The 69,898-nt window shown below is 33.7% G+C and overlaps 9 protein-coding genes, 1 long non-coding RNA gene and 1 pseudogene across 12 annotated transcripts in view; 5 read left to right on the forward strand and 6 right to left on the reverse strand.

Moving 5' to 3' along the window:
- Positions 1-2,056, reverse strand: part of LOC105957067 (uncharacterized) — a 5,852-nt gene extending 3,796 nt beyond the window's left edge. Inside the window, exons 1-2 of one of the 2 annotated variants that reach the window (XM_012980986.2) lie at positions 1,788-2,056; positions 1-1,448 (exon numbers count right to left, since the gene is read on the reverse strand). The exon at positions 1-1,448 is cut by the window's left edge and continues 216 nt beyond it. In XM_012980986.2, coding sequence (XP_012836440.1) covers positions 1-1,335 — 1,335 coding nt within the window. In that variant the 5' untranslated portion in view covers positions 1,336-1,448; positions 1,788-2,056. The remainder of the gene's footprint in view (positions 1,449-1,787) is intronic. The other variant, XM_012980987.2, reaches the window with a different exon arrangement.
- Positions 2,057-4,722: 2,666 nt separating this feature from the next.
- LOC105957026 (CO(2)-response secreted protease-like) lies at positions 4,723-9,612 on the reverse strand. The gene is made up of 10 exons (XM_088811641.1): positions 9,465-9,612; positions 9,266-9,357; positions 9,077-9,174; positions 8,795-8,953; positions 7,832-8,472; positions 7,632-7,732; positions 6,582-6,824; positions 6,294-6,408; positions 5,978-6,194; positions 4,723-5,356 (listed from the first exon to the last, which is right to left on the reverse strand). The coding sequence occupies exons 1-10, from the start codon at positions 9,549-9,551 to the stop codon at positions 4,791-4,793; spliced, it is 2,319 nt and encodes a 772-aa protein (XP_088667767.1). The 5' UTR covers positions 9,552-9,612; the 3' UTR covers positions 4,723-4,790.
- Positions 9,613-12,159: 2,547 nt separating this feature from the next.
- Positions 12,160-14,466, forward strand: LOC105957010 (uncharacterized; annotated as a pseudogene). The gene is made up of 2 exons (XR_016029035.1): positions 12,160-12,356; positions 12,550-14,466. The product of XR_016029035.1 is annotated as an uncharacterized LOC105957010 (transcript).
- Positions 14,467-23,117: 8,651 nt separating this feature from the next.
- Positions 23,118-26,103, forward strand: TAF11 (TBP-associated factor 11). The gene is made up of 5 exons (XM_088811661.1): positions 23,118-23,215; positions 23,547-23,869; positions 25,314-25,401; positions 25,537-25,636; positions 25,770-26,103. Exons 2-5 carry the CDS (start codon positions 23,556-23,558, stop codon positions 25,895-25,897), a joined length of 630 nt encoding a protein of 209 aa, XP_088667787.1. The 5' UTR covers positions 23,118-23,215; positions 23,547-23,555; the 3' UTR covers positions 25,898-26,103.
- Positions 26,104-26,650: 547 nt separating this feature from the next.
- On the forward strand, positions 26,651-35,633 carry LOC105957064 (plant/protein (DUF810)). The gene is made up of 26 exons (XM_012980983.2): positions 26,651-27,114; positions 27,235-27,410; positions 27,506-27,570; positions 27,687-28,026; positions 28,332-28,398; positions 28,484-28,637; positions 29,283-29,450; positions 29,597-29,707; positions 29,823-30,032; positions 30,151-30,252; positions 30,375-30,605; positions 30,844-30,918; positions 31,114-31,194; positions 31,347-31,532; positions 31,618-31,773; positions 31,851-31,943; positions 32,418-32,489; positions 32,633-32,750; positions 33,351-33,529; positions 33,709-33,787; positions 33,953-34,057; positions 34,158-34,264; positions 34,369-34,446; positions 34,536-34,631; positions 34,914-35,009; positions 35,306-35,633. The coding sequence occupies exons 1-26, from the start codon at positions 27,107-27,109 to the stop codon at positions 35,477-35,479; spliced, it is 3,327 nt and encodes a 1,108-aa protein (XP_012836437.2). The 5' UTR covers positions 26,651-27,106; the 3' UTR covers positions 35,480-35,633.
- A 79-nt stretch (positions 35,634-35,712) lies between these two features.
- LOC105957065 (Cyclophilin-like peptidyl-prolyl cis-trans isomerase family protein) lies at positions 35,713-39,778 on the reverse strand. The gene is made up of 7 exons (XM_012980984.2): positions 39,504-39,778; positions 38,603-38,626; positions 37,269-37,356; positions 37,048-37,140; positions 36,453-36,485; positions 36,173-36,229; positions 35,713-35,986 (listed from the first exon to the last, which is right to left on the reverse strand). Exons 1-7 carry the CDS (start codon positions 39,668-39,670, stop codon positions 35,876-35,878), a joined length of 573 nt encoding a protein of 190 aa, XP_012836438.1. The 5' UTR covers positions 39,671-39,778; the 3' UTR covers positions 35,713-35,875.
- A 10,335-nt stretch (positions 39,779-50,113) lies between these two features.
- On the reverse strand, positions 50,114-52,457 carry LOC105957063 (Thioredoxin z). The gene is made up of 4 exons (XM_012980982.1): positions 52,137-52,457; positions 51,413-51,535; positions 50,661-50,741; positions 50,114-50,535 (listed from the first exon to the last, which is right to left on the reverse strand). Exons 1-4 carry the CDS (start codon positions 52,344-52,346, stop codon positions 50,419-50,421), a joined length of 531 nt encoding a protein of 176 aa, XP_012836436.1. The 5' UTR covers positions 52,347-52,457; the 3' UTR covers positions 50,114-50,418.
- A 1,242-nt stretch (positions 52,458-53,699) lies between these two features.
- Positions 53,700-56,132, forward strand: LOC105957062 (uncharacterized). The gene is made up of 6 exons (XM_012980981.2): positions 53,700-53,929; positions 54,033-54,093; positions 54,179-54,294; positions 54,407-54,555; positions 54,674-54,755; positions 55,859-56,132. The coding sequence occupies exons 2-6, from the start codon at positions 54,057-54,059 to the stop codon at positions 55,970-55,972; spliced, it is 498 nt and encodes a 165-aa protein (XP_012836435.1). The 5' UTR covers positions 53,700-53,929; positions 54,033-54,056; the 3' UTR covers positions 55,973-56,132.
- A 276-nt stretch (positions 56,133-56,408) lies between these two features.
- LOC105957061 (ARM repeat superfamily protein) lies at positions 56,409-57,753 on the reverse strand. The gene has a single exon (XM_012980980.2). The coding sequence runs from the start codon at positions 57,555-57,557 to the stop codon at positions 56,640-56,642; it is 918 nt and encodes a 305-aa protein (XP_012836434.1). The 5' UTR covers positions 57,558-57,753; the 3' UTR covers positions 56,409-56,639.
- Positions 57,754-63,253: 5,500 nt separating this feature from the next.
- Positions 63,254-65,771, forward strand: LOC148772386 (uncharacterized). The gene is made up of 2 exons (XR_016029049.1): positions 63,254-64,584; positions 64,908-65,771. It is a non-coding gene; the product is annotated as an uncharacterized LOC148772386 (long non-coding RNA).
- On the reverse strand, positions 63,401-66,093 carry LOC105957060 (sequence-specific DNA binding transcription factor). Its single transcript, XM_012980978.2, has 2 exons — positions 65,076-66,093; positions 63,401-64,009 (listed from the first exon to the last, which is right to left on the reverse strand). Exons 1-2 carry the CDS (start codon positions 65,772-65,774, stop codon positions 63,584-63,586), a joined length of 1,125 nt encoding a protein of 374 aa, XP_012836432.2. The 5' UTR covers positions 65,775-66,093; the 3' UTR covers positions 63,401-63,583.
- Between the last annotated feature and the right edge of the window lie 3,805 nt (positions 66,094-69,898).

A 69,898-nucleotide genomic window follows, 5' to 3' on the forward strand; every position in this document is an offset into this window, starting at 1 on the left:
TCTTCCAGCTGTTGGGTCAGTGGTGAAAGCCACTTGATTGTTCACAACAATGTGAATGGTCCCACCAGTAGTGTAATTCGGCAGAGCACTAAGATGCAAGGTCTCGTACACGACACCTTGTCCGGCAAAACTACCATCACCGTGGATTAAAATACCCATATTCTTTGTTCTGTCGACGTCGTTAGAGTAATACTGTTTGGCTCTGGTTTTTCCAACCACGAGTGGGTCCACTGCTTCTAAATGACTAGGATTTGCAACCAAAGACAAGTGAATTCTCTTACCCCCTCTCGTCGGACGATCGTAAGAAGTTCCCAGGTGATACTTGACATCACCAGTTCCGGTGTAAAGGCCGACCTCATCCACGGGTTTCGTGCCACCACTAAACTCGCTAAATATCTGCCTTAGAGGTTTCCTTACAACATTGCCCAAAACATTCAATCTTCCCCTGTGCGACATTCCAATGACTATGCTCTCTACCCCGAGATCTGCTGACCTGTCAAACATCTCCTTCATACCAGGAATCAATGTCTCGCAACCTTCAAGCCCAAACCTTTTGGCTGCAGTCCATTTGGCTGCCAAGAAGTTCTCGAATTGGGTACTCCAAATAAGCCGGTCGAGAATCACCTCACGCCGATCTCGACTATATTGAGTTGATGTTGGAGTCTCGATTTTGTCTCTCAACCAGTTACACTTTTCGTGATCGGCAATGTGCATGTACTCAAAGCCAATGTTCCCACAATAAGCCTGCTCTAGCCTCGTCAATATTGCCCTTAAAGTTTGCACAGGACGGTTCTCGGACAAGAAACCAGACAATCTCCAGACACCAACAAAGAATTCTCTATCGAGATCAGCTTCTGAAAATCCATAAAGCCCTGGATCTAGATCATCGGGGATGGTCCTTTCTTCCAAGCCGAGTGGATCTATCTTGGCCTTCATGTGACCATAAACCTGGTAAGCTCTCACAAGCAACAACAGACGCATACTTTCTTGAATCGTTTGACCCGAAATTCCGGGAGATGTGGTGGCCTGGCCCACAAAGTTTCTGAAGAAATTGTCCCATGATTCGTCCACGCTATTGGGATCTTGCTCCCAAGCTCTCTGCAGCTCCTCGAGATAAACGCTGCTCGTGCCATCCAAGAAACTATCGGTCAATCTAGAGAGTGGAACAGGACGAGGAACCGGTGCAGATTGAGCCTTTGACCTAAAAACTGTTGTCTGAAAGCATCGGCTCTGTGCAGGTGAACCCGTTGCTCGTGCTACATAAGAACCAGATTGCGTTAAAGTTCGCTTAACAGCAAGCTTCGCCACACGAGACCCGGCTCTAAACCACACCATTGCTATTCAACCGAATCCGAGAAACTACGACCACAGCAGAAAAAAGAAATTCAACACTTCCCAAACGAAATTACGCGCTACGAACTGTCATTATATCTCCCAAACACCATACCCTAATCAAACAAAAGAAAATGCAATGAAAACCAAATAATTAATAAAAAACAAAAATCAACGTAATACGATACAGAGTAAACATCAATTAATGCAATACACCCATGGGCATTCAACCAAAACCAAATCAATTTAACATAAAGCTAGAACAAATCAAGAACAGTTGATATTCTGCGAATAAATTAAGGAAATTGACAAAACAAATCGAGCCCATTTAACATGAAAATGCAGAAGAAAGCAGCTCAGCAACAAAATATTACCGATAAAAAAATAAATTGTTGCAGCAATTCGTTACGACAATATCTAAAATCAAATTTGGAGGAGAATAAATGGTACAATACCTAAGAAAAAGATGGCGTATGGTCGGAATTAAACCCTAATCGCGGTGACCTATTTCTTGGGTTTTCGTTTACTTTTCTCCAACTGATGTTTCATTTCCCACTCTTTAAAAAGACAGCCTTTCTGTATTTGATAAGCCAAAATTCCCAATTTTTATTAAAGGAAAAGGCAATTATTCCAATTATTTACTTATTAAACAAGAAACCAAAATCCAATATTTATTAAATAAAATGGCAAATATCTAATTTATTTATTAAAGAAAAAGGCAAAATCCAATATATTAAAGAAAAAGGAAAAATTAATTTATTAGAAATCAATAAATATTTTATTTATAGATGAATCATAATTAATAACTATTTTATAATTAATTAAACCAATTATCATTTCCTAAAAATAATAAATACTAAATTCAAGCAACTAGTTAAAATAAATGACATTATTATTTTTTACCTTTCCTCAAATTGTGCTATTTACTAAACTTTGTGTCACTTGAAAAAATAGTAATATTGAGAAAACAACAAAAACTCATACTTAACAAGGAAAAAGGGTAACTATTTATTTTTATGTCTTGTATTATACTACACTTGATCAAAATGTAATGGCCAATTTTCAAAATTTAACCTTCACATAATTACACACATACGTGAATATTCGCACGTAAAATGTGTATGAATCTATACAAATGTAAAATTGACCAAAACAGATAATAAGGGTAAATTATAACCGCCCCCTTAAAGTAAGGTCTATTTACGAAAAAAAAAATAATAACTCTCATTTTTTTCATAATTGCATCCACCCCAGCAATTTGTAGATTTCTTACATTAACACGGTTTTGTAGGAGGGAGGATATAAGAAATTATAAACTACGAGGGACTGGATGTATTCTAAAAAATAAGGGTTGTTTTTTATAATTACACTAACCTGAGGGAGGTGGTTGTAATTTTTCATTATTATTTAACCTCACCGAATATAAAATCAGAGAACAAAACCTGAATCTAACAAGGAACAATTTGCTCCTCACCCATTTGACAGTCTTTCTTATATCACAAAATGGGAAAATTGTACTTTTCGCTGCTCAAATTTACTTTAATTACATATTTGGTCCCTTTGTTCATAAAAAAACAAATTTAGTCCTTCATATTTCAATAATTTAATATTTTTTGTCATTTTCGTCAATTTTTCGTTGTACCAACGAAATCAAGCATGTTCCCATCACTCTTTTAACTGACGGGCTCACGGTAAATTAACAGAAATGACCAAAAGTATTAAATTGTTAAAACATGAAGGACCAAATGATTATAATTATGAGAACCAAATGTGAAATCGGTGCAAACTTCAGGGAACTGTAAGTTTTCCATCACAAAATCTCCTTAGTAGGATTCTTGATAATAGGCGCCACGTGGACAAGAATAAATGTGTCAAACATTACATCTAGCTAGCTAATTTAGTTGACTATGAATTAGTAGTTGCAATTGAAACACGATGAGTGGCCACGAGCTACATCTCCAAACCAATTCTCCTTAATTAATTAATTAATTTACAACATTATTGGGTATAACTAATATAATATATGAGAAGATTCACGAGTGTATATTTCTATTAATAATTCATATTTATATGTATATATATATAGTACAAAAAAGAAAATCATATAATTCATAAAAGGGAGTGAATTGAGAGCGGACGCTCCTTTAAATGAAGAAAATTGGACGCCACTAACTGAGGGACACATGTACATGTGAAATAAAAATTGTGAAGTCTTGTGCTCTCGGTGGATTTTTTTATTTTATAACTAAATATATATTTTTTTTTGTTATAATGTTTTCTTGTTTGTCTTTTAAAGTGAATTTTAATTTTGAGGCCCCTTGTACTTTCATTCTTATTTAATGGAATAAAAATATTTTGAGGCAAAAAAAAAGTCACTTTTAATTTCCAAATAAAATTTTAAAAATTCTTATTCTTTCATAAAATTACAATAATAATATCATTTTAATGGTTTTAATTCCTACCCCTAATTATAACGCTTCCAAGCTTGTTATTTTTATTTACTGTATAATATTTTATTTTATATTAACTTAGGGTAAATTAGCAATAGCTTAAATATAAAACTTAAAATAGAAAATAATAACAAAATATATTACTATTAGTTTATCATAGAGTAGTATTTTAGTAGCTAATATAATTGAGATGATTATCTAAGTAGCAGCTAATTGAAAAAAAAAAACAAAAAAAAAATTCAATGTGTATAGGTGTATGTCAATTACGGGATTGCAATTAATAGTCCAATTCACAATTAATGAAAACAAATGAAATGCTATCTTCGGTCACAAAATTGTTATTCGCGGTTTATAACAAAACTCCCCAAACCTTTTAAAAATATCCAAAAACCCCCCAAAACTGCAAATAGAAAAAAAAAAAAAAAAATCGAAAATTCGAAATCAAGCTTGAAGAAGGGTTGGGCTTCGATCTTTTGATGTAATTTCGACCATTTTATGTGTAATATGCATTTGGTAGGTCGATTACGGAACCAATTTCATGTTAAAAAGCCCTACAAATCGATTTGTAGGGCTTTTTTTTTTCGCAAAAATATGTTCGAACGCCCAAGATGGGCGCCCAAGGCGTGTACGAACGCCCGCGCCCATCTTGGGCGTTCGAACATTTAAAAAAAAGAAAAAAAAAATTTGCACTGGACGCTAACTCGGGCGCCCAAATGCAGCTTGCACGCCCAACTTGGGCGTGCACTGCATGAATGGGCGCCCAAGTTGGGCTTTTACGCGTTTTGGGGGGGTTTGTGGATTTTTTTGGGAAGTTTTGGGGTTTTAGTGAAATAAAGTATTTTTTGGGGGGTTTTGTTATAAACCGCGAATAGCAATTTTCAAACCGAAAAAAACAATTCCCTGAAAACAAACACTCTCCTTAAATATGTACACGTGTCACTTAAATAATGGAGTCCGATTTTTGTTTATTAACGGCACGTCCGTTTTTAGTTTAATCTCTTCATAAAATTATTCAACATTGACAGCAAATACAAGTCGTACAACGTGTGAGCCACCATCAAACCAAACTACATCACCAAAATTATACCCTTTACTCGCTTCTTTGCCATCAAAGAAAACCTTAAAAGAAGCCGTCGTCCCTACACTTTCCGTAAAGACAATCGTTCGAGGAGCAACCTTCACTAGCAAGCCCGGAGGGGCATTTACGGAAGAAACAACGTACGTGACGTTCGGCGAAAGTCCCACGTTCGTTGCAACTCTTTTCACCTTTCTTGGTCCTTCGCGTCGGCTTAATCGTGCGATGGAAATGGTGGGATAGTTGACACTCGAGATGAGTTCTTCGGACGAGACTTTAGGGCACGTGAAGTTTTTATCTTTGGATATCGATCTTATGGCCTTTTGTTTGTACCCGTTGTGACATAGAAAGTGTAGATGGCCTTCGGTTGTGGTCTCGAATGCTAGGCCCGGGTCGAGTGCTTTGACGGGTCGGATCTCTCCGGATCCAACTTCGTGTGGGCTTGCGGAAGTATCGGAGGTGTTTGTTAGGTTTTTTCGCATGTTATTTGTTATGGATGCTGCAATGTGTTGGGAGAAATATATAAGTGAGAGAAGTGAGAAAACATAAAAGAATGTAATATGGGGTAGGGCTGAAAGCCGGATGGATCGGATCCGAGATAGGTTTTTCGAAAAAAAATTTTTTTTTTTCGGAAATCAAATAATATTTCCGATTCCAATTCTGGCATTTTTGGAATCCGAAAATCTAGTCCAATTCCAGAAAGTTGGAAATTTCGGAAAATTGGAAATGTCGGAATTTCAAAAAAATCAAAATTATAATATTGGAACCATTTTTGGAACTTGAAAAAAATTAAATAAAAACTAATCTAGTCCCACTCATTAAAATATACAATATGTAACATATCTATATGTATATAATATAAAGTAATTATTTAACAAAATATTTTGGAAAAATCCAGAATTATCGGAATTATTTATTCTGATATCAAAATTGGATCGGAAATTGGAATATCTGAAAAAACAGTATTGGATATCCGAATAAAGAAATAAAAAAGGAAAAAAAAATTGGAAATTGGAATATCGGATATGGGAATGAAGATATTTGTTCCAAAGCCGGAAATTTTGAATCTTCCGACTTGTACCCCTAAATATGGATCGGATGATATACAAAAAAATGGTACCTGTTGTCATCAAAGCGGACTTGATCACAGAAGAACTCCAATTCGGATGCACCGATTTGACGAACGCCACAGCGCCGCTAACATGAGGGCAAGCCATTGAAGTTCCGGACCTAATACTGAATGCCGATGATTTATTACCGGGCGCATCGTAATTATTTAATTTTATCCCTTGTCCGAATGCCGCCAATATCGCCACGCCGGGAGCCATTATATCAGGCTGCAATTAAAATCAAAAAAACAACATCTTAATTAATACAAAAAAAAATAAGACATTAATTATTTCAATTGAAGTTACTCTCTTTATGTTTTTACAAACCTTAAGGATGTTTTCAGTGAGTCCACCAGGGCCTCTTGAAGAGAAAGATGCAACAACTGGAGCTGGCTCCACGTGTCTGATTTCTATTGGTCCAACTATAGTCGCACTAGGATTCCTGTGTGTACCGTAAACAAACATACATAAAATTAAACTCCCACGTGTTAAGGAAAATCTGCATCAAATCCCTTTATGTTTAACGACGTCTGATTGTACATGCGGTAAATTTCCAATTTTACCCCTCGATAGAAACACGTAAATTGAATAGTAAAAAAAATAAAAATGGCTTACTTAGTAGAATTGATGTAATGGAGAATCTTGGAGCCTATAGTTAATCCAACTTGTGAATATGGATATGTGCCCGAATCGAATGGTGCATTTTGTAATTCTTGATCTATTATTATCACCCCTTTTGCCTTAGCATCTTCCACAACTAATTTCTTTATCGTTCTTGATACATTCGGATCCTCGTTCACACACACTATTATCTTTCCGGCCACTTTCTTCGAATCCAAAGATCCCGGTATGCAGTTCCTGCAAAACATTATACATTAGTTGCATAACGTTACGTTTTTTTTTTACTCATTGTCCCGTTATGTTCTTTATCGGAGGGCATGTTTGTCATTTCAATCATAGAAATTGTCGCAGATTCCGCTAGTGAAGATCACGTGGGTGTATATGCTTTTAAAAATAAAATGAGGATTTTTTTTATATTAATGGGTAGATCGGATCAGAATTAACACTTTTGACAAAAAAACTATTTTTTCAGGAAGTAAAAAATTAGTTCAATTCCTTTCCAAAAGAAGTGGAAAAATCGGATATTCAAAAATTGGAATGAAAACACTTATTAAAAAATAGAAAAATTTCGGATCAAAATCGACGGAGTTCGGAAAGTAACCTAAATAAAATACATCATAATCTTGGTATTTTGTGGAAAAAAATCAGAATTTTTGGAAATTAAAATCGGATTGAAAATAATCTCATATGTATTACCGATAGTTTTTTTTTTTTTTGAAAAAAACGGAATGAGAAATATTGTTCTAAAATCGGAAAATTTTGGATCGAAAACGGCAGAAATCGGAATTTCCGTTCCAATTTCCACCCCTTAGTGTTTAATGTTATAAGATAGTGACTCTTGTCTTGGTGAACTCTATATATGTTTTCTTTATGGAGAAGACAAGTAGTAAAAATGTAAAAGGAAGAAAATAAAATAAAATATTATATATATATATATATATATATATATATATATATATATATATATATATATATATATATATATATATATATATATATATATATATATATATATATATATATATATATATAACAGCACCTAACCTAGCATCAGATGCTGGAGTGAAACTTGAGGCAACTTTTTCTCCAGAAGCCAGAGGGTATCTTTCACCAGCTTTTAGAGGAGAGAAGCTAATTGCACTGCCCTGTTAATTAATTTTCACATCACAAAAACAAAAAAATCACTTATACAACTTTTTCATGCATATTTTTTTATTGAGGATACCCTTAAAAATTATTACTACCTCGTACGAATCGTTATTTCCGAGTATGATCCTCGTCCGAAAATCGCGATCGACGGTCGATGCAGCCACGGTGAATATCCAAGGAGCAGAATTCACAACGGTGTAAGAATCGGGTCCGTCGTTTCCAGCCGAACAAACCACCGTAACTCCGTTTTGCTCCGCATGGAAAGCGCCAATTGCAATAGGGTCACTCAAAAAATCCGACTCGAAAATCGAGCTCATGCCAATAGATACGGAGATAATATCCACTCCGTCTCTAATAGCATCGTCTATTGCTTTTAGTATAATCGAGCCAGCACATCCTTCTTCCGTGCACGCCTTGTAGGAAGCTATTCGGGCAGCGGGCAGCCCCCCTCGGGCAGCGCCACGTGCCAGCCCGTAGTAGCTGGCACGTGGGACCCACGACCCGCCTGCGATCGACGCCGTGTGTGTCCCGTGTCCGACCGAATCCCTCGGCGAGCCGTGAGCTTGGGTTGGATTTGTTTGGGTTTCGAGGTTCGGATAGAATCTAGCCCCTATTAATTTTCTGTTGCAATTAATCGACTTGTTGAAATCCGAGCCGTCCATGCAAACTCCTTTCCACTTTGACGGGATTTTGCCGATTCGACGATCGTCGAAACTAGGTGACTCGGGCCATATACCTGTTATACAGTTAAACCTCTCTATAAATTAATACAATTATTAAATTATCGAGTTAATAATTTAACATGTTTTCACTTATTTTGGACCGGGAGAAACTATTATTTAATCGAGGTTATTAATTTATCGAGGTTATATATATATATATATATATATATATATATATATATATATATATATATATATATATATATATATATATATATATATATATATATATATATATATATATATATAACAACTCATTCAAATTAATTATCTGCATTTTGTGCTAGTAATTAATAAATATAATAGACTAGGAAAAAGTTAATTAAGTATATGGACCTGTGTCTATGATTCCAATTATGACATCAGCAGTTTTCTGATCATGAGGGAATATATTTGATCTGAATTCGGAATCGGCAGCTTCGAGAAAATCCCACGAACGCGTTGTGTGGAGTTTAAGGATTGGATCGCGAAAGACGGAAACGACCTCATCGTAGCCTGTTTTTTTCATTAGGCAATTGATCTTATTACAGGACTACTCACATAATTGTGTCTTGAAAGCACTTTTTAATTATAAATTAAACTCGATTATATTACAAGAATTAATCGATTCTTAGTTACCGGATAACGCGAATGCTTCGTTCTCCGTGAGCATAGCCGAGAAGCCCTTGAGAGCATGATTGTAAGAGTTTAACAAGAATCTTCTCTCACTCTCTTCACTGCCAAAATAAAAAATAAAAAATAATAATTTAAAGACGAAAAACGATTAACTACGGATGAGAAGAACTTAATCTGATTATCGATCACCACCTTGGAATTATGGACGACAAGAGTTGCATATGTGACGACAAGTCGTCGCCTCCACTGATATTCAAAGAGCTCCCCATGTAAACAATGTAAGGCTGCAAAAAGATCAAAATATATACTTGATGATCATGCGGTTATGATCTCGTGTTACGATTTTCAAGTCCAATTATTGTGATCGATTACGAAGTCGTCGAATACTTACCCGAGGGGTTGGTTTTAGTGACATGCAGCATATGATGATGAAGTGAAATTGTAGAATAATAGAAAAGAGTTGCACCAGAGAAGCCATATTATATTGTGTGTATCAAGATGATCATGAAAGTAATATATATGCTCAAAATTCAATGATCACATATATATAGGGTAGAGTATATATATATATATATATATATATATATATATATATATATATATTATATTATCTCATGGAATAGAATCACACATATATATATAAAAATATATATTTCATTTCACACACACACACACACAACTATTTCTGTAAAGCAAAATATGTTTGATGAGAGTAAAGGAAAGAAACTTGACAATGTGTAACTACAATATAATTCTTTACTTATAATCATTGTCAGTGTATAGAAGTGGAACATTAGTGTTACACTGTCTTTTTTTTTTTTTTTTTTTTTTTTTTTGGTTTTTTTTTTATACATAAGTTAGAATTTAATTTTTAAATTAATTAGGACATCTACATTATTCAAAAGTATAATGCATGATTGGTCAATAGTTACATACCATCATATCATTCTCTCAAGGCAATGTGAAATATTCTGTTTGTTTTAACTTTAATTTGCATACTGTGCTTAGATTCTTGTTTGTTAATTTTCTCTAAAATTATGTTAGATGCATTGCGTGTTTCATTCATTATGACAGCCTTGAAACCACGTTTCTCAAAGTGGCTTTTTAAGTTTTATTGTTTAATAAAGTTATTAATTAATGTACAAAATTATTATCATCATATAGTTCTACTACATAGTTTGTTTCTCAGATGGAATCTCTTAAAACAATAATGATATTGAATATTTTTTCGTAGAGCTATGGGCAAAACTATACTGGAAATTCTTATTATGTTAAAAAAAAATGAGGGGTGAGATTGAAGACGATGTCAACTTTCAATAAGAAATAAAAGAAATTACTGGATCATACACATAATTAAATGTCTTTCTCTCTCTAAAAAGTTAAAAACCGAAAGTCCAAAAACTTTTCTCATCTCTCGCCCCAACGGAGTTCTTCTTTTCCACTCATGCTTGCACAAAAAACATCATGGAAACAACATTATAATTCGAAACCTGAACTTGAAAAAAAATCTTCTCAAATTTATTCTACAGTCAAGGTAATCGTTATATCTTTACTTTTTAATTTTATTTTCTGTTCGAACTAAGATCGATTTTAATATTATGGTAGTGTGTTTGGGAAAATAAATTTTGGAATTGCGTGGTGCTGGTGGAGCTGGGTCCCTGGGGGAGTATTCGTTGGAGATATTGGGTCATCGTAATGGAAGGAGACTCTCCTGCCGCGGAATTGGTGTCCATGGCAGACGCATGATGTGTGTGGTCTTTTTTTTTTTTTGGGGGGGGGGGGGGGGGGCAAGGAGCAACCGATTGATGGTAGATTAAAGGACCGTATTGTTATAATATCCGATCGTGGTAAAGCAAAAGCAGCCCATGATACTCAGCATCATAGGGTCTAGTAATTTTGTGGATGACGACACATACAATGATCGTACGGATTGTTGAAGATGAACCATCTTCGCATACAATAGATGATGGGTTTGAGTATCCAGTCATCGATGAACACCATTTGGTTGAGGATGAGGCAGTTGATGATCTGATTGATGATGCACCTGAGGATGATGGTGTTTCAGTTCAAGGTGCTGGTGTTACGGGACCTAGTCACCCATGTAAGTTGCTAGAGCCAGCACCGGGAGGGCATAAGATTATCAATATGATCCCGAGTTCTGGTTCTCATGTTGTTTTTGATATATGGATGGGCAAATCGCGTGGTATTTTGATATGTTAGTCTCGCATCACATCTCTTCATACGTGGAGAGGCCCCACTGATTGAGATAGTTTAGAGTTGTTGAAGTAATCGAGGTTGTACCAATTGAAATATTGTACATTCGCTCATCATAACTCAACATTGATTTATGAATTTGTCAAGAGATGGCAACCGGACACGAACATATTTTGTATTCCGTTCGGAGAGATGTCCATCACCCTCCGTTATATCATGGGATTAGAGAGTTTTAGGAAGCTATCAATCGCCATTGAAGACCGAGATAATGAGATTAGAGCTATTTTTCGTTGTCTGTCTGCTTCACTTTTAAAGGTGTGCGAACTGTTTGCGATAAAGGTCCAATGGGGAGGCTGTTGCACTTTGTAGTGATGACGACTCAGTCGAGACTCGTGCTTGAAGATATATCTTGTATCTTATCGGATCCATGTTGATCGTTGAGAAGAGCGGGTGCATGTTTAAGCCAACATACAAATCATTGATTCAATATATTTCGAAGGTCAATCAGTAATCCTGGGGTTCGGGCGCATTGGCGTATTGGGAAAATTGGGTTTTTCGTCCTCTAAGTTGGCTGCTATAGGAATTTAGTCCTATAAGTTGGACAATTTCAATTGTAAGTGCAATATCTTTATCAAATTTGTACATTCAATTCGATTTTTCAATTTCACTCTCAATTGCTGACATGGCATGAAAGAATTTGCTTACTTGTCCACTAATTTGGGGATATTAGCTTTTTGGGAGAAAAATTAAACATGTGGCAAATAATAATTAAAAAAATATAACATAAAAGCCACGCAATCTAAAATAGTGGGGGGAAATTTTCATCTTTTCCCTCCAATCTAAATTAAATATTTATCCAAATTGAAATAATTCTTGAAACCCTAAAATCCTAATCTCCACAACCATTTCACGAGTTCTTCGATTCCCTCAAATCATCCACCTTAATGACACACATATTTTTAAACTCTTTAGATACCAAGTTGAGTACTTGAGCTTTTTACAATTTTTGAGAAAGAAATGAAGATTCAAGGTTTGCTACAGGACTTCGACTTTCCCCAAACAAAGTCTGGTATGTTATGTCAATTTTTTTTTATTCAAATCATCAGGGTGTAGGCTCGTAGGGTTCTTTATGTTTTAATTTAAATAGATATTTTTAATTGAATGGTTTTGTCTTCTCTTGGAAAACTTTGTTAGCAGTATATTCTGTTTGTATCCAAAAAAAAAAATCATTTTCTTATCACATTTTGTATTTTATTGTGAAGATGACGAAGAAGAAGAGACTAGTGAGGACTTCTCTGAAAGTGATGACTATGAGAGTAGTGACTATGAGATGGAGTCAAATTCAGATGATGATAAAAGTTATTATAAAAATATAGATGATAATGTGGAATGGTCAGGAAAAAAATTTGACGGGCCACTTGCAGTTGAAGATGTTTGTGAATTTGGGGAGGAGGATATTATGAAGAGTGATGATGATTTTGATAGTATTAAGGGTTCTGACAATGAGAAAGAAAGGCCTCACTTTCCTGTTTTTAATCCAATTGAGATATATAGACCAACCTTTGAGTTGGGCATGATTTTCAGTACCAGAACAGAGTTAAGGCAATCTATACACTCTCATGCTATTATCACGAGAAGGAGCATAAATATTACAAAAAATGACAAGAGTAGATTACATGCCAAGTGTGTTGAGAAGGGGTGTGGATGGAAGCTTCATGCACTTAAGGTTACAAATGAGTGCACCTATCAGGTGAGAACTTATGATCCTAATCACAGTTGTGGGATGAGTTTTCATGTAAAAAATTTGAAATCTAAATGGTTATCTAGTAAATACTTGGATAAGTTTTAAATGTGATCCTAAGAGAAATTTGAAAGGCTTTAGAATTGAAGCGATGAAGGATGTTAAATGCCATATATCAAGTTATCAAGCTTATAATGCTAAAAGGAAAGCTATCGAAATAATTGAGGGAGTTCCAGATGAACAATATTCTTTGCTATGGGATTTTGTTGATGAAGTTAAAAGAACCAATCCGGGTAGCACTGTGATAGTTGGGACTGATCAATTAGCAGGTGAAAATAGGTTTGATAGAATATATATGTGTTTGCATGCTTTGAGAATGGGGTTCTTAGCTGGTTGTAGACCTTTAATTGGGGTAGATGGTTGCCATTTAAAAGACAAACACGGGGGAGTGTTGTTAACTGCTGTAGGTGTTGATCCCAATAATAACATCTATCCCATTGCCTACGCTTTAGTTGAAAAAGAGACGAGGGAAACTTGGGATTGGTTTTTAACCATGTTAAAAATTGATTTACATATTGAAAAGGACTACGAAAGGGACCTTTATATCCGATAAACAAAAGGGATTAATTCAGGCATTTGAAGTGGTATTTCCTAATTCTGATCATAGGTTTTGCGTTAGGCATATGCATTCAAATTTTAAAAATATTGGTTTCAGAGGACAAGCCTTCAAGAGTATTTTGTGGAAGGCAGCACGAGCCACAACAGTGAATGAGTTTAGCAGAAATATGGAAGAAATGAACGAGTTAGATGAAAATGCATTTCAGTGGCTGAATGATAAACCGCCTCAAAATTGGAGTAGGTCACACTTCAATACCCATCCTAGGTGTGACATGTTATTGAACAATGGATGCGAGTCTTTCAACAGTAGTATTTTAGAGGCAAGGGAAAAGCCTATCGTGTCTATGCTTGAATGGATTATGGAATATTTAATGACAAAGCTGCAAAAAAATAGGGATAGAGCAGAAAAAAAGTGGAGCGGCGATCTATGTCCTAAAATAAAAAAGAGGATTCACAATAACATTGAAAAACTAGGAGATTGTATTCCCATCAAAGCAGATGATTATCATTATCAAATATCTTGTTTTGACGGGAATCAATACAATGTTGACTTGAATGAATGAACATGTGGTTGTAGAAAGTGGGATTTGAGTGGCATCCCATGTAAACATGCAATCAGTGCGATCGTTTGTCAAGGCTGGAAAATCGAGAACTTCACACATAGTTGTTACAGAGTGGAGACTTATAAAGCTGTTTATGCTCCTGCCATTATGCCAATGAATGGCAGAAATGAATGGAGAAAATCAGACTTTATTCCTCCACTATCTCCAAAATTTGGTAATCCTGGTGGCAGGCCTTGTGGAAGGCTAATAAGAGCAAGGAGGCGGGAATTGGATGAGCCTGAAGAGAAGAAGAGAAAAAGATCAAGGGGCAAGCCAAAGGTGATTAAAAATGCATATCAGCTGAAACGGCAACAAAAAACTTTAAAATGCAGTCAATGTGGTGTTGAGGGACACAATAAAAGAGCTTGCAAAATGAGGGATGATAATTCGAAAGCAACACAAACTGAGGTGGCGAGGAGTGAGGTTGGTAATCAAACTCCAAAGTTTCAGGTATGTTTTTTTATTCCTTCCAATTTTGTTATGATTAAGTTCATATATATTATGTTAATGTTATAATTTAATTTAAACATTAATTAGGCTGGAGAAAGAATATTTCAAGATAAACAATATCAAGATGGAAGTTCTACCGAAAGACTCATAAGTGCAAGTTTTCTCGACAAGTTCATCTCATTTACTTACATTGATTAATTTTATTTATATTTGAATTAAGCTTAATATTTTTATTTATGTAGCAGGTGAGATTGAAACAGGGAAATGTTCCATACGTGCCACCAACTCAAAGAAACCATGCAGCCTTTACAACTTCAGATTCTAGAGTATATCCTCCAAAAATGTTTGAGCAGCTACAACAAAGTCAAATGCAAACACCGAGAGTAAATATCAAGGCCTCTGCTCAATTTGTTGGTGGACAATTCATTCCCAGCATGGAAAATTGTATCACCAAAGTATGTTCAAAGTCAATAGTCACTAAAGGTGGGAAGAAATTTGTACATTTGTCGAATCTTAACGATGGCCTCTCTCAAGAAAAATCTACAGCTGCAAATAAAAAGAAGGAAGGAAAGAAGCCTATGCAATGAAGTGAATTTAATTGTTTTTGTTGGAACTTTGATATCTAAATAGATGGATTTAATATTTTGTTATTATTTAAATTAGACATCGTTTATGATGAGATGTTTTTGATGCGTATGAAAAGTTATAATTATTCAGCTTCGTCTATTTCTAAATTTGTGTGTATAATTTAATTTCATAATCTCTTTAGTTTTGATTAATTTATAATTAATTTATTGGTCTTCTTAACATTAACATTATTTTTTTGGGTGTTCTTAACATTAACAATAATTTATTTCGTTCATTCTTAGTTTCATTAACAATGTAAAAGAAAAATTGATTCACTAATTTTCTAATTTTTCTGGTGAATTTACGTTTTTTAATTATTATTTGTTTTGAATTGTAAAAGGAAAAAAATATATGGCAAATATGTCTGAGGAATCGAGGGAACAGATGAAAGTTCCCCCCACCATTTTAGATTATCTTGCTTTTATGTTATATTTTAATTAATATTTTACACATCATATTTGCCACATGTTTAATTTTTCTCCCAAAAAGCTAATATCCCCAAATTAGTGTACAAGTAAGCAAATTTTTTTATGCCATGTCAGCAATTGAGAGTCAAATTGAAAAATCGGACTGAATATACAAATTTGATAAAGATATTGCACTGACAATTGAAATTGTGCAACTTATAGGACTAAATTCCTATAGCAGCCAACTTAGAGGACGAAAAACCCAATTTTCCCTTGGCGTATTTATACCGCCAGTTAGGCGCGGCTTCGCTAGCCAAAGTGAAGCAGATACAGGGTCCATTGGTATTGTTGGACGTATTGATTTTAACTCATAGTTCTTTTATTTTTGTCAATATATTTTATTGTGTGTCTAATGAATTTATCATGAAACAATCTTGGATATACGAGTATTTTTCATGTTTTCGACCTCATTTACTAGATATATACGATGAAATCCAGCCACGATGTATGAAATGGAAGATTCCGAAGAAATCGTAGGTAGGAATATTGGATATTATCGACGATATATCCACAATTTAGAGGCTAATGAGGTAAGTTTTAAGTTTAAATTGAGTAATGTTACTAAATGGGATGTCCTTTTGATTATAATTCATATTTTTTTTATTGGTGGATCGGGTGCGGTTTGGAGTTAACGTGTTATTAGATGTATCGAAAACAATCTTCAACGTTAAAATTCGGTGGTTGGACATCGTCGAGCCGCATTTACCAGATATATTTTTGCGAGAATTTGGGTGAAACCAGATCATACATGCTTCTCTGTTGCCCCCGACTGCGAAGACTAAAAGCGGAGGGAAACATATTACTTACCGTGTGTTTTATGATCTCGAAGATAGAAATTGGGATCCCGATTACAACCATTATGGTGTCAATGCAGTTCCAGTTTTTCAGGTTGTTGAATGATAAATGGACTGGTACCTTGAGCGTACTCATCCGCTTGTAGATTCAGATGATGATCGCATGTAGAGACGACCGCCAAATTCGGTTCCAACAATATTCAACATCGCACAGTTACCCATCTATACTTTCTTGATCGTCTGCTTCCATCATATATTCCTAACCACCACGTGGTACTAGATAGCTTTCGCATTTGCATGAGTTATGTAGACCGTTTGGTGAGCAACTCTGATTGGATGTGCTACACGGAGCCAGCTAGAGGGACATAATGATTCAAGTGTTGACCCGTCTAATAGCATGACGAGCTCTATGAGGGTAAGACATCATCAGTAGTTAGATTAACAGTATGACGAGCTCTAGGAGGGTAAGACGTCATTAATAGTTAGATTAATTTGTAGGTACACATACTTGCATCTCTCAGGCGTTATTTTGTATTTTCTACATCTCTATTCTTTGGTTTCACCTGTTTTTTTCTAAAACAATCGCAAGTGACGTTTACTCTATCACAAAAAAAGTATGACCTATGCGTAACTTAATACCATGAGTTTCAGCTATGTCTCTCGTCCACTGTATTAAATCGGCTCTACACTTAAAAAAATGTACTCCTCGAAAATATTCAGAAAAATCAACTTTCCCATCGTCCTAAAAATTAAATAAATTAGAAAGAAAAAGAGAGACTGCATTTAAAGTAGGAGCGGACACATCAAATAAAATGCTCACATTGAACACGGATACAATGATCCGCGCATCCAACATGTGTACGCTGTCTGTTGCATTCCAGGTCGTCCGTCATCTATTCCAACTCCGCTCCCACTACATCTACCGTAAACTTAGACGAATTTTCGGCAAAAAAATCAAAATCTTCCTTCCAGTTGAAATGGATTGTTGTTAGAAGGTATTGAACTGTTTATGATTATTACGTAAATAGAAAATGACTTTTGACGACTTTTGAAAACCCTAGAAAGAAGTCATAGAAAACATAGCTTAGAGAGAATATTTTTTTATTAATGTGGCGGGATTTATTAACTTTTAGTATGCGATTTAGCACCCCCATTATGTTATGCCTTTATAGATTTATTATAAATGCATTGTGCTGTTATATATGCATTACTGTGGATGTCAAGTCGTAAAGAGTTTAAAAGAGTTTCATTAACTCTTTATGTATTCAATATGCTCTTTGGGTACTATAAATAGATGCCATTATAATGAATTTAAAACACACACATAGAGAATAATAAAGAGCAAGAAAATGTTCTATTATCCTTATATTTGATTTTCCATATTCTTGTATTGTTTCAGTTTCTTCAGTATATTCACAACACGTTATCGACACGAGTTTTCTCCCATTTTTATTTGAGGTTGGTGATAACTGTTCGTTTTGCACGATTTTTACTTAATAAATCTTCGAGTTTTGATCTTTGTTCGTCCGATTTTTCGCCTTTATTTGTACATATTATGTCTTTCTTGTTTTATTTTAGTTTTAGGTAAAGACAAACTATTTTTGCCGATTTGAAACAATGTTGGAAGCGAAGCCGACAATCAAGCTAAACAAGTGCAAAGTTGCATGCTAGCGGTGACAGTGTTCTGTATTTCAAGCATAACTATCTCATATGACCTTCGATTGAGTTGATTCAAGCATGGTAGGAAAACCAACTGCCATGGCTACAACTTTTGTGAAATGCACTTTTATCCAATTTGGATTGTAAAAGAGTCAAAAGTGTTTAAAGTTGACGCAGAGGCTTCTACTCCATCTGGATCGCGATCTAGGGGTCATGAATTACAAAGAGCACCCCAAATATTCGTGGATCCACACCCGGATCGCTATCTAGGGCCAAATTGCAGAAGGTTTAATTTATCATGGAGCCAAATCGCGATCTATAAAGCCATGTTCGCGATATGGGGCCAAATTACAGAGAGCGTCCCTAATATCCACAGACCCATATGGCGATCCACAATGCTCTGATCGTGATATGGCAAGACGGTGCCCTGCTTTAGTTTATTCTTGAATTTTTCTTTGGTTTTCGCCAGTTTTTCACAGGAAGCTTCGACGAGGGTTTTGACTCGGATTTTTCATAAGCTATTTCGTTATATTTAGTTTATTATTTATCGTGTTCTTCATTTTGATGCTATGTTTGTAATGAACTGACATTTTATTTTAGGGAAATGAAACCTTGTATATATTGAATTTGATTTCTAGATCTGTTATCTATTTGTCGATCTTTAATTATGTTTATATTTTTTTTTCTTAATGCTTATTATTGTTTGGCTGATAGTTGAATTGATTGTAAATGACAATGAACCCGATAGATGATTTCTTGTTTTATTTAGAAAAACATAGCTTGAGGTTTGTGATTTTGTGACGATTTTTCAGCCTTTAACCCGTAAGGACTTGACTTAAATGCTCTCTTAATGACAGGTTCTGAATGGAGACGTCGGACATGTGGGTAGGCACTAGCTACACCGCAGACGGGTGTTAGGGTATTATAGTGTCCGGGCTAGCGAATATAGATTTGATATTAGATTCGGATTTGGACATCATTATTGTAGTACATAGGTGGATTTAACCCCAAAAGCCATCACACGTCGGACTTTCCCGTTAGTCCTGGCATTGTTGTTTTTATTAATTTTTCTTTTTAACTTCATTTCTACCATCATTTCCCGATCGTGTAGATAAATTGTAGGATAATATAATTACGATACTTGGTCAATTTAACAACTTAATTCAATATTGTTCGATACTGGAAGTCACTATTTAGCAAAACACGATACTGCACACTTGCGTTTATTCATGTAGGTTTTACGCGTATCAGTTGGTAATGAATTTTGTGATTGTTTTAATATACTGGAAAAATGAAATTACTTGTCTTATTTTTCGACCAGTGGCCTGCAAAACATGTTTTTCAATATATATATATATATATATATATATATATATATATATATATATATATATATATATATATATATATATATATATATATATTGAGAATTAGACCAAGACTATTGTATGTTAACAAACATGACATAAGGAGCACCACTTTGAGCACAAAAAATCAACTAAACTCTTATATCTCTTAGTATCCTACACTTTTTTTTTACTGATACTAAATCATCGAGCTTAAACCCCAACTTAGTTGAGAATGACAAACTGCATAAAGAGTTAAATGAATCAAAATCCAGATTATGTTGTGAATCGACAAAAGTTACTGACAAAGGAAAAAGATAATAAAACATTAACAAACATGTTCCCATAACTTCTCTTCGTGTTGATGTTCGTACGAATTGCAGATTATGCTCGATCAAGTTGTAACGTCTCGAAAAAAAGCAGCTATAATTTTTTTTTATCTCGTCTGAAAACTCCCTCTGCAATCGCATAGCTTGATATGAGGGATTTGTTTTCCGATTTTCTAGACATAATTACTTCCAAATAAATCAATATATTGTTTGGGGTATTTATGTCTATATACTTGTAATTTGATAATGTATTTTAATTATGGTGTTCAAGGAACTTATAGGTTAAATATACTCCATTTATCCCATATTATATGTCTTTTTTTGGTGTTTCTTTTTCCCCAAATTATTTGTCATTTTAGAGTTTCAATATAGTATTAATTGCGTTTTTATCATTTTTGCTCTTATCACTTTTAATAAGTTAATTAAAAAAAATAACTAATAACAAGAGTATTTACTATGTTATTTTTGGTATAATTTATGTATATTTGTTAAGTATCTTAATATAAGCGCAACTATCCAAAACGAAATATAATATGGGACAGATGGAGTAATAGTCTATCTATTGAACTCTGACCTGTAAAAGATTGAATTAAGGAAGGTGTAGCTAATTATCCTCATTATCTATGATTTTGTTTTTGAGAAGATTGTTATATATGATTAGATAGTTAAGAAAATGTTGATGAGAGATATTTATGACATATTCTATACAATTGAATTAATAAAAGAAAATGAATAAGATTGACAAGTGTTGGTGGATGGCACTTGTCAAAAATATAGGAAACTTCCCTTGATATATTATATATTCCATCTCCTCTGAGTTTACTCCTCTCTCTTTCTCTCTAAAATTCCGATCTAACCTATTCAGATAATGTCAAAATTGATCATAATCCACATCCAGTTCCAGATTGAATCATTCGACCGCTCCGGTTTTTTGACAATGTTGCAACCATATGCAACCCTTCATAAATTCAAGGGCTAAATACAGTTTGCCCTGATTTGTTGTCGCTTCATGATTTTTTGTGAATGTTGCAAATCTAAATTCATGATTTTTTGTGAATGTTACACACTGCCGTAAGCTTACTATTTTTATTTCTTAGAAACATAAGCTCAAACCCGGCTCTAGTAATATGCTTTCTAATGGTTTTTCTGAATACCGTAACATTCACAAAAACAAGTCCGACGCTAAGTTTAGGATTATACATGTCCCTTTCTTTATTAAATTCAAAAAACCTCACCCGGCAATATCATTATTAATTTAACAATGTAACGGTGTCAATTTTTCAACATTTAACTAAAATCCTAAGGGGTTGAGTGCTACATTTCATACATCAGGGACGAAAATTGTTACCAAGAACATGTTTTAGTGGTGCAAACCATATTAAGAGGGTGTTTGGCTAAGCTTATAAGATGTTAAAATGAGCTTATAAGATGTTTTAGAGCTTATAAGCTCTTCCAAAGTGTTTGGTAAATTAAAAAAAAAAAGATCTTAATTTTTTTTAAAATAAGCTGTTGGAGACCAAATAAGATCTTTTTAAATAAGTACCTCTACCCCACATTTTTATTTAAGATCTTATAATGAGTAAAAATAGGAAATAAACTCATTATCCAAACACTCTAAAAATTAATCATAAAAATAAGATGTAACAGCTTATTAGCTCTAAAAACATCTTATCAAACGTAAGAGCTTATCAGCTATTTAAAATAAGCTTAGCCAAACACCCTCCAAGTCTTAAATTCAATGTTCAAAAGAATATATAAATAAAATAAAACAATTCAAAATCACGTGTGCAAGTGGATTCTTTTGGTGTGAATTGTGAAAGTTGCGGGAGAATTACACTATTGGTCCCTCATTTTTGACCTGATTCTATTTTTGGTCCCCGTTGTTCCAAAGTGAACAAAGTTCACCTCCAAGGTTCAACTTTAAGCATTTTCGGTACCCGTCGTAACATGTCTGTTAGCAAAGTAATGGAAAACATTATTTTGGTGACAAAATTAAAATTTAAAATTTTTTGGGGCTGAAAAATAATTTAAAAAAGTTAATAGTAAAGAAAAAATTAACTAAACAAATTATTTTTAAAAAATAAAAACTCTTTGACACCATAAAAAATTCCACAAACTTAAAACTCCTAAAAAATCAACCACCAGAAAACAAAAAAGATCCCAAACCGAAATTTTTTTAAGTAAGACATTTTTTGGGGCTGGAAAATAATTAGAAATTTAAAATATACTACTTATAATTAAAATTTTAATAATATTAAATATAAATGAAATTTCTAATTATTTTCCGGCCCCAAATATTTTAATTAAATTTTTTTTCAGTTTGGGATTTTTTTGTTGGTTTTGGTTTCTAAGGAGTTTTCTGCTTATGGTATGAGAGAGTTTCTAGTTATTAAAAATAATTTGTTTAGTTAATTTCTTTTTTTACTATTAAAAATTCAATTGAAAATAGTACACTTTAATTTTTAATTATTTTTCAGCCCCCAAAAAATTTTAAATTTCAATTTTGGCCTTGAAACAGTGTTTTCCTTTACTTGCTAATAACGGGCATGTGAAGGCGGAGGACTGAAAGTGTTTAAAATTGAACATAGAAGGTGAACTTTGTTCACTTTGGAACAACATGGACCAAAAGTAAATCGAGCCAATTATAAAGGACCAAAAGTGTAATTCTCGTTGAAATTTGGCATATTTCAGAGTCCCTTATAAAAAAACCCCCTTTCTCAGAAAAAGGAAAAAAAAATATATTTTCCCCAATATTTTTAAAACACAAAACCGGCTAGGCATTCGGGTCACGGTTGGACCGGTTCAACCGGGTTCAACCCAGGTTTTTTAATATTTTACTTTTTAAATTTGTATTAATTTTAGTATTCTAAAAATACTATTTTCTGTATTTATTTATATATTTCACTCAACTTCATCACTAAAAATGCCATTTTCTCTATTTATTTAAGTATTTTGCTCAACCATCTTCACTTTGGTATCCACCTGATTCCATATTATTTTACTTACTAATTATAATTTTTATTATTTAATTACACTTCGACTTTTTGTTCCGGTTTTTAATTTTCCGGGTTTCAAGGTTGGACCAGACCGGGAAAATGTTGGGTCGCGGTCGAACCAGTTGGACCGGACGGTCCGGTCCGGTCCGATTCTGAGAACCTTGATTTTCCCTATAAAAAGCCCTAACCTCCTGACTCGACGAAGAACATCTTCTCTCTCTCTCATCGGTCTTTCTCTCTCTATCTCTCGCAACGAACCAGAGAACCACTTCTCAACTGGGGGCAAAGAAGAATATCTGGTCCGAAAAATTCTAATGCATCTGTTTCTTCCTTCGCTTTATTTACAATTTCTGCGAACTCTGATTTTGTCGCTTTAATATTTTGCTTTCCGCCCTCCCATGTCGGTTGTGATTATCGTCGTATCTGTTGTAACCGTCTTTGTTAGGTCAATTGATAGTTCCTTCTCTCCCTTCCATTTCTGCAACTCATGAGAAAATGGGGGAAATTTTTAAATTGCGAAGCCAAGTTATATTTTGAGTTGTCCAGTTGTACATTTTTCTGAAAATTTCAAAAAAAAAAAAATTGGGAATCTCAAGTTTGGAAGATGTGTTGATGAAGTATTTGCTACAGGAATCCAGCATGAATAAATCCAAGGATCCGTTTGCGGTTGCATTCGAGGAGCAAGACGAATCGCCGCCGGAATCCCCTGTTGGTCTGGATGATCTTGAATCACAGACTTTGGCTGGCGGCCCCGTCGGCGGAGATACGACCGTGAATAATAACGATCTTGCCGCTGGTCCTTCAACTTCGGCTGCAGTAGCAATGTCGGTAGGGACCGCTGACCCGCACGGCAAAAACAAAGAAGACGACGAGGAAGAAGAAGAAGACAACGTGGATGTTGAGCTTGGCAAACTCCAACCTAATGGCGATCCTACAAAAAGAGCTAAGATGCAGTAAGAATCACTAATTTACTTTTATGCCCCTCTTTACCGACTACTCTTTTAATGCTCGTTTAATTTTGCATGTATTGCCATCCTTAATTCGTAGTCGTATGGGATTTCGAATCAATTGTTCTTGAGCTAAGAAATGAAGACGATGCCGTAATTATATTATCTACATTCTTGATTTGAACCCGAGACTTGATCGGGACGTTTCTTAAATTTTTACCAGTTATGTATTGCTAATTTCATGCTTGATATTTCAATGGTATATGCTATAGCCAAGATGCAAACTAACTTAGAGAATTATGCTTATATCTGCGTACCCGTTCAACGCAATCGTAACCCGATTCTTCAATCAATTTTTATATTATGGTTTATGGATCACACTTCCTTTTGTTCAGTTTTATGTTATACATTTCAGCAGATGATACGTTGTAAGTTCTTTGTGAGGTGGTATATATTCAGTCGGCAGGGTAGTACTTTCTTCAACTAACTCACATGCGATCCCAACCACTGTTAAGTTGCAATTGAAATAAACATAAATTTTCGGATTATTTCGCTTTATTTCATTTCCCGGATAATTCTGAGTGAGCTGATTCCTCATAGTTGAATTTGATTATCGTCATTGTTGGTAGACGAACGGTATGTCGTAACTACTCTTTGCTAGTGTTTTTCTTACACAGTCCTAAAATAAATCTGACAACATGTGCATATCGTAAATACATGGATATCCTCGACGTGTCTTCGTCAGGATAATCTAGCTACATCTAAAATGAGGTCTAATCTGGCTTCGGAGACAGAAACGATGATTTTTTGGGATTTAATATTGTTCTTTAAATTATAGGTCAGAAAGCTTGAAGAAATAGACAGAAGTCAATAGATATTCTTGAGAACTTCTAGTTGATTGGTTGATCGATATTCTTAGACTTTTACATCGGGGTTCTATTCTTTAGCTTTAGATCCATAATCGATCAAGATTATGAAGTTTAGAAATGGCACCAAACCTCCGAATCATAGAGCAAATTGCGTACCTGCATTAGTGTTCTAGTATTGCCGAATTAATGGGAATTAATATATGGCTGAAAAAGCTTTAAATGTTTCACTCTGTGGCATAATCTACTAGGGACGACGTTTAACATCTTGCAAAAGTAATTAAGTTGATTACTTCTTCTTGGCTTTTTACATTTTTACCCTTGTTATGTGATTGATCGGGATCCAGAAGCAATGCAGAAGATCAAATCATATGTTTCTTATGGACTCAATATTTTGAAAAAAGTTATTGGTTTTGCTCGTGTTATTATTTCTATCTGGTATAGAAACATCAAATTTGCTCGTTTCCTTGATACTGACATCAATTTTTTAAATCTCTTTATTATGTATTAAAATATTTTCATTCACGTAAGGTTTTTATTCTCGTGTTCATTTTTTAAGTTAGTCTAACCAATTTCTTCCACAGGGAAATTTTAGCTCATTTTACAGAAGACCAAATGAGTAGATACGAGTCGTTTCGAAGATCTGGTTTTCAAAAATCGAATATGAAACGGGTAGGTACCTTATTGCTGTGTACAATGCCCAATCTGCCGTATAGAAGAAAAAAAAAAGCTTATATGTACCGGAAATTCTTCTTCTTGAAGAGATCATCTAGCAATGCTTCCTTTTTTTGTGTGTTGTAAATGCAGTTATTAGCAAGCATAACGGGTAGTGCAAAAATTTCGATGCCTATGACTATTGTGGTATCTGGAATTGCAAAAATGTTTGTTGGCGAGCTTATCGAAACAGGTACTTGGTCTTGTTTTATTAAAGTATTAAAGTTGGGTCTCTCTCTCTCTCTCTCTCTCTCTCTCTCTCTCTCTCTCTCTCAGAGTGTGTGTGTGTGTGTGTATATATACTGAGGCGTAAAGTATTATTGCAGCGAGAGTTGTAATGGCGGAGCGAAGGGATACAGGGCCAATCAGGCCATGCCACATGAGAGAAGCATACAGAAGATTAAAACTTGATGGCAAAATTCCTAAAAGATCAGTCCCCAGGCTTTTTCGCTGAAAGAATAACGACTCTCAGTTTTATTCGTGTTGCGATATTCTTTTTTTTTTTTTTTTTTTTGAACTTTTTGTTTACGAATGTAAGAATCTGTAGAGAATGCTTGTGAATTGTGATTCTGGTGGAGCAAGTTTGTGTTATTTTCACCAGCATTGAACATATGAATGAAAATGTGAACATATGAAATGAGAATCAGAATCTTCGGTGGAGTCTTGGACGAGGCTTTTGAACATATGTTTGAGTTGATCAATAATTTGCGGAAAGATTAAATTTGGGAAAGTATATTTTGGATCGCGAAATTGAAAATTTTGTGGAGAAGGAAAATGTGTTTGTAATATAGACGAAATCTGAAAAAACAATGAAAACTTTTCGCTGGTAATTAGGGGTTAAATGAGCTGACTCGACAAAAGTTCGAACTTGAACTTGAATTTTTCGAACTAGTGAGCTCGAGCTTTCTAACGAGTCGAGCCTGATCGATGGAATTCAAAAGGGTAAATTCCACTTTAACCCGTTGTACTTTTGACGTGGTATCACTTTACCCTCTTTTACTGTCTTGCCCCCCCTCTCCCCCACTTGAAAATATGTATCAATGTGACCCTTGTTGTTAGTTGTCAGACATTTGGCTTTAACACTCGTTCTATTATCATCCAATCCAACAAGTCACCCAAAAAAAGAAAAAGAAAAAAACAACAGTCGCACCTCTTTATTATTATTATTATTATTATTATTATTATTATTATTATATTTTAAATTATAGAAAAAGAAAAGAAAAAGAGAAGGCTGCGCAACGACGCTCCGATATAGGGACTACGAATCTCACCGTCACCGTCACCGTCACCGACTCCGTTAAATATTTAATCATATTTAGCTGTTGTTTTAGTCTACTGTTTTTGTCTTTTGACTCTTGAAATCTGTTTAGATAACCCAACAAACAATTCACATCTCAACTTCAATTCAATTCAATTCAATTCAATTTCGCTCTCAATTCCTCCAAACATTCACTTCTTCTTACCACCCCATTTCAACAATTCATCCCCTACTCAACTGCGCTTCAATTCTACTCTGTATTTCAACAAACCCCACAAAATCCCAGCTCGAATCGGTTGTCAACTCGACCGTTTCATCTCTAAAGACTTCATCTTCGTTGAAATCTTGTTAATGCCGCGGCGATCGAGATTCATCTGCTGACTTCTTCAAGTTTTCGATTCAGCCATGGATGAGTATGTTTGGATCTTTGTTTTACATTTCTGTTTTTGTTCAGTTTTTTATTTTTCCCAGCATTCATCACTGATTTTCTGAGTAACGAAAAAGAGTTGTTTATATCAAATTCAATTATACAGGGAGAATGAAATCGAACTATTGCAAAGATTTCGCCGGGATAGGAGATTACTCATAGATTTCATACTCTCCGGTAGCTTGATAAAGAAGGTGGTAATGCCTCCTGGTGCAGTGTCCTTAGACGATGTCGATCTCGATCAAGTCAGTGTCGATTATGTCCTCAATTGTGCCAAGAAAGGTGATGAATTTCGAAAGAGATTTTCTCTCTTGTTTCGTCTTTACGATGTAATAATGAATGAAATATAACCATGACAAGTGCTACTAATAATGTAGGTGATATGCTCGAACTGTCGGAAGCTATTCGTGATTACCATGACGGCACTTGCTTCCCCACCGTGGTAAGATCGTCATTCCAGTTTCTCGCTCCCAATGTGTTTGATTAAATGTCTGAGAGGAGTATGCTTAGTTTAGTAACTCATGTTCTCTTTTATTTTTCATAATTTCTTGAAAAAAGAATAGTGCAGGTTCCTCGGATGAATTCTTTCTAGTCACGAACCCAGAATCTTCAGGTTCTCCTCCTCGAAGGGCACCTCCACCTGTCTCTGTTGGGATTCCAACTACAATTTTTTCGAGCCTTTCGGCTTCGGAGCCTATGGAGAGTGAACAAGTCGATGAATCGACGAGCTTTTCAAAGTCGCAGTCTCTTAAGTCTGCGCAAGTTAACGAACTAACAGTTGATGACATTGATGATTTTGAGGATGATTTTCTGCATGAGGATGAAAGCCGTAGATATTCAAGAAGAGTTCTGAATGATGCATCTGATGTTGTTTTGGAATTGCCTTCATTTGCTACTGGTAAATGTGATCTGTGATTGTCGACTTTGGAATATTTCGAGTTAATCTTTTTATACATTCACTGCTTCTGATGGTTTTTCCTGTGCATAACTTCCTAAAGCAATTCTTTTTTTAATTATTATTAATTTTTGAATCATGCGATCTAATAGGATTGAACATTTTAAGGTGTTTGCGCTCTTGTGTTTGGCTTATTTTTCCTTGAATGCAGTCAATTCGTGTAAATTTTATTGAATTACAAGTCCATTTCAATAGAAAGGATTCAACTTTCAAGTATATATTTTTCAATTTTCACTATTTCATCACAGGTGTAACCGATGACGATCTCCGTGAAACTGCATATGAAGTCCTCCTTGCTGCTGCTGGAGCTTCTGGGTCTCTCTCTCTCTCTCTGGCTTTTGATTAATCCTATCTGAGTAATGGAAGTTTTGAATTTATTGTTTTTGTGATGTATAAACAGAGGACTTATTGTTCCATCAAAGGAAAAAAAGAAAGAGAAGAAGTCTGGATTGATGAAGAAGCTAGGGAGAACTAAAAGTGAAAGTGTAGTCATGCAATCTCAGAATTCACATGGTTTAGTTAGACTGTTGGAGACGATGCGTGTTCAGATGGAGGTACTTTATGTTCTTCCCTAATATATTTTGCAACAGTTTTCATTGAATATTTATATATTAAGTCAAGAATGCAAGGCGCTACCACATTGCTCTTATGCTAAGGACCGTTTTCCCCCAAAGTTACTCTAAGTAAACTCAGATTGACAGTTCAACTAAACTACACTCACATGTCCATCTCCAACAATTTATACATAACCCTCAAATGCTTTAATTTTGTACATGTATAGCTTAAAAAATCATAATTAATATGTTAGACACTGCTAATTTTTGTCTGATAATCCTACATTTTCTTGAATTATTTTCAGAACAAGCTGAATTAGCTTCTAAATAGGCGCGGTCCCATGTCCCTGTATTCATATTTGCTAGCCATTCTGCATTCATTTTTTTTTTCTTCTGTCGGTATTAAATATTAGAATCATCTCATTTGTTGCTGCTGAACTTAACTTTATTCATATATTTTCTATACGGCTTGACATTTCTATTTTCAGAGTGAAGAAATATGTGAGTTGAACTAAGACATCTGTTATTACTTTGGTCTTAACTGATTTTCTGTTAAGATTTATAGCAGTGGTTATACGACATTGTTAATTTACTTTGATGTCCATCACTATGGTTTACTAATTTTTCGTTTATAAAAATGAAAAGATTTCGGAGGAAATGGACATTAGAACGAGAAGGGCACTTCTAAGTGGCATGGTTGGAAAAGTTGGGAAAAGGATGGATACTCTATTGATTCCTTTGGAGTTATTATGTTGCATATCACGTACAGAGTTTTCAGACAAGAAATCTTATATCAAATGGCAAAAGAGACAAGTGAGCTTTCTGTTTTCTTTTCTTTCATTTTTCCTTCTTCCTCAATATTGTTCTTTTGGCGTTTGAAAATTCTGAAGGTTTGAAATTCTGATGGCATATCTTGAATTACCTCCTATTTATGCTCTTTTGATTTGGTGTCAGTCCAGTTAAATATGTTGGAGGAAGGCCTTGTAAATCATCCCGTTGTAGGATTTGGAGAATCTGGAAGAAAAGCAAGTGAGTTGAGGGTTCTTCTAGCAAAGATTGAAGAGTCTGAGGTCCGGTTCAAACATTTTGAACTTATTTGTAGATTTTGACTTTTATCTGCCCTAGACAGTTAACAGGTTCTTCTTTTGCAACTCTGACTAAAAATCATGTTTTATTTTTTTCCAGTCTCTTCCATCAGGTACAGGTGATCTTCAACGAACCGATTGTTTGAGATCTCTAAGGGATATTGCTATTCCGCTTGCAGAGAGGCCTGCACGAGGCGATTTAACCGGTGAAATATGCCACTGGGCTGATGGTTATCACTTAAATGTTCGATTATATGAGAAATTACTGCTTAGTGTCTTTGATGTTTTGGATGAGGGCAAGCTTACAGAGGTTAGTGAAAAGGGAAAATTTAGTGGACTCACAGAGTTTCTTGAACTTTTGACTTTTGAAGAAACCATAAACCTATAACAAATTTCTGAATTTGAAATAACAAATTTCTTCATGACAGGAAGTGGATGAAATGTTGGAGCTTTTTAAGTCAACATGGCGTATTTTAGGAATAACAGAAACAATCCATTACACTTGCTATGCATGGGTGTTATTTCGTCAGGTATTGAACTGAAGAATTTGTGGTGAAGAGTTGATTGACTTAAATCTGCTCTTTTGTAATGCATGAATTTGAAAATGAGTGGACGAATGGTAGTGAAGTGCGCTTTTATTTATTTATTACAGTTTATTATCACTGGTGAGCAAGATATACTGCAACATGCCATTTACCAGTTGAAGAGAATACCTTTAAAGGAGCAAAGGGGCCCACAGGAGAGATTGCACTTGAAAAGCTTGACTTGTAGCATTCAGAGCGAGAAGGGTTTTCAGGAGTTGACTTTCTTGCAGTCGTTTTTGTTACCTATTCAAAAATGGGCTGACACAAGGCTGAGTGATTACCATCTCCATTTCTCTGAGGTATTTCAGAAAAGAATTTCAGCATTTACGTATAAGTTGATTGACTGTAGACGTCAAGTTAAATTTTACACCATTCGTGCACATTTTGATGGCTGTCTTTTAGTTTAATTCGATATCCAATTTTCTTACATGTGAATTTGCACTAATTTCAGTTTCCCATTAAAGCATAGATGTAAGAAATTTGGAAGATTGTTTCTCAGTAATTAAACACGTTATTTTCATCTATTGTTCTTTTTAGGGATCTAAAATGATGGAGAATGGATTACTTGTTGCCATGGTTGCTCGGAGGCTTCTTCTTGAAGAACCAGAGTTGGTATTACTTTTTTTTTTCCCTGAAGTTAAACTTGTCGTTTAGTTCTGCTCTTGGGAAACTTCTAGTATATATCTATTTTCGATGGATTTTGATTTTCGTGCAATTTCTTTATAGAACTATCACGTGCTTTTTGGCCCAACTGAAATTTGCTAGAAGTTTAATATTGTACTAATAATATAAAACCTTCAACTGCAGGCAATGCAGGCTGCGCCTCTCACAGATACAGAGCAAATAGAAAAATACGTGTCATCGTCAATTAAGCATGCATTTGCCAGGGTAAGTAGTTTCTAACTTCTGCCACTCAACTTTATAAATTCAATATTCCATATTGTTTCTTTCTGAAATATTCTTAAAAACATTATCTTTTAGTAATTAAATGTTCCCTAGTTGTAATAAGATGAAGTTCCTTAATTTTATTTGTTTTGCAGATTATAGAGGATGTTGAAACATTGGTTGACTCAACAAACGAACACCCCCTAGCATTACTTGCTGAAGAAACAAGGAAGTTTTTGAAAAAAGACACAACCATGCATTTGCCTATACTAACACAGCGACATCCCAATGCCGGTGCTGTTCTAGCATCTCTTGTTCACAAGCTTTATGGCATCAAACTGGTGAACTTTAGCTTGCATCTCGATATTTCTTCGCCTTGTTTATCGAGTAATTTGGAAGGTCTAATTATATTTAAAAATTGTGCAGAAACCATTCCTCGATAGCGCCGAACATCTTACGGAGGATGTTGTATCTGTATTTCCAGCTGCTGATAGTCTTGAGCAAAATTTAATATCCGTAATAACATCTACCTGTGAAGAGGGAAGTGCAGATTCTTACCTGAAGAAACTAAACTTGTACAAGGTGAGGTGTTTTCTTTTATTTTCGACACGAAATGAGTTTTTTATTGGATTATTTGACATTTATTTATTTTAATTCAGATTGAGATAGTATCTGGAACATTGGTGCTCCGTTGGGTCAATTCACAACTTGCAAGAATTTCAGCTTGGGTTGAACGAGTTATTCAGCAGGAGGTATTAACTTTTACTGCAATTATTACATAAATCATTCAGTATTAGGTCTCTGGTAAGAAATAACCCTTGCAAATGCTGGATTATCGTAAAGTTGATATTTAAATATAGCAACTGTCCACTACGAGGTTCAAAATATTCAGGCAGAAAGTTCAATCTGACTGAATTGGTATTTTATACATTAATGAAATTTGGATAATATGTGTTCGTCCGTTAATCGTCCAGAGCGGGACTTATAGTTGAGTTTCTGAAGTTGTGAATATGGTGTTGTCGATACCCAATAGTAAGTTTGGCTGGTAATGCATAAGGTTTCTAAAAGTAGCAAGCTGATATTTAAGTTGTGTGTTATAACAGAAAGCAAAGTTCTCGTTGTTGAACAAAACACTCTGGTATTGTATAATGAGTAAATTTAGGAGACTGTAATTTCTTAAGCCACAAATGAGGGTCGCATTTTATTTATTTATTTTTTCTTTGTAGAATTGGGCCCCAGTCTCAGCTCAGCAAAGGCATGGAAGTTCAATCGTTGAGGTCTACAGGATTATTGAGGAGGTTCACAGTTTATCATACCCTTACTTTGCTTTTTTCTTTTCTTTTTTGTCCGAGAAATATTGACAAAGTCACCTGAAAGTATTACCAGACTGTATAATCTCTCAATGATAAAGCTTGAGCTAACTTTTAATTTTTGTTTGCAGACAGTTGATCAATTCTTTGCTCTTAAAGTTCCGATGAGGCCTGGAGAACTGAGCAGCCTCTTTCGTGGCATTGACAATGCATTTCAAGTATATACCAGACATGTTCTTGACAGCTTAGGTATTGTCTTTATCTCATATTTTTATACCAAATATTGTTCCATTCCTTATATATTTTAACATTGACGAAGTGTTATGAATGATACTAATTACCACAATGTTTTCTCATTATAAACTTATAAGCAACCTGGTGGCAAAAAACCCAAAAAAAGAAAAAAGAAAAAGAAGAGAATAAAAAAGTAAAAGAAGAATAAAAAAAATAAAAGAAGAATAATAAAAAGTAAATGTTTTTTATTACTTGAAGGATGTATATACATAACCGTACAGTGAAAATACGAATTGAGAGAAAGAAAAAGAAAACGAGAGGAAAAGAAAAAAAAAATTGAGAAAGTTTCAATTATTTTATATGTAAATGTTTTCGTAGGTATTTTTACGAACCTCTATTTCTAACAATTTAATTCTAGAACACTAGACTGTACTTGCATTAGTCAATTACTCAATTTTAATGACTGTTGGCATTAATGTGATTTTCCACTTGGTCTGCGTTTTAGTTGCGTGGAGGTCTTCGTTACTTTACTTCGCAAACTTACGAGGCGTTTTTTTATTTTTAAAGTTTCAATCCTATGTGTGATATAAAATAGTTAATTTTATTGTGCTGCAGCTGACAAGGAAGACATAATTCCACCTGTCCCGCCTCTTACACGGTACAGGAAAGAAAGTGGAATTAAAGCTTTTGTAAAGAAAGAACTAACTGATTCAAGACTGCCCGATGTTAGAAAGTCAACCGATATCAATGTTTTGACGACACCTACACTTTGCGTTCAACTCAATACCCTTTTTGTGAGTTTAAATGACACACCACTGTGGCAGAGTGCTGTCTGAATTAGTGTTTATTTTATTTTATACACACACACACACACACACACATGCATATAAGGGTGCTTGTGTGTATAATTGCTCTTGTATAAGTACTTGTGTTCATATTCCTGGTACTAACTCAACTTGTTGCGTAACTGTAGTATGCGATCAGCCAACTTAATATATTGGAAGATAGCATTTCCGGGCGATGGACTAAAAAGTATCACGCTCACTCGACAAGTAAGTAATGCATACTTGGGGCTTTAGTTAATGTTCGATATGACAGCTGTTGAAATCTGTAATGTACACTCCACGATTTACACAGTGCAGTTAAAAATACTGAAAATAATTAGTGTTAATTTATTTTAATTTTAACAAAGTTTATGCTGCTATTCCTTAATGCAGAAAGACCCACCGAAGATAACCTGAGAAATTCCATCCAAAAGGACAGTTTTGATGGCAGTAGAAAAGATATTAATGCAGCCATTGATCAAATCTGCGAATTTGCCGGTACATCTAATTGGAAATTTATATTCTCAAGTTTGCAATCAATAATACACTCAAGCTTTTATGGTTTTTTATTTATTTATTTTATTTTATTTATTTGTAGGAACTAAAACAATATTTTGGGATTTGAGAGAGGTGTTCATCGATGGTCTGTATAAGCCAAGTGTTCATCAGTCTAGGTTGGAAACTCTGATCGATCCTCTTGACGTGGTACGGTTTTTATTTTCTGAAATTGAGATGAGAATATTTTGTTTATTATTATTTTTTTAATATTTAATTCACCAAATATTATGTCTTCTTGATAATGTCTGCAGGTACTTAACCAGTTATGTGATTTGATAGTAGAGCCACTTAGAGATCGTGTTGTAACGGGACTCCTTCAAGCATCACTGGTTTGTCTCTTATCACAATCTATTTAAATTGTCTGTGTATAGATAATAGCTAAGTAAATTTTTCATGATATCCTTTTTTTTTTTAATAGGATGGCTTAATCCGCGTAGTATTAGACGGAGGTCCATCACGTCTTTTCACTCCGGCAGATGCTAAGCTACTTGAAGAAGACTTGGAGGTTCTAAAGGTACATCACAAGAGCTAGCATGTGATTTATCGTAACATAAGACATAAGCCATGATTAATTTAATAATCCGGTCTCGTTTGATGTTTGTTTAGTACATTAACTTCTTTGGGGTTGGTTGGCCCACGTTTGTTTATTACAGAAGTATTGTGTATTGGAGCAATTCAATTATACAATTGGGTTCTCATAAGTTTGCATAATCTTAACTTGGGAACCAAACGAGGCACTAATGAAAGTGGCGAGTAAAGTAAATTCCATTATTTTAATGCATGTTTGATTTTGTAGGAGTTCTTTATCTCTGGAGGAGATGGGCTCCCTCGTGGTGTTGTGGAAAACCAAGTAGCACGCATTCGCCAGATCATTAAGTTGCAGAGCTACGAGGTTAGTTTTGTAATAAAATATCCCATTTGGATAAATTCATTTTACAAATAGATTTGAACTATTTTTTCGAATTAGATTTTTTGAGTTAGCGCGACGGATTTAAAATCCACTTTATATGGAATCAATTGAAGGTAAATCTACTTATGGAAATGCAATATAAGGTTTTATAGTATTACACACATACATCCCTCGTATGATGCATGTGTGAAAAAAACGAAAAACTAGATAGAGACAATAGTTAATCTGTTAAGCAGACACTAAAATGTATATATGTGTTTGTTAATGGATTTTGGCAGAGTCGGGAATTGATCGAGGACTTGAAATCGGCAAGTGAGATGGAAATGCAGGGCGGGAGGGGTAGATTGGGCGCAGATGCAAAGACTCTTATAAGGATTTTATGCCATAGGAGTGATTCAGAGGCTTCCCAGTTCCTCAAGAAACAGTACAAAATCCCTAAATCTGCATCTTAGTCAAAGATTCAATCTTTCAATCTGTTTTTTTTTTCCCTTTGTATTTGTATTCTTTCTCCGTAGTTTGTTCGAATCACTTGATTATTCCCTTGAGTTTGAAGATTTTGTATCTAGCAAATAAATATTGAGGTTGTAACACTATGAATTTGGGATCTCTCTCTCTCTCTCTCTCTCTCTCTCTCAGCATAACGATTTTATGTATCTTTTGCTTTAGTATCGTGAAAAATACACAATGGAACCAACTGTGTACATTTCTCCATATTCAGCACTTGGTGCAGCAGCTTGTTTTTCTAAGTAGAATATAATTCAGTTCAGTAACATCAATCTTGTAAGATGTTATATCAAATTACAGCCTGAGAAAAAACACATTGTTGTTATTCAGCATTAATGTTGGTTCTACATTTCTCCACATTCGGCAATAGCACAAGCCAGTTTAGGTCGGTTGTTAGGCCCAGTCGCCACATTCTCTATTTTCCTTGCAATCAAAAGACCATCTCCAAGAACCCGCTGTATAAAAATCGGAATTTTTTTCAGCAAAAACAATTACATCAAATTTTCCATAATCCAGAAAATTGTGTTACTTGAGAAAAAAAAGATTGGGGTTTTTTGTAGATATTAGCAACATATTAATAAACGATGAATCACAACATAAAAGAATAGATAATTAGCTGAGTGGCATTGAAATAGACGTACCCCGAAGACAACATGTTTGTTGTCAAGCCAGTCACATTTGCCAAGGGTAATGAAGAACTGCCATATGAAAATATACAATTAGAAATAACAGCATTGGTTCGTAAAAGATTAAAAGATAATAATTTTCCTGAAAAATCTACAAGTCACATAATAACATATTTTTTTTTGGTCTTCAATTCCCCGTGTAATTTGATTTTGCACGAGCATTCAAAAAATATGTGGTTATCCGAACAGAAACTATAATCTAACACAGTAAGATGCATAAATTTGATTTTGTTACCTGACAACCATTAGAATTCGGCCCACTGTTTGCCTGCCAAATATAAGAAAATAATTAATCAAATTTAAGACATCGTGTATTTCTAAAACAGACACTTGCCATCATACAGAGTTCAGGTTCAAGACAACAATAACCAAGTAACTGACCTTGTGGCTAATCATTATTAGATACAGGGACGTGTTTAAAATTTATAACCAAGTAGTAGACTGAATAATAAAGATAAGTACAAAATTCATTACTGTGTCTCTTTGGAAGAATTGAGAAGGAAATTGTAAATTCTCAGGAATCACAAAACATTAGCATTAATTTTTAATATGTTCATTGAGTTCTTAGATGTCAATATTTGGAGAATGTAACAAATCTACGTCGAAACGATATTCACTTTGAAAATTGTTCATTTTCTTTTTGGAGGTAAAAACAGGAATAGATTCACATAAGGACTAAATAAACAGTGTAGAATTACCGATTTGAAAGTCGAATTCCAATCAAATAAGTGGACTCTTAAATAATCATATAGCTCAACTCATAGTAGCTACCTTAACTATGAAAAGAAAATAATAACTCCATTTGCAGAGTAGAGATAATGCCGACTTACCATTGACAGTAGGCCCGGTCCAGTGTGTTTTGCAATAAAATTTTCATCATCGAACTTACTTCCATATATGGAGACACAGCCACTACCATCACCCTGCCATAAAAGTAAATATCAGCTAAAAGTGTCAAAAGAACTATATATATTTAACTGTGCCAGATAACAAAGGGTTTGGACTTTTATATCAAAATATACGATTATTCTGGTGTAATGAAGTGGGAGACCTTTAGAAAGTCACCGGCTTGGATCATAAAATCCTTAATTACTCGGTGGAACTGGCACCCCTTGTAACCAACAGGTAATCCAGCTTTCCTGAAAATTCGAACAAATAAAAGACAGAAGATGAAATGTAAACATCAATCAGATAGAAAATATGGAACTTTAACTCTAGTAGGTTTGCCGGAAGCATAGGAAAATATCAGAACATAATCAAAAACTATCCTAAAAGTAGAAGATAAATTAAAGTAATAGCAGCTAAGTGTTCTCATTGAGACAGAATTATACAGGAAATTTTGATTACCCTATTCAAGTTTAAAACCACCTCCAAACATCCAAATAGGAGGCTGGAAAGTATCGTTTGTAGATACAGGAAACAACAGTTGGGGCTCTGAAATTTTTTAGAGATCGCAAAGTTTGTGCTTTTAAATTTTTGTGAAAGTTTTTTTTTTTTTTAAACACATAGGGAGCTCTTTCAAATACATCTAGTCACCATAATATGACTGATCTACTAGCCTTTTCATTTCACTACCGTGTGTATCAGTTAGGACGAGAATGACAAGAATTATACTTGGGAAGGAATAACTAAATAGCCATGCTGATAAGAACCAGTAGTTTATGACTTAATTATTACAGGGGACGAGATTATGTGCCAAAATGGAACAATCTTGAATAAAATAATAAAATATGAAACTTTGTTAGTAGTGTGATGGAAGAAAATAGAAAAATTGAGTAACAAAACAAGATACAAGTACCCAATTCTTAGAACTTGCATACAGCTGAGCGACTTACATGCAACATCTCTGGTGGATTCTTTCTATTTTGAATAATGCATCATAACAATAAATCAGAAGAGTGTGTGTGTGTGTGTGTGTGTGTGTGTGTGTGTGTGTGTGTGTGTGTGTGTGTGTTGTGTGTGTGTCAGAACAGTTAAAAACAAAATTACAAGACATTGATTTGAAAGAACAAAGTAATGGAAAATCTAGGTTGCATATGATGCAGGAGACAGGGCAAATGGAATGTGATTTGTGAACATTGAATAGTATATAATCTACAGTCGATTTCTTCCTCCAAAGTCTTTCCTGCCTTTCTATTTCATTATTAACCTTCGCATATCAGTTCCAAACACGTCTATAAAATTTCCATAAAATGTTAATTGTAACCGTCTAACTTCTGGAAGAAGCAATTACATAATTGGTTCTGTAAAATTATATATTTTGCAGATATGAAAGAAGCTAATTTTAAACCACATCGTACACAAGGAAGGCTGTGAGAATTCCTGAATGATTTTAGCATAGTAGCAAGATACAAAATATGAGCCTAAAGTTCTGGAGTCACATACCTGTATTCACCCGTGCAGAACTGCCTGTAAATAAGAAAAATAAATGTCACTGAGTGGCAGCATACAAATTAAAGAACGAGAAACATACGAAGGGATCAAGAAAATGGTTGATAATCTTTTGAAGTTTTACTCAAAGAAAACTAAACCTAAATGGAAGAAAATGTTAACAAGAACACAAATCCATTTTCAGCAATTTTTTCAAACAACACATTAGAAACGAAACGACATAGAGCTAATCTTGACCAAGTTCTAGCACTTCCGATTCACAACCACCTTATGTCTTTTAATAGAAGTGAAAGGGCATATAGATCACAGAGGTTGGACCGGCTTCCAAGAAGTTGGATTCAGAACAAAATCCATATCTATTTACAGATACATAAAATCGAAGATGAAGGACATGTTAAACGTAAAACCAAAATTAAACGGGTTAAAGTGTCATAGTACATTCTCATAAACGAATTATAATGCAGCACCACGATGTTCACATTGTTCCCCTCCAACCGCCAGTATCACAAATCTATAAACAAGCACATTCAACCCCGTAATTTAGCAACTTAGATACATTACGAATCCTTACTATCCCCAATTTACGTGAACATAGATACAAGCGGAATTGAACAAGGGGATCGATTTTTATTTTACTTTTATCGAGTTTGAAATCTGTTTGAGTTCGGTGTCATTGTTAATTGAGTCAAACTTGCGAGATTTAATCGAAAAAAACACACATGTCAGGCCAAGCTTGAATACCTAAACATTTTTTGAACACATACTTTACCTGAAATTACGTTTAAACAATAAAATTAAATCAACCAAAACATTCAACCAGGGGTTTAATTAAGGTAGACGATACAAATAAAATCAATATATTCGGAAATGATTGAGGTGGTGGGAGTGGCGTTACCTGAAATTTTCTGCGCTTTTGGGGGCAATATCGGCAAAGAGCTCCATCTTTATACGGCCAGCAGGGATGTTGCCGATGGTGATGTCGAAGAATACGATAGGATTTTTAGGGTTTGCCGGCCTCTGGTGCCACTCCACCGCCGCTCCTCCGCCGCCCACAGACGCCATCACTGAGAATATAGTAGTTTCTTTTCCGGTGATTGTAGCAGTGGGTTTAGGGGGGTTTTGGTTTTCTTCTAGCAGTACATTTCAATTCGAACACGATGTAAATAAATAGGCAGCGACTATTTGCAAGACGAAAATTACTTAGTGCAAGACCAAATTAATTTTTTTTATTAAATTCAGTATAAAAAGACTATAATAACCTTAATAAAATACAAACAAAATAAAAATTATTTTATTAATTTCCTTTTGCAAGACCAATTTAAAAAAGAAAAATTAATAAAAAAAGAAAGAAAAAAGAAATTGAATTGAGAATTGAAAAACGAGGAGGGAAGAAGGGAAGAAGAAAACAAAAAAATCAATTGCAGCACTCAGCCGTCGCCCCGTCGCCGTCGCCCTGTCGCCGTCGCCATTGAAGTCCACCACCTCCCCGTCACCGTTGAAGTCCGTTGTTGCCCCAACCCCGCCACAACAATCTCACGAAAAACAAGTAAGGAAATTACTTTTTGAATTAATTTTTTTTTTTGAGAAATAAATGTGATAAACATGATTTTATTGTTAGAATAATGAATTCAAGTCATTTTAGAACATAGTTGATGATTCTAGGGTTCGATTGTAGCACTATTGTTGAAGGAGTTGCGGTTTTACAAAAAACGACCTGTACTTGTCGATTTTTTGGAAATTTTTCGACATACTGGTGTAGATTTTTGAAAAATCGACACACCAGCGTCGAAATATGCGCTTAATATCGACACCAGAATGTCGAAAATTTCAATATAATTCGACAGTTAAGGAGTGTCGAATTATGTTGAAATTTTCGACACTACTGTGTCGATATTAAGCGGATATTTCGACCTGTACATGTCGAATTTTTTGTACGTGAAATGAGGTGCGAAAAACAAGAAAAACGATCACAAAGTACAATATTTCTTACCTCTTTGTGTTCTTCGACCTTAGAATCCTCCATATTTATGTCTTGTGTATCCATAATGTCCTTCTTTTCAAGTTTTAGTAAAGATTTGAGTGTTTTATGTGATAAGGATTTTGGAGAATATGGAAGATTTTTTTGTGGAAGAAAATGTGTAAAATGAGGATGAAGAAGAAGATGTTGGTGTTTTGTTGGGGGAGTGAGTTCCCTCTCTTTTTTCCTTTTCTTTTTTTATTCTTTTTTTTGTATTTTTTTTTTTTTGTCTTGCAATAGCAATTAGCTTAATTAAATTAATAATATCTAAATTATTATTGGGGTTATATTTGTAATTTCCAGTCTTGATCTTAGTAAATTTATTTATATTTCGGTCTTGCATGAAGTAAGGTCTTGCACTTAGTAATTTTTGTCTTGCAAATATTCGTTGCCAAATAAATATTAAACATTAAAATAAAACTAAATTTAAATAAATTAGTATCAACTAAATGAAATTAAATAATATATAAGAAAATATTATATTTTGGGTATTATATTATACAATTTATTTTATATCATTTAATTAAAATATTGAAATAATTACTAATTTCGTGATAATTTATGTTTTTTTGTGAAAAAACTTAAAAAAAAACTGGGAACGCTGCCCCTAAACCAATATTATGATAAATTGTATATAATGCGAAAGCTTATAAAGGAAATATTAATTTATGTACCAAAAGACGAAATCTTTCGCCCCATGACCCCATTCCTTGGCTCAAAGAATATTTGATGGAGGAATGTAAATCATGGTAACTCAACGGCCCGTTAAGGTAGTGGATCCGGACCTGGTGCCCACAAGGATCCAATTCTAATTGGAGTTGAAATTCCCATATTGCGGCTGTCAGGATTCGATCATAGGACCTTGCACCAACTTACCACAAAATGATATATAAAAATCTAGAAAAAATATACCATGCTTGAAGTATATATTTATTCATATTTCCACTTAATATATAATTTATGCAAAATAAATACTTCGAAAAAATTTACGAACCTCGAAAACAAAATTTCCAATTGTTTCAATATGAGCAAGTTGGAACGGAATTTCCAATTTTCACCGGTTTTGATTCGAAAGGCTTCGATTTTGTAACAACTTTTTTTATTTTATTTCTGATCTGATTTAATTTTCGAAATTAATTCAAATAATCACACAATCTTATTTATTTTACTTAGTGTAGAAAAAAAATATTACCTTATGGGTCATGTTAGAGAGCCAAATTATTTCCTTTGCTATTTTAGGGAAAAATACATTTTACCCCATTGTACTATTTTCTATATAACATTTACCTCGCGTACTATGAAAAATATACTTACCCTCTTATTTTAATGATTAAACTATTTGACTCTTAAAGGTGTTAGAAGTAAAATAAATTTAATATATTTTTAATAATCCTTACTAAACAACACATTTTCTTTATTTAAAAAAAAATATTACATGTACTATGAATATATTAAATAATTTAAGATAACAATTCTTTTTTAAATTTTGAATTAAATATAATTTACTTGTTAAATATTTATATTACAAATTAATATTTAGATAGTATAACTTTGCATATAATATTTTATACAACCAAGTAGCAAGTATAATTTTTTATATTCTGAATTAAATTATTTACTCATTAAACATTGAATTTTTAATATTTATTTGTAATATCAAATTTCGTATAGTGAATCCTAAATGTAAAAGGCTCAAGTGAAATTTGATGTTGCAAATAAATAAAATAAATCATTAGCATATATCGTTAAACAATATTACTGTAGAATTATAGTTTTTAATATAAATATTTTAATCCTATATTTAAAAATTTATACATGTTAAATATTTATTTAATATATTTATCCCCAACGAGAAAATATTTTTTTAATAAAAATAAGGTGTCATTTCTTATGAATTATTAAAAAGTAATAATATTTTTCTTATTTAATTAAAAATTAAAAAATATTTTATCTTAAATATTTATATAAATTTATTTATGGTACATGTAATATTTCTTTAAATAAAAAAATGTGTCATTTAGTAAAGATTGTTAAAAATATATTAAATTTATTTTACTACCGTTAAAAGTCAAATATGTTGACCATTAAACTAAGGTTGTAAGTGTATTTTTCACAGTACGAGGGGGTAAGTATTACATTGGGCATAGTATAAGACGGTAAAGTGTATTCTGCCCGTTATTTTATGTAAAAAAAACTACAAAATAAATAAATAAATAAATAAAAATAAAAATAAAAAATCCTAGTTGAAAATAAGTGCCTGCGAAGAAAACAAAATAAGTGTCCAGTGCAATTGGAATAATTATAGTTATGTTTAAAATATTAGAATTTATCGCATTAGTAGTTTTAGTTTTATGATTTTATAAAGTGTATGCTCTTATTTTTGAAATTTCTGAAAATTTCTGAAACTTTTTTAAATTGTTAAAATTCACGTGATTTCTGAAAATTTTGAAATTTCGAATTTTCATAACTTTTGGAATTGGAATAAATTTTTAGATTTTGAAAATTTTGGAATGAAATTGGAATTAGTTTACATACATTATTGAACTTTTTAAGAACCAATGTGCTAATTGTAATTATATATAGGGCAAAATACACTAGACCCCCTTGTACTATGCCTCACGTAACACTTACCCCTCGTACTATGTAAAATACACTTACCCCCTTATTTTAATGGTCAAACTATTTGACTTTTAACGGTGTTAGTAGAAAAATAAATTTAATATAGCTTTAACAATTCCTACTAAATGACACATTTTTTTATTTAAAAAAATATTACATGTAGTATGGATAAATTAAATAAATATTTAAGATAATAATATTTTTAAATTTTGATTAAATAAGAAAACTATTATTACTTTTTAATAATTCATAAGAAATGACATCTTATTTTTATTAAAAAAATATATTTTCATTGTGGATAAATATATTAAATAAATATTTAACATGTATACATTTTTAAATATAGTATAAAATATTTAATCATTAAATATTTATATTAAAAATTATAATTCTACAGTAATATTTTTTAACGATATATGCTAATGATTAATTTTATTTATTTGTAACATCAAAATTCACTTAAGCCTTTTACATTTAGGATTCACTATACGGAATTTAATGTTACAAATAAATATTAAAAATTCAATGTACACAATGTTTAATGAGTTAAATAATTTAATCCAAAATATGAAAAATTATACTTGCTACTTGGTTGTATAAAATAATATATGAAAATTATATTATCTAAATATTAATTTTTAATATAAATATTTATCAAGTAAATTATATTTAATTCAAAATTTAAAAAGGAATTGCTATCTTAAATATTTATTTCATATATTTATAGTACGTGTGATATTTTTTTAAATAAAGAAAATGTGTCCTTTAGTAAGAATTATTAAAAATATATTAAATTTATTTTACTTCTAACACCGTTAAGAGTCAAATATGTTGACCGTTAAAATAAGGGTGTAAAGTGTATTTTGCCCTAGTTGTAAGTTGAACAACTTCACAATCATCATACCAAAGTTCTTTCACTTATCACAACTTTATACTCTATCTTCAACACTACATTTACACCATTTCTCTAAACAACAAATAATCCAAGAATTTAGTTCTCATATGAAAATATCAACAACAAATATACCAAACCGTGTTTTGGTTAGATTAAAAGCATCAATTATCTTTCCAACTCCATAAATAACGATAACAATGTGCATATACAGTTAAATCTCTATAAATTAATATTGTTGGGACCATCAAAATTTCATTAATTTAGCGAAATATTAACTTATCGATAAATTAGTAATTATTAATCTATACATTAATTAATAACTTATTAATTTATGAGATTACTTTTGTTATTATTTTCAATAAATACATCTTTTTTTCATTTTTTACGTGTATATTATTCATTGTACCATTCGTTCAATGCACTATAGCGCCCGTTTCACGAATGGAAGCTCTTAAAACAGTAATGGTATAGAAAGATTTATGTTGAATTATGATAAAACCATACCGAAAGTTCTAACCATGTTAAGAAAAGTGAGGGATGAGATTGATGGTAATGTGAACTTCTACAAAAAACAAGCGAGCATTAAATTATATTCTATTACGGTTTCATAGATCTATAAAATATGCATTGTACCATGTAATTTAAAAATTATTTGGGTAAATTACAAACACCCCCTGAGGTATGGTCAAATTACAAAAACACCCCTCTTATTTGGATAATTACAACCACCCCCTCAACTCATCAAATTTAGTGGAATCTTCGAGATTATATGGAATATTATCACTTTTGTACCCATTTTATCCCATTCAAACTCTACATTATGAAGCAAGATAATCATAATATGTGATTTTTAGCTTGTATATATCAGTTTGTGGTGCATCGGAAACTGTATTTTTTACACAAAAAGAGTACAAACTAGAGCACATTTCACGGAATCTAAATGACTATGTTGAATTTGGCACCATAAAGGTAGAGGTATAAGAAAAAATCATAGTTGAGGGGGGTAGATGTAATTATCCAAACAAGAGGGGGGTTTTTGTAATTTGAGCATACCTCAGGGGGGTGTTTGTAATTTACCCAAATTATTTTTATGAATTATTAATTTATATATTATATGGGGCTTCTAAAATTTTCGAATGTGTATTATTTTATAAATTTAGCAAATTATTAATTTAGCACGTTGACCCCGAGTCGGGACCGATAAATTTTATTATTTAAGCGAGGTTATTAAGTTATCGGGTATTAATTTATCGAGGTTTTAGTGTACGTTGAAACTTAAAACAACCCGCAAGAAAGAAAAATTCATTCCACAAACTAAAAACCACAGTAAAACGTAAAAAAATCAATGTGAATATATTACAAAGAGTAAACTGCAAAAATACCCCTGTATAATCTCCAAATAGCAAACCCCCCGTGATAAATAAACTAGCAAAAACCCCCCTGTGAAATTTAGTCAAAGGCAAGCCCCCCCGGTTGACTTAAAGTTGGCTCACTCGCGGGTTGCGCAACTGGTAGTAAGTTTTTGGACGTGAAATGACAAAATTATCTCTAAAAATGTATTTATATGTATATATATTATATGTATATATATTTTCCTTTTAATTTGATTGTTTAGAAATTAAAATATTGTTAAAAAAATAGTAAATAATTAAATTTAAAAATTATTAAAAAATTGTCAATCAAATTAAGTATAGATTTTTTTAAATATATAATAGCGGAATTTAAATTTTCTTTTGATGTACCGATAATTTAAAAAATATACAAAAACTATGTGACGATAAAAACAAAAATAAATTAAAGACCCCATTGTACCTTTATAATTAAGATATAACAAAAATAAAATAATTAAAATATTTAAAAAATATAAGAATTTATTAATTGCAAAATTCCGGGGGTATTTGTGTCTTTTTATATGAAGTCAACACTCAAATGATAAATGGGCCGGGTGTGCTATTTAAATAATTTCACAAGGGGATTTTTGCTAGTTTATTTATCATAGGTGGTTTTCGCTATTTAGAGATTACACAAGGGTACTTTTTGCAGTTTACTCATATTCAAAATAAGATCGTGTGATCAGTGGCGGATTTACTAAGCGGCTGGGGGCAGCCGCCCCCCCAGAAAAAAATATTCCAACTGTTTTTAATTGTTTTTTGACATACTATTATACAAATATGTGTTTTTGCCCCCCTATTTTTATTTTCTTCTCTATTCTTTTATGTAATTTTAGATATTCTTTATCTATTTGTTATTACAATATAAAATACAACTACTAAAATATATATTTTTACTTCAAAATTATAAATGTATACTTATTTAGCAATATTTTGTGAATAACCCGAAAAAAAATTCAGGGGCGATTAACCAAAATTATAACCTCCCTTTGGATATATTTTTTCCTAAAAAAATCGCCCCCCCCCCCCCCCCCCCCCCCCCCCCCTAAAATACTGTTTAGATCCGCCACTGCGTGTGTCGATTTTGTGAAAAGATCGTGTCTGAATTGATTATCAAATTGTTTAGCGGATACTCTTTTGCCGTATAGGTTAACATACAAGTTGGGCGAGTTTTACTCATACTTTTTGTTTTTTCTTTGTTGGGTTTTAATATATAAATACTTTTTTTTTCCGCAGTTATTTGGTGTGCAATTATGAAAGCTACCGAAAATTATGCGCAATGGACATAGTTTGGATGACAAAATCGCCCTTAGTTTTAAGTTTAAGGTTTCGGAGCAAAACATTTCTTCTATATATAAATATTGTGTATCAATATAATATATAATTTATGATATATATATTACATGAAAAATATAAGTATTCAATTATGTCCAAGTCAACTAAGACCTATAATCGTTCTCTTCGTATATTAATAAAATTGAAAACCCTAATTAAACTAGGAAAATACTAAAATTTATCAAAAATAGCAAAACGATTTAGAGCCTAATTCTACTAGATCTCGGAATTTTGTGAACAAACCAATTTACGGAATTCTAATCCGAAATTTCTATGATTTGATATTAATTTTCTAAAATGTTCGTAAAATAGCAAAAACTAACTTGTGGGAGTCTGAACTGTTGGATATATAGCAGAAATGTGTGAACAAGATTAACAAGGAAATAATCGAGGTGCATGTATTACATATTTTACTCTTACTAATACATGTTGAATTACAAATATCATCTTACACCTATTTATACTAGTCTAACCATATGAGGTGCATGTATTACATTAAATAAAGGTTCATCATGAATACTAGATATTCATGTATCTAACAATTCATGTATTACCTATTCATGTATCTTATCATACATTTATTTACATGCATATGGATACACTTCTAGAAAGTGCATTAATATGTCAACATAATCGACGTTGGATTGCTGATATCTGACGTGATTCACGAGCTTTGCTCATGAGTTTTGTTCCTTGGGTAGTTTCTCTTGAGATGGAGTTCGTTTCGCACTCAAATACAATTTGACTTTCTAAAAGACTCTTCTTTTCGCATAATTTATTTTCGTATTTCCACCGATGCCCATTAATAGTTATTCTTCGAATTAAATAGTTCTCTTGCAATTCTAATCCAGCTTGACATTTTGCATCATTATGTTTACAGGTGTTTACATTACATTAAAGTTTGTTCTGGATTTTAGCATTTTGCTAAAAATTTCCGAAAAAATAGAAAAAAGAATTCCCATTATATTCGAATTTGGAATAAAAAAATATGAATTAATGCAATTTTTGAAATTTCGCTGATTCTGAGGTATTCCGTAAACGTTATGGATTTCAGAATTCCAATTTTTCGGAATGAAAACTTGAATGAGATATTATTACCTTTTGAAAAAATCAATTTTCTTTCAAAAAAGTCATTTCCAGTCCGTTCTATCCGATTTTCACCCCTAATACCAGATAAAAAGATATTAGTGTCAATCAACTTTTTCGGAAAAAAAGAAAATCCCATTAAAATATTAAGCTAACTCCAAATTTTCCATATCCCATTCAAACTCAAGTAGCACAAGCCAACCATATGCCATAGTCATGTTCAATCATTTTGAATCAATACTACAAAAATAAATATTTAAGTAGTCAAATCCTTGACCGCCACGCAAGCATCTTTTAATATATTCTATTACAATATTTCCAAAACCTATAATATACACATGCGCTAAAACCAACCAACGATCCTTGCCCACACATTTAAACCCTAATTTTCAAAGGCGGGGCCCGCATATGATCAATTTTCCAAACTGATGCAGCCGAGAACATAATTAAAATTATATTAATTTAGCGAAATATTAATTTATCGATTAATTTATATATTAATTAATAACGTGTTAATTTATAAAATTATTATTGTTATTATTATTTTCAATAAATAATTTTTTTTTTAATTTTTTTTAAATATATATCATTCATTGTACTATTAATTCAATGTCCAATATAGCTCATTTCTCGAATGGAAACTCTTAAAGCCGCAATGTTATATAACAATATTATGTTGAGTTATGAGAAAGTTATACCAAAAGGTCTAATCATATTTTAAGAAAAGTGAAGGACGAGATTGATGATTATGTGAATTTTAACAAGAAACAAACGGCAATTAAATTATATTTTATGAAGTCTTCATAGAATTATAAAATATGTATTGTAATATGTAATTTTAAGAAATATTTTTGTGCATTATTAATTTATATATTATATTGGCCTTCTTAAAATTTTCGAATGTGTATTATCTTATAGATTTTGCGAATTATTAATTTAGCATGTTATCCCCGAGTCGGAACTGGAAAAAAATATTATTTAAGTGATGGTTATTATTTTATCGAGGTTCTACTGTAATTCATTATCCATACATGTGTGGGATAGTAACATTGAAAAACCACAAACTGACGTGTCACCCAAGAACTTTCTTTTTAATAGAAACTTCTATTCCTCTTCATTTAATTTCCTCCAATCTTCATTTTCCCCCTAATCCCTATCATCCGAAAAAACAAAAATGGAAAAAAATATATATCCTATTTTCTCTCCAAACATTCAATCTTCAACCACCTTCCAAGAAACAACCTTTTTTTCTAGATAACATAAACAAGTTACCTATATATATACTTATGTATGTCCTATAAATAAGATCATGTGATCAAATTAAATAATTAAACTTGTTAAAGTGCAGAAAAAAAATGGATTATATTAATGGTCATCATCAAAGGGTCCAAAGATTGGTGAAGGGCAACAAGTCGAAGAAGAAGCGCGACAATTCACTCAAAGTGGTCTACATTTCTAGTCCGATGAAGGTTAGGACTAGTGCGTCTAGGTTTCGGTCACTAGTGCAACAACTCACGGGCAAGGATTCGTATGTGGCACAGTACATGGAGTCCGATACCACACGAGCTAGTGATTTTCACGAGATAATTGATTATGAAAATGAAGCGGTGCTAGTAACGAAAGAGGTTGGGAAGAGTGACGAGAATCAAATGATGTCGTCCACTTCTTCTTCGCCTGCGACTTCTTCGGAGTACCCTCTATTGGGATCGACGGACAATTTGTTGATCACTTCTCAAATCGAAGAGTACTTTGGTGGGATTTTATCTTGTAATTTGGATGTGTTGGGAAGCTATCTATATTGATCATGAGTTATATTACACTTTGTGTGTTTGGATAGCTCATTTTATACATGTACTTTTTGGCTCTTTGTAAATATATGAAATCGAGCTTTGTTTTGTTAGTTTTCGTAGTTTAAACTTTAAGATGAGGTGATCATTCCAGTGTTGTACAACACTATGCATGGGATAGCATCTCGATAATATGAAGTTTTAATTAGGAGAAAAAAAACTCGTGTTTGGTTATTTAATATGTGGAATTATGAATAGGGTACCGATAATTAAGCAAATGTAAGTATATCGTGATGAATGCTGTAATATCAAGTTCCTGCTAGTGACTGTTATAATGATGACGTGGATCACGATGACGAACGAACAAACGACTAGTTTACGAGACCAATGAGATTGACATATGGTATACATAATCTCAGAATCACTTTCTCAAAAGCTTTTGCAAACACAACCTAAAAATGTTCTCTACTAAATCTCACGTTGTGGGCAACTTGTCCAACAGCAGAATTAGATAATAATGATTAATAACTTCAAACAAAACTGCCTAATATCTGTCACAACAACTTATACTGGATTTCTTTTTTCATCGACTACCTACATTTTCACAACATAACACACAACGCAAAAACGATTCTCCGAAGAAGTTCTTTCTCCAAGAAACGACCAATTTACCCCTGACTTCACATATCATTATCGAGTATATCCCGCATCATCTGTATGGGGATGAGCCCTTCGGTTCTGATAGCATCTTTATTCGGGTCTGGACTTATGAAATACAAAGTTGGTAATCCTCGAACCTGTAATAATAATAAACGTTCACGAATTGTTGTTATTTTTGCTCTTGTCGAAACAAAATATTGTTACAAGTCTCGACTTTTCTGATGTAAACTACGGAACAAGAAAAGAAAATGAGAAAAATCACCTGCATATCACGTGCAAATTCGTATTCATCATCTGTGTCGACCTTAACAATCATTGCATTGTTTTCATACTCGACAGCAAGCTGTGGCAAGATAGTAAACATTCAAGTTAAGTGAAGATCATATATATATATATATATATATATATATATATATATATATATATATATATATATATCAGAGCGATAATATATTTTACTAATAAATCGCATATAGGTTAGAAGAAAGCCATTAACCAACATTTCACATACACTAACAGGAAACGAACCACACAACCGCTTGTTCGGGAAAATATAATCGGAGTACAGAATCATTAAAAAGAAGAACAAAAAATCGAGTTGCAGTATACGTCTAGTGTACCGAATTAATGTCATTAAATAATTATATAAATAACGAAAAAATAGCTAAAAGCTAAACAGAATCAACAAGATTCCAAACTCCGGCATAACCATTGCATTATACAATTAAACCTCTTAAAATTAATACAGTCGGGACTAACAAAAATCTATTAATTCAGCAAAATATTAAATTATCAAACTAATAATTTAATACACTTTTATCGAGTTGGGACCGGAAAAAGGTATAAATAGCTATTAGATGTTTTTCTTTAAAGAATTTTTTTCGATGGGTTTCACCAACTCGTCACACGTAATATATACTAACTAACTGCATAATCAAAACAGAACAAGATTTTGACGGGTTTTTGCAAATAAAATCATATGATAATTAACTCCATGTCGAATTTTGAACATACCATTTCGAGTTCTTGTGCCATCAAAATACAAGGGCCACACCATGTGGCGTAGAAATCAATGATCAAAGGCACATTTCTCCCTCCCTTAACCAACTCTTCGACTTCTTTCGCAGATATCTTTTTCTGCGGAAAAAAAAAATTCGAGCAACAATAGAAAATAATAAACAAACCGACATTGAAAAAACGAGGAGAAAAAAGGGAACACATCATAACCAGAATACGAATCCGTTACACGAGCTAACCACTTCTCGTTGTCTCGACATTCAGTAATCAGAATCAAATGCACCAAATAAACTAAAACACACAAAAAAAAAAATCTTGCCTTTTTACCATACTACCCTCAGGGTTTTAGGGTTTTACAATACAGTTAAACCTCTATAAATTAATATAGTCGGAACTAGCAAAATTCTATTAATTTATCGAAGTATTAAATTATCCAACTAATATTTAGGTTCTTACCGAGTCGGGACCAGAAAAAAACTATTATTTGAGTGAGGTTATTAATTTATCGAGTATTAATTTATCGAGATTATACTGTACAAGGAAATCAGAAAATTTAAGTGAGGCAAAAATCACAACATATTTCCAGCAACCAAACACCACTAATTCACAAAACCCCAGGAAAAAAGAAAAGAAAAGGAGAAATCAATTTTTAAAAAAAGATGGAATCTTTATTACACATAAAATGCGAATTAAATAAATAAAATTGGTGTGAGATAAATACCACAAGATAGTCGTCGCTGATGTATTTTCCGGCAGGGGGTTTGCAGAGAAGCTTTCTTGACGGCGGCGGAGCTGATAGGATAGAGGGTCTTTGGGTAACGGTGGAGGTGAAAAACAGTGTGTTAGGTTGGTGGGTTTTCAGGGAGAGAGGTGAGGAGTTGAGCGGCGGAGGTGGCGGCGGAGCATTGAATGAAAATATGCAGGTTTGCATTATACTTTTCGCTGCTGCTGCTGCGGCTGAGTTTGCCGGCGGTGGTGGGGAAGAGGTTTTTGAAGATATTGTTTTTGGAAGATGAAAAATTAAAAGATAATTTGATGGCTTGTTATAAGGGTCTGTTTGGCTGCTTGGCTTTCTATATACTATTCTAAACTTGTTATTACCAATTAAATGAATTATTTTTTTCTAATTTTATTTTTTCCAATATCATTTGAAAATTTAAAATTTCATTTAACATTTGCAATTTTCTCTAATGCAATGGAAAAAATAGTGACAAAACGTGAGGAATATAATTTGGAACATCGTAGATATGTGTGAAAATTGGAATGAATAGGATCGAAATTGGACTTTTCTTTAGTAAAAATCAATTTGTTTTTTGAAGTGAAAAAATAATTCCAATTCCAATTTTCAGAAATTTTCGAAAATTGAAAACCAAGAATTTGGGTATTTAAATGAAAATACTTGTTTTGGGATTCATACATTGTATATCTTTTTTTTAATGAATACGAATTCATTTAAGCGTAAACCGCCAAATTGTTAGGAAGCAAAACATCTTCCGTACAATAAGAAAAGTGCCTCGTGGCAAGTGGGCTAAAACATTACCCTTACGTCTAATGAATGAGAAAATGCAACTAGAAGATATCGAGAAAAAAAGAAACACTAGTCAAGATAAGCTCCATAAGAAGCTTATGACACCTCACCAAGTTTGAGGGCGTTGATAACTTCTAAGCAATCACCTTCGACGACAACGGAGGTCCATCTTTTCAAAACCGCGAATTTTATCGCCTCTAGCACCTGGCTTCATACTCCGTTGGAGATGGGAGACCTGGAAGCTTCATTACTGCCCAAGCAAGACACGAACCGCTATGGTCCCTAGCCACCAAGAAAACCGTGTGGAATGGTTTCCCTTATGGGAGGACCGCATCAACATTAATTTTAATACATCCTCGCCGACGTCTACAGCAGGGAGAGACGAGCCTTATGAGTGGTGGTGAATACTTGTGCCATGGTACTATGGAGCAACGATATCTTTTTATTCATCTATAATATAAAATATATAATGATATTGATTTTATAAAAATACATATTTTTGTGAAAACAATAAAAAAATCAAAATTAAAAACAGATGCTTTATATTCCAATTTCAATCCAAAACAAAAAAAAAAAAATTGGAAGGAAAAAAAAACCTCGAATTTTTATTGTTTTAGAATTAATCAAAATATTGTTCCAAAATTCGAAATGTTCGGATCGGAATTAGCTAAAATCAGAGACTTCGTTTCGATTATCATCTCTAATCGTAGATTCAAATATATAGTGAATTAACCGATAAATTTAAATAAATTATTGGAATTTTATTTATTTATTTTTATTTCAATTTTTATTAGAAGATTGGATTTTTTTAATTTTGAATAAAAATAGATTGTGCGCCGTCGAACTATTTCAATCTTCAAGTTTAAATTTCCTTGGCTAAACCCTTCCCATCTCCGACCACCGCCGTCAACCACCGTCCGCCGCCGCCGGAGTCTGCTTCGATTTCTACCTTCAAATTCCAGACCCATCACTCCATTTGCTGCTATGTAAGTTAATACATCTCCTCTTTCTTTGCGCGCAGACACTTGTATGATTTGGGGATTTTTTCTCGTTGACGAATTTTTACTGTGTTTTATTTTCCGTTGATAGATTTGTAGTCAGCTTCACATATCGATGGCAGCAATTTCCGGATCAATTTTGAATTTCTCAGGTTCTCTACCTTCATTTTATCGGTGAATGTATGTAATAATATTTTCTGCAATATTCAACCCTGCATTTGTTTGTATGCTATCTAGGTTTCAAAAGTTCGACTGCTAGTGCAGTTCAATTTAAACCCCCGTTCCCGATTCGGAACGATGATATGTACCGATTCCGTAAATTTCACAGTGGAAATGCATTAGTTTCAACAAGAGTGAGTCGTTGATTTTTTTTTTTTTTTTTTTTTTTTTTTTTTTTTTTTTAATTTCAACTTAGTTTTAAAAAATGTGTTCCGATGTAATTGTTTGTCTTTGACATATCTGCAGATTCCAAATTCCCCGACCCTGTATTTTCGCCGTCGTCGGTGTTCTCGCCCGACACGTGTTTTGTCTGCGGGAAGAAACTATCAGCTAAACCAGAATGACGACTTTTGGACAGAGCCTTTTTGGTTAAACCCGATTCGCGAGGCATTCTGGTACTTTTTAGTTATTAAAAACAGTATCGCAAACGGCAAAATGGATAAATCAAGAAAACTTGGTTTTGTTGAACTTCACGTAGCGAAATGCTGACTCGATAATTTACTTTTTATGTAGGAATACTCGAAGTCTACTTCTTTTTTTAATCGAACAGCCAGGCCAGCTAAAGTATATCGAGTGGCCAAGCTTTCAGAGCACAGTAAGTATTTTTTCCGGGCTTTTCTCACATTATTGCTTCTTTGTGTTATCTTTCATTAGCTTATATTGCTCTTCTATGCGAGATTTCTTTCACATAAAGCCATTCTATAAACAGACACTGTTTCTTTCTCCTTGTGTTATACAAAAATTGTTAGTCCTAAAAGTGGTAGGACGTAATTTTCTGGGTGCGAAGGTGCAGTTTGTGTTGTGAATTTCACCTCGTTCTTCTCGTTCTTCAATTCTTTTGAATTCATTGGATCTTGTTTCACGAGAAATCCCTTTCTTTATTCCACTCTATCATTCAAGATTAAGAAAGACCATTTTAATCATATTTTTTTAGAAGTTCCTATTGAACACTTTGCCTATTTTGAGTATCCTCAAAGGACAAAGTGATTATCTTTATCATAGTATATGCGACGTTGTCGTTCTTGAAATACTGCTTCCTTTTTCGTTGCTTCCCCACTTTGCTTCCACTTTTAATGTAAAAAAAAATGGTGAATTAAGGTTTAAAATTTCAGATGTTTTTAGCAAATCTAGGTATTGAATTCACTGAGAAGATGAAGCCGGTTTATTCTCTTCGTTTGAGAATCGGTGCTTTTCAAGTTTGGATTTGTTCATTTGGAATTTAGGTTATTCTATCTCAACCATTCTTGCTATATTTTTTATGTAACAAGGTTTGATATCAGCCTTTTCTTTTTCATAAATGTTGATTGAATCGATACTTACGACAACACTGCATGCAAAATGTTCTATTAGTAATTAACATCAGATTCATTGTTTGCTAAGCTACTGTTTCCCATTTTCACTGAACAACTACCAATTCGATCAACTGTAAGATGATCATATGCGTCATATACGCGCCATAGTTGTACACCATACTCGAAAGGTAAAATTCTCAGGAATAGCATTGTAGCGAGATAGCATTAGACTTTGTCGTTTCAAATACTGAATGAGCATCATCATTCATTACATTATCTGTCTTTTTTTGTGTATTATTCTATGATATCTTGGGGCAAATCGCAATGGAGTTATGATTTTCTTTTTGTTTTTTTACGAGCCTCAATAACATCGAACTCAAAAGGCATTTATTTGTATTTGTTGCAGCTGAAAACAGCAACGCTGACTCTTGTTCTAGTGGCGATGCTTATTGTTGCACTGTCATCAGTTGATTCAGCCCTGTCCTTTTTACTGGCTTTCTTTCTGAGAAGAAAGGCATGACATCATCACTTCAAATATGATGTTATTTTATGGTACGTGACGAACAAAGATATCGATTGTAAGCATAATTTGTATCGTTCCATCGATTTATAAAATAGGGAGCAGCAGTTTGACTATAAGAGGAGAAGTAACTTATCAATGAAGTTATTTTAGAGAGAGAGAGAGAGGTGTTTTCTTCATAATCCATGAAGCTATCTCCATTGCAATTATCCACGCGGTCTCTAATACGAGAGTTCAATCGGTAACATAATAGAAAAAAAGTTTCGATCCGAACTTTACTAGATACCGGATTTTGCAGACGCAAATTCTAAGTGGTAAAATAACAATAAAACCTATTACAAACTATCGCAGTTAGTGTCGCGACACTCTTCCTCGTACTAAATGAGGGTGCATGTCGAAGACTAACTGGGCAAGAGAGGCAAGCAACCAAAACACGAATGAAAATTTAGGTCACTCATCTAAATCACAAACAATATTAATACAAGACTTCATTTTTTTTCCTTACAACAAATGAAACAATCATAACAACATCAATTGTGTTAGCATATCTAATATATGTCGACACCAGCTACGAACGACTTCATCGAATTCGTCTCGAAACAACAATATATACAAACAATTGCAATAACAAAACAAGAACAACTAAACGAAAACAAAAAAAATAAAATTATCGAGACAAAGCCTCAAACCTGGCACTCCTGGCATCGAGAACTTTCAAAAGCGCCGCCGCTTTACTCTTCCCCTTATCGGTTCCGGTTTCGACAATATCAAGAATCCCATCGATAACCCTATTCTCCAACTTCCCCCTAACATCAACCGCCACCGCTTCTCCGCCGCACTGCACGAGATTCAAGAGAGCCGAGGCGGCATTCTCTTTGGTCCTCGAGCTCGAACCCGTGGCATTGTCGAGCAAATCCATCAAGACCTCGACCCCCAACGCTTTCTTGAAAATCTCCCAGCTCTCCTCGCATCCGGCGATCTGCGCGATCACGGCCGTGGCGTCCTCGACGAGGCCCACCCGGCCGTCTTTCACGACGAGGGAGAAGAGGGCCTGAACCGCCCCGAGCTCCACCATTTGGGCCCGGTTCAGCGGGTACAGCGCCACCCCGAAGAGTGCCCTGAGGGCGTCCTTGATTGACCGGGCGGCGGAGCTCGGGGATCTGACGATCTCGAGGAGGCCGAAGATGATGTCGCGCTTGTGGCCGATGATGGGGCGGAAGGACTCGACGCTGAGGAGGCTGAAGATGGTGGCGGCGGCGCACTGGCCGGAGAAGGGGGAGGCGGGGTGGCGGAGGGCGTGGGAGAGGGCGTCGAGGACGCCGTGGGAGGACATGAGGTGGTCCTTGGAGGAGATTGAGAGGTTGAGGAGGGTGGCGGTGGCGTTCTCCTGGAGGAGGGCGGTGGGGGAGTAGAGGGATTCGGCGATTAGAGGGACGGCGTTGGCCTCCGCGATCAAGGGGCGGCTCTCGTCGTCGTTCTTGGAGAGGAGGCGGAGCTCGCAGAGTGCGTCTGTCCGGGTTTGCTCCGACACGGAGGTCAGCTTTGATACTAGGGTTTTGACCGTTCTCCGCTTCACGGCGTCCATTGTTGATGAATTGTAACAAATTCAATTCAGAGCTTCATATCAATGGGGTTTGTTTTAATCGAATTCTTGATTTCAGAGAAATACCATTTGGTGAATTGGGTTGTTGACTTTTGAGACAAGTCTTCATCTAACCTCGTTTTTTTTTTTTTTTTTTTTTTTCTTATAAATTATAGTTAATGTGGGAAGAATGAGTATTTGCCTATGGGGTTTGGTCCAAGTTGGTGTATTTTAATTATTATAAAATAAAATAAAATTGGTGTATTTTAGTATTTTATTATTTTCTTGTGGGTTTTAACTTAACTTTTATTACCATTTTCCTTTTACTATGTGGATGAACAATAATTACACACGTTATTAATTTAGTGTATCCTTAAAATTGTCTATACTTAACATTTTAAATGTTGGGCTCATTTGAGATGCCTCTAGAGATCCAACAAACAGGAGAAAAGCTGAAGCTGAAATCATCCTTAAGGAAATTATTATAGTACTGTCTAACTGCATTCAACATTTTCACCATCTGTATTTATCAGTTTTTAGCATATATTTACCATTTTCACTGTTATTTCTCTTTACCTCGAAGTTATGGTCGAAAAATTATGTATATGGACCAATATCGTTGATTATATACAAAAGAACTCAGCCACCGCAACAATAAAAATCACAATTTAAATGTTTACATTATAATTCAACTCGTAACCAACAAAATACGGGTCAAAAAATACAGAATCGCATGCATATGTTACTATAGTCAATTATTACTTAAAATACAAATGTCAGAATCGTCAAATTCATCTACAACTTCAACCAAACTTTTCACACTTTTTAAAAATGAAGATCAATGACTTTTATTAAGCTTCGATTGCAAAATCAAAGATAAACAAAAAATTGGTAATTTAATAGTTTCATTGTGGGCATCATGTCTATTGTGTGAAAATGGAATAATAGGGTGAGCCGTAGCTTTAGGCCGGATAACATTAAAATAAAAAAAAGCAGAAGGTTTATGTCAATCTCAATTCTCAATCCTTTTTATTTCAATTTGTTAACTTGTTTGGTATGTTTATCAATTGTAGAAAGGGATTAGGTTTCAATTTATATTTATTTTTTAATTATTAATCATTAATTTTCCTTTTTTTTTTCTTTTTTCTTTTGTTTGGTGTTGTTTGGGGGGTCAATGACGAGTTTGTTTTTACAAGTTATAGATTTTAAATGTACAAAAGTCAAAAGGGTTTATCTAAACAAATATGCTTGTGGTCTAATAATTGTAGTGGCTAAGTACAATCGGTTGGAAAGTTGTGTTTTCACCCAATTTTGATTAATTTTTTTTAAGTGGAATTAGTTTAGTATATATATATAGATATTAATTAGTACATAAACACGAACCCAACTATTAAAATAGTGTTTGCAAAAGTTTTTACAAATAGATTCTGAGCTTTTTTTGACACATACTTTGTTTTCAATGTTTGCAAAACAAGTTTTTGCTTTTATATCTCTTAAAATAAGTTGTTTTAAAGCTATATTTTGAAAGCACCCATGTACCTGTTTTTCTATTTAAGTTGATTTTCCAACTAATTTGCAAATATCTAAAAATTGTAGAAATAAGCACTTATTACAGCTTAATTCATAATCAATAACTTATGTGCAAACACCAAATTGGTGGTTGGATTGAAAAAAGGAGTCTCCAAGACTCCAATACAAATATCCACTAGAACACCAAATTGGTCTTCTTAATGTATTTGTGGACTATTAACAAATAAAAAATGGATTCTAATAATAATAATAATAATAATGGAAACTTTTATAAAATTCCCCTTTACACTATTAAGTTTGACAAACTCAATTGCTTTTACTTTATCAAAGAAAATCACTTTTTGTAAATTTTCTCCACATTGAACATTTCTTCCCATTCTATTAGGCCTCGTTTACTTCAATATATTAGCCTATATATATTATTTTAGTACAGCCCAGTGACATGTTTACTTTACATTATTCTAATACTAGAGGCCCAATACTGATGAGCAGCCCGGCAGTATTTGACCCTCATCCAAGGATCTCCCATACCAGCTAAGGGGTGGGATGTGTAATACTCCTCCTTAGTATTAATGTCCCTTTACTCTTATGCCCTCACTTTTCAGCAAAACCTAAAATTTTCACCTGCCAAAAAGGAAAGAAATGGGAGGGAAGTACAGAGAGGGAAACCAATTTTTTTTTTTCAATACATATCTACCAAAAGCAAAAAGACAGAGGAGCTAAAAGAATTATATTATCAGGCATTGAAAAGTAAAAAGAACAAGAAAACTGGATTTTGAGGCAAAAAATCGTCACCGTTCTTCAAATCAAGCAGGTATGGTATAATTTCCTTTTCCGTAAATCGCTAGTTACACTTGTTGTAGAAAAATATGATTTTTTTCCAGAAATTTTATAGATCTTCTTTGCCCACCATATATTTTGTTTTGTTTGTGGATTTTATGATTTGTATGGGCAAATTGCTCAATTTAATATTGTAAATCTGCCGTGAATAAATATTGTTGAAATATTTGAAATACTCGGAAATCTGGCATATTTTTTATACAAAAAATTGTGAATAATTGACCAATGTTTCGTATTTAGGATGGATGTTTCGAGTTCCGAGGACGAGGTTCTACTTTGTTTGCAAGAAATTATTTTTGAGTGTGTCATATTCTTTACCATTTGTTTTGAATATATAAGTGAAGAAAAAACCCGTGAATCATCTCAATATGAGCGTATTAGATACAATAGAGTGTCAAGAGTTCCAAATCAAGTTAGAAAATTGAGTCGTATTATTGATATTAATGATATATCTTGTATCAATAACTTAAGGATGAGTAGAGATGCATTTGGTCGTTTGTGCCATATTCTAGAAAATACAGGAGACCTTCATTGTAATAGAAATATCAGCATTAGTGAACAAGTTGCTATGTTTCTTCATATTCTTGCTCATCATACGAAGAACCGTATTGTTGGTCATGAATATGAAAGGTCAGGTCGTACGGTTAGCAAATATTTCAACAATGTTTTGAATGCCGTCATTAAACTACACCCTCTATTTCTTGGCCGCCCGGAGCCCGTAGATGAGCATTGCACAAATGAAAGATGGAAACTATTTAAGGTAACGAATATTTGGTAGTTTATGCTATGTAATCATACTAGGCATTATAACTAACAATTTTATGTTTCATTAATGGATTTTTATAGGGTTGTTTAGGTGCTCTAGATGGTACGTACATCAAGGTGAGGGTCTCGGTAACAGATAAAGGTCGCTATCGTAATAGGAAAGGAGATATTACCGTAAATATTTTAGGAGTGTGTGATTCAAACATGAAGTTTATTTACATCTTAAGTGGTTGGGAGGGAAGTGCTGCAGATAGTAGAGTTTTGCGAGATGCAATTACTAAAGAAAATGGTTTGCGTATTCCGAAGGGTAAGTTATTTGTTCGTTAATACCGGATAATTCTAAATTTTAAAAAAATATCTCTTCAGAGACAATAAAAACTAATATATAGATGTTATATATATTACAGGTAGTTACTATTTGGTTGATAATGGATACACAAATGGAGAAGGATTCTTAAGCCCTTATAGATCCGTTAGATACCACTTCGATGAGTGGGGTGAAGGAATGTCTAGACCCCGGAATAAAGAAGAATTTTTTAACATGAAGCATTCAAGAGCCCGTAATGTGATAGAGCGCTCATTTGGCTTATTAAAGTCACGGTGGGGAATATTGCGAACTTCATCTCATCATCCCATCAAAACTCATAATCGTATCATTATGGCTTGTGCATTACTTCATAATTATATTCGAACTGAAATGCCAATAGACCCTATTGAACATGAAGTTCCAGATCTCGAACAAGAACCCATTGACCCAATTGACTACATTGGCGTTGTTGAGTCTACTCCGCAGTGGAGTGGGTGGAGAGACAACCTAGCTACATCTATGTACAATCAATGGAGAAGTCGATAATAGATTGTAACAATTGTTTTATATAGTGAAGATGGTTGGGTCAAAAATATGTGCGATTGTATTTGTTGTATTAAACATTATTCAGACATTGTGTTTGTATTTGAAATTCTTCAAACAATTGTTTTGTATTAGCAAGCGTTTAGTTTGTCTTGCATATTTGTTATAAATTTTAATTTTAATCAACATCAGACATATATTTTGTTTATGTTGTCATTACAGGGATCAATGGATACTCAAGGAAGTAGCAAGAGTGGGTATAGAGCTGGAAAAAAATCTGACAAAAGTCGTCGCATTTGGTCAATGCGTGAGGAAGAAGCATTGATAGCTGCTTTAAAGGATATCATTTCCGACGGGTGGAAATGCCCAAACGGATTTCGTACCGGCTATTTGGGTATTTTAGAAAAATCTATGCTACAAACATTTCCTGGATCCGACCTACGTGCCGACCCACATATCAATTCAAAGATCCATGTTTGGAAAAGGACTCATGGAACTTTGCAAACTATGATGTCGCGTAGCGGATTTGGTTGGAATGACACATCTCAAATGATATCAGTAGAGGACGATGTTTGGGAAAAATTTGTAAAGGTAATTTCCATCTAAAATTTAATTAAAATTTATGTTTGATATAACTGAAATTTAATTTGCTTATAATATGCAGACTGATCCTAATGCACGTACAATGAGGTTTAAATCTTTTCCATTTTACCCGGCGTGGACTGAAATTTTTGGAAAGGATAGAGCCACTGGGGAGCATGCGGAAGATTGTAACAATGCAGGTAATGATTACTTGCCGGTATTTGATGACGATGCGAATGGAAATGGATTTGACAACGCAAATGAAAATAATGGATCCGATAATGAATTTATGTCCGTCTGCCAAGAGCAAGGGAGTGCATCTGGAAAACAAAATCCATCAAAAAAAAGAAAGGTAGCAAACCCTGATAATGTTAAATTCGTAGATGCAGTTCAAATGTTTTGTTCACAAACTGATTCAAGGCTTGGGGAGATTGCAAAACGTATTGGGTTTGAGTTTGATGCTTCCGAGAAGCGAACAAAGGTATATGAAGCTTTGTGCAAGATTCCGGGTTTGGATCTTACTGAAAGGACATACGTGTCAATGCAATTAGCAAAAGACAAAGAAATTTTAGACTTGTTTTTTAGTATTCCCGATGATGCAAGGGCTGAGATGATTAGGCTAATGATAACAAGACAAGCCCCGTAAGGGAGTTGGTTCTCTTTATCCCCTTCGACTTATTTTGGTATATCTTTATGCCTTACGACTTATTTTGGTATTTTTTGTTATATATTTCGAAATCGATCTGTTGCGAAATGTATTTTTAAATGTAAACTATTTATTTGTAGGGCAAGAGGGGATATTTTTCTTTAATGAATTATTATTTTGTAACTACAATTGGTTCAATATTGTAAGAACAATTGTATCTGTTAATTTTAATTTGTAGAAACACTCTGTTTAATTTGTAAGAACAATTGATAGAATTTTATTAAGTTGAAGAGTTTGTACTATGTAATGCAGTGAATATTTTTTGGCATTTTTATTAACTCACATTTACTGCAGGGGAGTGACTAATTAAACATTTGATTTTGGTACACCTATTTTAATTCCACACAAAGGTGCATACAGTTCAAAAAGGGCACTTTGGTCACATCTCATAGAAATATTCATCATTACATTGAAGTAAACGTGGACTTTGATAAAAACAACTTCATCAATATTATGAAGTACACGCAATATATATTATATTACTTTTCCTCATCTCTCAATTAGTACTCCATTTTATCAATACACCCACATCCCATATGGGATAGTAAACGAGGCCTTAGGGTATACACCATGGAGAGGCATTAATTCATCACAAATCTCCAATTATAATTAGTCATATATAGTTAATATAATACTTTGTTTTCATTTAATTTCATTTCCCCACTACTTAAGTTATAAGTAGCAGGGATTATAACGATATCGATACAGATACAGATATAGATACACAACCACGACGAAAACTATATATATATGACGTCACGTCGGTTTCTTCCAATTATTATCTTGAACGGACGCTTTGGCGAAAAGCTTAGCAATTTGAAGCTGAGTATTGGCAATGATCTCAGTTCTCTTGAGTTCCATTTCACCCCTCTTGGCTTCGGCCTCGATTCTCATTCTCTCGATCTCTCTCATTGTCTCCATTCGCGCTTGTTCCGATCTCACCATCACTTCCGCGAACCATCGAATGCTCTCTCCGATTTCCCAATTATAATCTTCCCTTTTCCGCTTCTTATTATTTGACTTGGCATAATCCTTGTTGCTCTTTAAAGGGACTTTTTTGTTCGGTTTTTCTCTTTCAGTGTAGATTGCGGGTGTGCTGCTGTCTGTGTCGTCTATTATCGGATTCTTTTCGGGTTCTTGATTGGTTAATTTTGGGCCATTGTTAGTGCCATCTCCTTTTCCCTGCAATATGCACCATTAGGCCTTTACATTCAAGTTGAAAAAAAGAAAAAAAAAAGAAGAAAACAAAAAAAGCAAGAGCCCTACTTGATTTGTTAATTAGAATCTTAACTTATAACTTTAAAAAATAAATTGTCCCGTCTAAATTCAAATCTACATATAAAATATTAAACTAGCAAATGTATATTTAATTGTATTGGAGTAACAAATTAAGATTTTATAGTACTAGTATCGAGTGTGTTTTTTTCTTTCTTTTTTTATAACCTATATTTCTGAGCTTCACCCAACTAATTTATATCATGGTAGATATACGTACAATTATGTACGTAAAGATAAATACAATGTAAAACGTGTATTATATAATACTCATAAATTTCATTGTGTAATTTCACTATACTAGAAAGGCGAAATCCCTCACCCTATCACCCCTATCACTTGGCCCGATAAATATTTGATAAAAAGATATATATAAATAATTTCACTATGCTAAACACATATACACACACAAGTGTGTTATTGCGTATAAATCAAAGGTTCAAGATTACTGGTGTATTTGACCGAGTATAGGATTTATAAGGGTGTTTGGCTAAGCTTATAAGATGTTAAATGAAGCTTATAAGATGTTTTAGAGCTTATAAGCTCTTCCAAAGTGTTTGGTAAATTTAAAAAAAAAAGATCTTAATTTTTTTTTTAAAATAAGCTGTTGGAGACCAATTAAGATCTTTTTAAATAAGTACCTCTACCCCACCTTTTTATTTAAGATCTTATAATGAGTAAAAATAGGAAATAAACTCATTATCCAAACACTCTAAAAATTAATCATTAAAATAAGATATAACTATCAGCTCTAAAATCATCTTATTAGACGTAAGAGCTTATCAGCTATTTAAAATAAGTTTAGCCAAACACCCTCTTAATTTAATTAGGATGTCAATTTATTGAAGTCATTAGTCAACTCTTTTCCAAAAAAAAAAAAAGAAAAGTCATTAGTTCCCTCGCCAAAATTCATATAATTACAATTCTACCCCTGCACGCAACCCTGATAAAAAAGTTAATAAAATCCACTAACCTTAGCCAACCGATCACCACCACCAACATCCGAACCACGCGAGTTCTGCTTAACACTTCCCATCTCCACCGCCACCAAAGGAACCGCCGCCACCGCCGTAGACGGCGGCGGCGGAATCTCCACCGGTGGTGGCGGAATCTCCACCGGTGGTGGCTCCACCACCAAAACAGGAGGAGGTCCATTATTATTAATCCCGCGGAGAAGAAGGTCCATGCGAGAGTAAAGCGGCCACGAAGAAGCCGCCGCCGCCGCGTCAGCGGCGGCGGCGGCGGCGGACTCCGAGCGGTACCTCTTCTTCATGGACTCAATCTTGTTCTTGCACTGCGTCTGCGTCTTGGCCGACTTATTATTACCACCACCACCGCCGTCGCCGCCCCTGCAAGAAACATGCTTTGCCACGTCATCCCAATCCTGCCCCTTCAGCTTCGCCCTATTTCTGAGCGTCCATTTAGCCTCGTAAGCCTCCAGTAATGACGAAACTGCCCCTTCACTCCATTCATCTCTCTTCAACCTGTCGTTTGTTGCAGCAGCAGTATTATTATTATTAGTTGCAACTGTAATTATATGTTTTCTTGGGGACTGATCTGTAAATATTATTTCTTTAGGGTTTTGATATGAGGGGGGGAGAGATGGTGGTGGTTGTGGTGGGGTTTCTTGATTTTTGTGATTATGATGATCATGATTATGATCTCTCTCCATCTTTCTCTCTCTCTCTCTCCCTATATCTCTCTCAATCTCTCTCTCTCCTTGACATTTTTTTATACTACACTCTTTTTAGCTGCTAACATGGTAATGAAATATGAAGGGGTTAAAACATAAGTGGTAATAGGGGGACAATGGAGGAGCCACTAGCATTTTTGGGCTATAAGTTTAGACTTTAGAGTGAGAAAAAGGTGAGTATAAATTAGTGGATTATTATTTAGAAAAAAAAAAAAAGAAAGATGGAGAAAATATATAGCCACTAGCTACCTTTGTGTAGATGCTATACTACTACTTAACAATTGGAAAAAAAGAAAAAAAAAAGATAAATTTATAAAGCAATTATAAGTAGTATCTATACCACCATAGGCTGTGGAAAATAATGGTTTGATTAATATATCTAATTGGAAATCATGATAAGAATTTATATTGTTCTACATATATTCCATTTAGATGTTATATGAAGTTCTAACGCGCATTTTCGAACGGTTTTTTTGTCGTCGGAAAAGAAAAAATTATATTCGTAACGGATATATTTGTTAGAAAATGACTTTCTCTTTTAGTGTAGTGGGCATGGAAAGATCATTTAATTTGAAGTCACGTTTTGATCAAGCTCAATGGTTAAAGACTTAATTGGATTTGACTCCATGATGAAATAAAGTTGGAATATACTTTAGTACAGAGTTTTACTTTGCACCTCTGAATTGTGGAAATTATGGGGCGTGTTGTATACACATTCTTGAATTACGAAACGTACTAAATATTTCCCTATATTTTCTGGTCAAACTTACAAAAATATAAAGACATTAGTTTTGTAATGTTTTCTTGTGCAATTACAATTTTACCCCACATGTAATCTATGATAAATATATGTGAATTTTAGTACTTGGAAATATTTCAGCCAAAATAAGATATACTACGTCAGCCGTGTGTCTCTTTCATTGTTTCTCCATCATAACTCATCTTGCAAAAGAATACTTGGATGATTTTTTAAGCAATTGTTTAGCTTATAATATTTTATTAACTCGAGCATATTTTTTTAGGTTATAATCGCATATTATTTTTTAAAATCCATCTTGTAGGTCTGTTTAAAGAGTTTGAATATGTTGGGGGTTTGACTTACATTGAGAGAGATGTTTACCCTGATTCGATGTCCTATTTTGAGATAATTGGTTTAATTAAATAAATTGGGTATCCAGTTACTAATGTGGTTTGTTTAGGATTCCCATATGAAATTTAGCTCATGATGACAACTAGAGTTGAACATTATAGTAAAATTAAAAAGAGAAAAATGAGGAAGAAAGAACTAATTTCAAATAAAAAAAAAGGGTGGAAAATAAAGGTAAAATAATGAGGCACATAAAAGGTTTCAACCCTTACACAATATATATAGCCACCAGAAGGGTAAAAAGTTTAAAAAAAGGTGAAGGCTATAGTAAATATTGGTAATAAGAGAGTTGGCAGGTGACATCAGCATATTTAAACGAAATGAAAACGATGAGGGGTACTTGGTACATTTTGTAATTAAGGGGTGCATTTGCGACACCCCCCTAACTCAGGGGTGCAAAGTGAACTTTGCACTATAATTTATTACATTATGTGATTGTTTTTTTTTTATTGAATTGAATATACGTGCGAGAGTATCAACTCCGACCTTAACTCAACTCGACAAGAATGAGCACTACCTAGCATTTCTCTTTCGTTAAGATTAGTCTAAGGTTCAAATTATGTTCTTTCCCTACTTAAAAAAAAAATCATGTCCATTCCCTCTACCATTTGTTCCAAATAAATTTCAAAAAATGAATAAAAATGAAAAATAAGAATAAAAAGAAATAAAGAGTTATCTAATAGGATTTGATTCATTTACATTCATGTCATTATACACTAAATATAATAAAGCAAAATAAAATTTTAAAAAAATTACTACATGTTCTAAAAGAAAAGAAAAATAAGATTTTGGAAAAAAGTGGAAATCATCTAAAGTGGGTGGTGGCAAATGAAAGAACAAGACTATAGGTGATCTAGTCAAATGATGTAATAATATCACTCCTAACCTTTTTTTTAGTGTCATCTTTTTGTGAGTATATGTGTTGGTTTAGTGTAATAGTGAGAGTGTGAATTTGTGGAATTTGGCAGTATGCTAGCGTTGATATCAAGCCAACCATGACATCCACCCACCCATCCATGGTGGTGGTGGTGGTGGTGGCCGCCATTCACGTGGTGTTGTCACCCACCCCACCCCCCACCCCCCACCCCCCCCCCCTCCCCCCACCCCCCCAAGCCAATAGGAAAACCCCTCAATTATTTAGCTACCCTTTTTCAAGTCTTTTTTTTTTTTCCTTTTTCCTTGTATTTGGTGACCTTTCATCTATGTGGGGGATTAAAAACTAGCATATTTTTTCTAAGGAAAAAAAGTGTCTTTTGTATATAGGCATTCAATCTTAGGAAATCTTTCTTTTCCTAGATACTTTCTTTTATTTTATATATGGCACCTTGCTCTAAATTATATATGATTATAATCTCTTGTGTGTAAAATATGCAACTTGACATCAATGTTCCACTTAGTTTTATTGAGTTCATATTTTGGTCTAATTTATGCTATTTTCGGATCGAAATCGGCAGAAATCTCGGATTTTTTTTTTTTTATGTTTATTTACCTATAATATAAATACATAGTAATACTTATATTATAATTGTGGTTTTTGAAAATAAAAATTGAAATTGTTGAAAATTAAAATCGAATTGAAATTTGGAATCCCATATACATTCTTTCAGATCCAACAAAAATCGAAAAAGTTGAAAATTAAATTTTTCGAAATTCAAAATGAAGAATTTTGTTGCACAATCGACAAAATTTTGGTTCATGATTGAGCTATATAACACTGACACGGAAACGGTGATACGAGAAAACGGAGAAACACACCCGGGATGACGGGATTTTCCAAAAATAATAGGGATACAAGAGTTTGGGGGAAACGTGTAAATATTAAAATCATATGGCTATATTTATAAATATTTTTATGCTACATAAACATATATAAGCTTTTATTTATATATAAATTATTTTTATATATTTTCATAAACATATTCAAAATAAATTTTACCATCAGTTTGCAATTGATCATTAAACCGTGTAAATAATTAGGGAAGTAACAACAATATTTGAACATTTGCCATTCAATTATTCAAACACGTTTCTAACTATTTAGAAATTTCAAAATACCCCCTAAGGTGTCCAGCATGTGTCGGACAGGTAACGTGTCTGAAATACGGAAACTTTAAGAAACCAAAGTTTTCGTGGTACTTATAGTTAATTAGAGATTGTAGTTAATTGACGAGCATTCTCAACTTTCATGGACCAGAACCAACAGTGGGCTGAAAAATGGCTACATCATACCTTACAACATCAAAATTTTGGACTATATATAACATCAAAATCCGGATTATCAACTACTAGAGATATATCCCATCCCAAATAAAAGTCTTTTGGCAATCTTTTATCTACTTTCCTTAACAAATCTTTTAAATAAGTGAGGCAAAGAGATTCTAATCAAAGCGGTTATACACACTATTCTAGCGTATGCAATGGGTTGCTTTAAACTCGTGAAATATTTTGCTAAGGAAATCGAGCAATTAATTTCCTAATTTTGGTGGGAAGATAGTAATGGACGATGCATCCATTGGACATGCGAGTTAGTGAGCTAATAATTGATGGAGAAACAAGCTATTGGAATAATGTTCTAAATAGATAGAGTTTGTTAGAAGAAGATTGGCGGCTTGTTACGTTCATTCCTTCGAGGAAATCGAGAAATGAAGTATACAAATCTGGAACTATAATCAAAATAGGCGGTTCTCTGTCCGAAGTGCTTATCACTTCGCACACCGATTAGGGGAGGAGGTTATAAACTCAACGGCTAGTAGCTCTTCCAGAGGTGAATAAAATATCAGAAAGTGGTTATGGACTATAAACCTTCCAAGTAAAATCAAAATATTTAGATGGCGCACATGCAACTTCTTCCTACTCAAGCAAATGTAATGAAAAAAGGATCGCGGTGGATGACCTATGCATTTATTGTGGAAACAAAGCGGATGGCATATCCCATTGCCTTGCACGATGCTCTTTC

The sequence above is a fragment of the Erythranthe guttata genome, chromosome 2, assembly GCF_056151865.1.
Source record: "Erythranthe guttata isolate IM_541 chromosome 2, IM_541, whole genome shotgun sequence".
NCBI classification, from domain to species: Eukaryota; Viridiplantae; Streptophyta; class Magnoliopsida; order Lamiales; family Phrymaceae; genus Erythranthe; species Erythranthe guttata.

Excerpts from the sequence above, each read along its gene's own strand:
- LOC105957060 (XM_012980978.2), bottom strand. The coding sequence starts at position 65,774 with ATGGAGAGAGATCATAATCATGATCATCATAATCACAAAAATCAAGAA. Across the intron at positions 64,010-65,075 it reads GTGGTGATCGGTTGGCTAAG|GGAAAAGGAGATGGCACTAA; the intron begins GTTAGTGGATTT and ends TGCATATTGCAG.
- LOC105957063 (XM_012980982.1), bottom strand. The coding sequence starts at position 52,346 with ATGCAAACCTGCATATTTTCATTCAATGCTCCGCCGCCACCTCCGCCG. Across the intron at positions 50,742-51,412 it reads TGGCACAAGAACTCGAAATG|CTTGCTGTCGAGTATGAAAA; the intron begins GTATGTTCAAAA and ends ATCTTGCCACAG. Across the intron at positions 50,536-50,660 it reads AATTTGCACGTGATATGCAG|GTTCGAGGATTACCAACTTT; the intron begins GTGATTTTTCTC and ends TTATTATTACAG.
- TAF11 (XM_088811661.1), top strand. The coding sequence starts at position 23,556 with ATGAATAAATCCAAGGATCCGTTTGCGGTTGCATTCGAGGAGCAAGAC. Across the intron at positions 23,870-25,313 it reads ACAAAAAGAGCTAAGATGCA|GGAAATTTTAGCTCATTTTA; the intron begins GTAAGAATCACT and ends TTTCTTCCACAG. Across the intron at positions 25,637-25,769 it reads TGGCGAGCTTATCGAAACAG|CGAGAGTTGTAATGGCGGAG; the intron begins GTACTTGGTCTT and ends GTATTATTGCAG.
- LOC105957062 (XM_012980981.2), top strand. The coding sequence starts at position 54,057 with ATGGCAGCAATTTCCGGATCAATTTTGAATTTCTCAG. Across the intron at positions 54,094-54,178 it reads ATCAATTTTGAATTTCTCAG|GTTTCAAAAGTTCGACTGCT; the intron begins GTTCTCTACCTT and ends TATGCTATCTAG. Across the intron at positions 54,556-54,673 it reads CCGATTCGCGAGGCATTCTG|GAATACTCGAAGTCTACTTC; the intron begins GTACTTTTTAGT and ends CTTTTTATGTAG.
- LOC105957064 (XM_012980983.2), top strand. Across the intron at positions 31,195-31,346 it reads TTAAGCATGCATTTGCCAGG|ATTATAGAGGATGTTGAAAC; the intron begins GTAAGTAGTTTC and ends TTTGTTTTGCAG. Across the intron at positions 31,533-31,617 it reads AGCTTTATGGCATCAAACTG|AAACCATTCCTCGATAGCGC; the intron begins GTGAACTTTAGC and ends AAAATTGTGCAG.
- LOC105957026 (XM_088811641.1), bottom strand. The coding sequence starts at position 9,551 with ATGGCTTCTCTGGTGCAACTCTTTTCTATTATTCTACAATTTCACTTC. Across the intron at positions 9,175-9,265 it reads TTGTCGTCCATAATTCCAAG|TGAAGAGAGTGAGAGAAGAT; the intron begins GTGGTGATCGAT and ends TTATTTTGGCAG. Across the intron at positions 5,357-5,977 it reads GTCCGCTTTGATGACAACAG|CATCCATAACAAATAACATG; the intron begins GTACCATTTTTT and ends AACACATTGCAG.
- LOC105957061 (XM_012980980.2), bottom strand. The coding sequence starts at position 57,557 with ATGGACGCCGTGAAGCGGAGAACGGTCAAAACCCTAGTATCAAAGCTG.
- LOC105957065 (XM_012980984.2), bottom strand. The coding sequence starts at position 39,670 with ATGGCGTCTGTGGGCGGCGGAGGAGCGGCGGTGGAGTGGCACCAGAGG. Across the intron at positions 37,357-38,602 it reads TTCTGCACGGGTGAATACAG|GAAAGCTGGATTACCTGTTG; the intron begins GTATGTGACTCC and ends TCGAATTTTCAG. Across the intron at positions 35,987-36,172 it reads ACAAACATGTTGTCTTCGGG|CGGGTTCTTGGAGATGGTCT; the intron begins GTACGTCTATTT and ends ATTTTTATACAG.